Source organism: Zalophus californianus, chromosome 2 (assembly GCF_009762305.2).
Source record: "Zalophus californianus isolate mZalCal1 chromosome 2, mZalCal1.pri.v2, whole genome shotgun sequence".
Classification (NCBI taxonomy): Eukaryota; Metazoa; Chordata; class Mammalia; order Carnivora; family Otariidae; genus Zalophus; species Zalophus californianus.
Window position 1 is genome coordinate 107,021,776 of NC_045596.1, and position 60,948 is coordinate 107,082,723.

At 45.4% G+C, this 60,948-nt stretch overlaps 1 protein-coding gene across 18 annotated transcripts; it reads left to right on the forward strand.

Moving 5' to 3' along the window:
* Positions 1-1,275: 1,275 nt before the first annotated feature.
* Positions 1,276-60,617, forward strand: JADE1 (jade family PHD finger 1). Of its 18 annotated transcripts, none has more exons than XM_027597955.1 (12): positions 1,351-1,473; positions 18,963-19,040; positions 30,421-30,506; positions 30,849-30,891; positions 33,524-33,681; positions 35,626-35,813; positions 38,769-38,980; positions 41,971-42,138; positions 43,386-43,502; positions 47,156-47,677; positions 53,068-53,185; positions 56,755-60,617. In XM_027597955.1, the coding sequence occupies exons 2-12, from the start codon at positions 19,035-19,037 to the stop codon at positions 57,663-57,665; spliced, it is 2,529 nt and encodes an 842-aa protein (XP_027453756.1). In that variant the 5' UTR covers positions 1,351-1,473; positions 18,963-19,034; the 3' UTR covers positions 57,666-60,617. The 18 variants fall into 18 exon arrangements, with proteins under 18 accessions (XP_027453767.1, XP_027453756.1, XP_027453755.1 ...); XM_027597954.1 differs by lacking the exon at positions 1,351-1,473 and adding an exon at positions 1,620-1,878; XM_027597958.1 differs by lacking the exon at positions 1,351-1,473 and adding an exon at positions 1,661-1,699.
* Positions 60,618-60,948: the final 331 nt, after the last annotated feature.

The following is a 60,948-nucleotide window of genomic DNA, read 5'->3' on the forward strand; positions in this document are numbered from 1 at the left end:
GATAGGTTGGTGTGTGATTGTGTGAAATCAAACCTGATATCTTCAGAAAGAATTCTTCTAGCAGATAAGCATGCCTTTGGGCTCAATATCCAATTTTGTAATTAGTGATCACTTTTCACATTTACTGAATGGGAGTTTTTATCTGCACCAAGGTCTTTTGCCCTTTGAAGCTAAATGACATGTACACACGCCATTTTCTTTATGTTAACCTCCACATGCAAAAGCAAATTTGTATTCTGTGGAAAATCGGCAACCAGTTATTTTTTATTTTATTTTTTTTCAAAGACTGTTTTGTTTTTAAGATTTTATTTATTTGAAAGAGAGAGAGAGAGAGAGATAGTGACAGAGATAGCGAGAGAAAGCACGAGCAGGGAGGGGAGGGAGAAGCAGGCTCCCGCCAAGCAGAGAGCCTGACGTGGGGCTCGATCCCAGGACTCTGAGTCCATGACCCGAGCCAAAGGCGGACACTACCCGATTGAGCCACCTAGGCGTCCCGGCAACCAGTTATTTTTACACATAAATACCCCCGAAATAAATCTCTGATCACTAATTTTATGAGTCTGCAACTCCAGTTTAAGCTTTCGTCTCCATTCTCTTATCTGTAAGGCAATGTCCAGTTCTGTAATCCTGTGCAATATAAAGGTGGTGTCCATTTATAAATAATCACTGTCTTCTAATGAATTAATCCTCAGTTGCAATTATCAGTTCGATAGAAACTTGGGTAAATATGCACTCTGTCTCCAAAATTGGATTCTCCGTATTTAAAAATGTCATTCTAATTCTCAACTCCCTAGAACTGTTACTACAAAAGAACTATTTATTTTGCCATTCAGCCTAAAAATAAAACCTTTCACCCAGATTACACACTTTAATAGTCCCATTTTTATCTAAATAATTTTAAACTAATGTGAAAGAATCCATTTCTAGGTGCAGTGAGATTAGACAAGAGTTGGAACTGGGGCAGTATGAAGAGGGTAAGCTAAAAGCCCCTCTCCCTGCTTGGAGACACCTCAAGAATTTCTAGACTCACAAGGGAAGTGAGGGAAGCGATTTTAAAAGCTGAGCAGTGCCGCTCTTTGCCAGCTCCCGCGGGCGAAGGCCCTGCCGGCTGCGGCGAGGACCACGAAGAGTTAACGAGGGACGGAGCCCCCCGCGCCGCGGACTCTCGGCGCGCTCCCTCCGCCCTCGTGTCCCCACCCTCTCGTTTTGGCAAGGGATTAAAGTGCTCCCCCCTGTGGCAGCAGTGACCCAGAAATGAGTTTGATTCACATAGCCCTTCCTCCATAACAAGCCAAACGCCCGTCCGAGAGTGCCTCCCTGCGCGAGTGCCGAGTGTGTGCGCGCCGGCGAGAGCAGGGGCCCGCCCGGCTCCCCGCCCGGCTCCCCGCCCGCCAGCCAGCCGCGGCCCGAACTCATGCAGCGCGGAGCGAGCGGCGTGGAGCCCAGCGCCTCCGCCGAACCCTTCCGCAGCAGGTACGCGCGCGGGCCGCGGGGTGCGCGCGGGGTGGGCGCGCCGCGCGTGTGTCCGCGCGTGGGTCCGTGTGCGCGTCCCGGTACCGCGGCGGCGGCGGCATTGGCGGCGGCGGCGGCTGCAGGACGAGCCGAGAGGCTCAGCCATATTTGATGGTTTTGTTGCTTTGCTCGGGAGTTCTCGGGAGTAATTTAATGCCGAAGGTCGCTGCCTAGTGGAAATAATATAGTACGTCATTAATATGGCGCCAAAAGATTGGGTTCTCGATATGTAGCGAGGAGGGAGGGCAGGCAGCCGCCGAGCGCAGCGTTACTATCCCACCAGTAACTTGGGCATTGCTGGGGCGGGGGCCAGAGGAGGAGGAGGAGATGATTTTTGGATCCTGAGAATTGATCTGTGTTGGATCAGTAAGTTTTATTATGATTCTTTTTCAATTTTGGGGGGCTGAAGACTTAGAGCTTTTTCTTATTTCGGATTTGCGAAGAACATGCGGTTTTCAGGTGAATCATCGTTTAAACGCGTTTAGGAACAGAAGCCCAGTTTAGTTGGCTTTAGTTGATACAATTTTTTAAAAAGCCAAAGCGCATTAGGCTGCCTGAAAGTGGAAAGCATAGTAGCAACTTGGTAGACAGATGGCAATGGCAGAACGCAGGTCCGCGTACATATATGAATCCAGAGCGTGTGTGACCGTGGTGGCGCGGGGACGACTATATTTGTCCAAACATAGGTGTGTGTGTCTCTCTGTGTGTAGGTCCATCTCTGTAGGGTGGCCGCAGCAGCCCTGGCTCTTGGCACCGCGTCACCACATGTCCAAAATCTTTGCATCAATTCAAGGGCAGTGAGCAGGGGTTGTAGGGACAGCTTGGCAATTAGATTCTTCCAAATTGGGTTTCCAATAATCAGACCTTTTACTTAAAGCGAGACTGTAAAGTGTAAAACCCTTCATCGGTGAAATTAGGAAGGAGTTGCATTGGTAGAGCAAAGTACCGATTAACCATGAACTTAAAACGGATTGCAAATTGCAACCTTTGGCACCATCTGCAAATTGTGGGGGTGGGGTCTCTTGGGCTTCGCTGCCTTAAATGAACGTGCAGTGTGTACCCCGGGACTGCAAGTTGCAAAGCCCTTCAGTGCACGTGTCTGGTGCCTGTGAGTGTGTGTTTGTGAGTTGGGGGCTGTTGTTTGGTAGCCAGCAGGCTTTCCGGGTTGTTGGCGCTGGCTTGCAAATGCGGGAGAGGGATGGAATGTGGAATGTTGACCAGGGAACCGAATCCTGTCGGAACGGTCCCATTTGCTGGAGAAATTCGATCCCTTCCACCTCCTTCCCGCTTCCCCCCCTCCCGCCCGCCTGCGGGCAGGAGGCGGGGCCGAGGACGCGGCTGCTGCTCAAAGTGGCGGAGCGCGGCGGCGGGAGGCAGGTGCACGGCACCCGCCAGTGGGGGTGCCTCAACTTCCGCGGGCGTTTAAATAGCAGGCTCTCTCCCCTCCCACCGGTAATAGGTGACCTGGCGGCCGAGGGCGGCGGGTGGAAGGGGACGGGGGAGACCCGGGAGCGAGCCTCCGCGGCACGTGGGCAGGTGCTGGGTGGCCCCGGGGCCAACTTTTGTAGCCCGCCTCTGGCGTTGGAGGAGAGGCGGCTCCATGTGGAAATGGGGGCGGGCGGCGGCCGAGGCGCTGCTTTCTCGGCCGCGGCCGGAGCGTCACCTAACGGTCCCAGAGGCGCTGCCGCGGGGCCCGGGATGGGGGGCTTCGGGGGCGGGGACGCCCGGCCCGCCGCGCCCGCGCCGCCGGAGCCCCGCACAAAGCCTGCGGCGCGGGGGCGTCCGCCGCGCCCCCGCCTAGGGAACGGCCCGAAGCCCGTCGCCGTCCCCGCGCCGATTCCGGCGGCGGCCGCAGGCGTTTGTTTGTTGGTTCCGCGCCGCCTTCCTCGCCGGATGGCTTCCTGTGACAGAGGTGATACACAGTTTCCAGAACTGTCTGGGGGCGGGAGCGGGAGCCGAGCCCGCTCGGGGCTGCTCGCCGTCGCCGCCGCCTCTCCCATCTCACAGCCGTTTCTCGCCGGCGCGCCCGCCCCAGCTCAAAGGTGCCGCCCGGGAGGGACTCGGGGAGGGGGACGGCGCGGCCGTTTCCAGCGGCGCAAGTGGCTTCTGGACGCGAGGGAGCGTTTGATTTGCAACTGGGGCCGTGCGGATTGGTGCAGCTGGCGGCGGCGGGGCGGGAGGAGCGGCCGCGGCGGAGTGGGGGGTGGCCACTTTCAAATGGAGAGGGCGGCGGCGGGGACGCCGCTGCGGAGGGAGCGGGGCTTGGTTGCGCCACGAGAAGGTGTCATCACTGCACCGGGGCTAATTCCGGCGGAGGTGCCGGGAGTTACTTTCCCCTCCTTCCGCGCTGTTGTTTCTGTCGCCTCGGGAAGAGGAGGAGGAGGAGACGGAGGAGAGGCAGGGGGGGAGGGAGGGAGGGGGCGGCGCCGCGCGGAGCCGCGGCCCTGCGCACACCCTGGCGGGAGGCGGGAGCCGAACGAAGCGTTCTCTGGTGCGGGGCGGTGGCCCGGCTCCCCCCCGCCCCCCCCCGCCACGGGATTTCCCCTTCTCCAGCCTTCTCCCCTACAGCCCATCCCGCACTCCTCCCTCCCACACGGGCTCCGCGACCCAGGGGCCTCCACCCCGTCTCTCGCCCCGGTTCTCCCCCACTCCAACCCCTCCCCCCAACCACTCGGCCCCGGGCTTCCCGACTCTGGGCTCCCCCTCCCGGGCGCGCGGGGGCGGCTACAGCCCCGGCGCCGGGTGAATGCAGCGAGCAAACAAAAAAGCGGGCGATTTAAACGTGCCTTCGAAACCCGTTAGGAATGCGTCGTCACCCGGAGACCGTTTAAAAGCTGCTGTGGCTGGCTTTCTAGTAACGAGGAGACGGGCACCCTACCTCGCCCCGAAGGGGGGCAAGGGTCTGTCGTCCTCCGTGTAGTCAGTCCAAGAGGGAATTTAAAATTTTCGTAGAACGATAGCTGCAGTTGAATGACACGACAGCAACATTTTTAGGGAAGTGGGAGAAAATCTGAGGTTACCATTAATAGGGAATGGTTAGGGGCTTATTTCCCAAAGGTTTTTATTAGGTGAACTATTTTTCCGTTTCAGGAAACCCACGGTGAAAGCCTTACTTTTTAGTGACTTGTAGCTCAAGGCTATTATCTTTCAAAGCTGGTGAACTAGTTCTAATAAGGTACAGGGAAGTTATTTCACTGAAAGCTGGTTTAATAGTGGTCCACCAATGGTTAGAGATTACTACAGTAAGTTGCATTTTGATCAAGTCACAGCTGATCAAGATTTAATCACTTCTAGGTAGAGAAAGGAAGAGTTCAATATAATGCTTACACAGACTTAACACTTTAGATACAGTAATTGTAGTAGAGTGGGCAACATGTTGGAGAGAGAGGATGTTTTGGGGGGGTGACAATTAGTAACAAAGATTTGCAACCCAGAATTTTATTGCTCTTTTTTTCCAAATATTTCAGTCTCGTTTAATGTCACTTTTAAGTCAGATGACTTCCTGATTGGTATTTTGCTTTTCTCCCTTAAGTTTGTGTATTTTTATATTTGTATATGAATTGGCTTTTTCGATGTCTATAACAAATAAAATTTACAGCCAAGTGTTATTTCCCCATATCTCCCTTCATTTGTATACTTAGCCAGACGTAAAGGGAGTTGCCTGATAGGCTGTAGAACTTGAACTTAATTCCATCTTAAGATCGGAGGCTGCTTTTTAGTAAGAAAAGTTGATTGGGCTGCCTCAGAAATTTTATGACAAAGCTAGGTGTATATGTTCATTTAAAAGGAAAAAAAAATCCATCTTATTAGTTCCTTCTTCGTCCGTTGCCAGGTTTTAGCCTATAATGAGCATTTAGTCTTACATTAGTTACTAAGGTTGAAAGAATAGCTGTAATGGGAAAATTGAACAATGGTAAGTGTGCTTGAGAGTGAGATGAGAGGAAAAAACTTTTAGGAGTTTAAGAAAATGTTATATTTTAAAGGGTCTGTTGCTTAGCTCAGAGGCTTGGTGGAAGGATTAGCTAAAAACTTGGAGAACTTGGAATAAAAGATCTCCACGTGAATCGTCTATACTAGGCACTTAATACATACTGATTTTTGACTTAAGGAGCCCTTAGTGACTTAAAGTATTATTACAGAGGTGGTGTTACATGTACATTGTTGGAATTCAGAAAATATGGAGAAGCAAATATAATAACACATTCCTACTATCCAGAGATCACCACTGTCACTTTATAGGTAACTGTCTATGCATATGTATATAGTTTTTAATCAAAATGAGATCATAGTATATATACAGTTCTATAAAGATTCTCCCCCCCCTCCTGTCAGCCAGCTTGTTAAGTTTTCATCTCCTCTATTACTGGGATATATTCAGATTTCCTCATTTGGCCCTAAAATATAACAGAGCAACTTTGTCTAAATTAATACTGTCCAGCTGAGGATCAATTATTGCATCTGGTTATTATTTCCCATAAGTAGATTTTAATCTGTAGTTACTTTTTGACAGAACCTCAGACATTGCGGAGTCAAGCCTTTGGAATTAATCATGACTGGATTTTTAAAAAGTTAGAAATGAAAATAGCTTTTGTTGTAATTTGGGCTTAGATTTGGAAATTATTTCCTTGAAAAATAAGGAAATTTGCCTGATGTATTTATCTTCAGGCTTGTTGGGAAAAGAATTATCAACTGTTTGTTTCAGCATTGAGGTGGTTGGAACAGCAAACATCAAAATCTCAAACTGATCATGTCCTGTATTTAGGATTTGTCAGGAGTAAATAAAAAGGCATATGAATCTCAGTTTGCTTATTTCCTGTTGGTGAAGCTCTCCCCTCTTTTAGTATTGTGGGACTCCCGTTATACCATTACAGTTAACAGTTTGTCAGAATATGCATTGTAAACCCAGTTTTCCTACAAGGTTAATAAAATAGACGTCTTGGCCAGTACCTTTTGCTTTTTATTTGGGTTGGCATCAAAAAGTTTGGCTCAGTTACTCAGTTGTACCAGTATTAAACTTCTTTCCTCCCCTCCCTGTAAGTTAAAACATTGGTATCACATTCAACAATACTTTAAAAATTTGGGTGGTTTTGCTTGGAGTTGTTAGTTTCTTAGTATCAGAAGCCTGGTAGGAACCTTAATTGGCAAAGTGTTTTAATTCCTGAGACAAGTTTTTTCCTTGAAAGTTTTACTGTTCAGTCTGTTTTCTCCATTTTCAAGATCTTGCAGCAGCTTATGTGATTCATTTTTTAAAGTTTGGACAACATGTTACTTGTATATGATATTTCAGAAAGTTTGAGACTTACTTGAGAGTTTTGTCATTTGCCTGGCGTACCTATATAAAAGTATTTGTCTGTGATCGTGAGGGGTGTATGTTCTGATGTTTTTGCTGTTTGTGGACTCTGATGGAATACGTTACCCTGCATTCCTAAAATATGCCAGGGTGGCCTCAGTGGGCCTTTTTAACCTTTGAGTGGAAGTGGTATCTTGTCTGCAAGTTTAGTTTAGGGTCAAGTGTCCTGAGTCCAGACAAAATCTAGTCTAGGAGGATATTGCTCCTGACTCTGGCCATGTTTATTGTGGCCTTATCGGGCCTAGGCCTTGAATGATTACTAAGGTTGTCTTTCCTCACCTGAAAGCAACAAAAATATTGCCAGAGGTGGAATGGAAAGCTTACTTGTTGGGGAATTTCCATTTGTATTAACTCTAGACCAGTGGTATATAATGTGCACTTAACAAATGTTCACGATCAAACTTTTGATACTCTAAAACCAGTCCAGTATTTACTTTTTGCTTTTGGTTCTCCAGGTAGAGTCAAAACATAATTAGGTGACTGAGGACAGTTTAAGTAAGTTCATTTTAAAAACCTTGGGTTCTTTTGGGCTTGTTTGTTGAAGGAATTAAACCACAAATTCTCTTTTTTTAAAAGCACTCACAATTGGCAGTGGTATATATATGTATATATAGTATTGATTAATGTTTGCACAGGAGGTTTTATTAATCTCCTGACAGTTTCTAAGACTGTTTCTTAGCACTGATTTTAAGTGATGATTTCAGTGGTGAGAGTCCAAACTGAAGAATAAAATGAGTTTTTTTTTTCTTTACTCCTTACTCCAGAGTAAGGTGCAAGAATTGGCAAGGGTAACGAGTTGTTGGAGTTGGAGCCAAGCTGCATGGTTTGCTTTTGTTTAACACAAGGTATACTAAACATGATTTAAGATTTTTTTTTTGATTACTGATGGTCATCTTTACAGGCATCAGTTATTTCAGTGTTGAAATGTAATGATGCATTTAAGATGTGGAGACTGAGTACTGGTGGCTTGTAACTTTTTTAAAGTCAAGAACACTTGAGATCTGAGACCTGTGGAACCTCTCCCCAGCAAAATCGAGTTGCACTGAAATTTGTGTGTCATTTTAGGGATTTGGGGGATACTTTTAAATGTATTGTTGGATTCCAGGTTAGTGTTTAAATTCTGGTGATTTCTTTTTATGATTTCTCTTTGATACTTTCACATCACTGTTAACCATGTGTGGTTAAATGCCTGTCTAGAACAGTCTTTTTTTTTTTTTTTTTTTTTTTTGCTTATTGGTTATTGGCTTAAAAGTTTTTAAAATTCAGTGTACACTGGCTCCAAGTAGGAGTCTTCAGGGGTTTGAGAAAAATTCACAGGTTTCTAGATACAGCCTTTAATTTGCGTAGAGCATCCCCGTCCCCCTTCCCCCCTTTTGAGTCTTAACCCATTCTAGTTAAAAACTTCTTAAGGAATGAATGTATCTGATCCTTAACTTTGTAAGCTTTAAGGTACTTGTTTGCCCAGGACTGGGTCATTGATTCACATTTCACTAAACATACATAATGTTGGTTTATAAACATACTACCAGTATGTTGATTTGTAGCAGAAATCAGTACGCTCTTTGCTAGAGGACCAGATAGTACATATTTTAGGCTTTGTGGGCCTGATGGTCTCATAAAACTGTTTAACTCTGCTTTTTAAGCGTGAAAGCAGTCAATGGACAAAAGGTAAATGAATGAACATGGCTGTGTTCCAATACAGCTTTATTTATGGATAGTGAAATTTTGTATCATGAGATGTTCTTTTGATACCCCCACTTAAATATGTAAAAGCCATTTTTAGTTCTGGGGCTGGACAAAAATAAGCTGTGAAACTTTGATTTATAGTGAAACTCACCATTACCTGGTGACCAGATTATTCCTTTTGGGGCCAAGTTACCTTTCTGGTAGGAATCTGAAATAAGCTGAAATCAGAAGTTGCTTTGACAAATACGGAGGGAGTTTGCTAGTCTGAGGGCTGTGGTTCTTAACTCTGGTTCTTAGATCCCCTTTGAGGATAGAATTTATACCATGGGCCCTTGTGTACCTGGGAAAGCACACTTAGGTAGTCACACCCTCCAAGGGGGCCAGACCAAGAAGCCCCAGGTAAGGGAATGTGCATTCTAGACTGGAGTTCCCTACAGAGGGAGATGAACTCTCTGCAAGGAGGATGCGTGTGTCCTACCAATCAGACGCTAATGCCTGCTGCTTAGAGGACTCCTACCCCCTGTGATTAGTGTTCACCAAACTACCAGCACACTCTTCTCCCAGCTCTACCTTTTGTACTCCACCAGGCAGAATGGCATTTACAACGGTCTTCATACCAGCTTGCCAGGAATCCGTGTTTTGGTTTCTAGGTTAACGGACTGTTTTTCATTGATTATATTTTAGTTGTCTACTCCCTGATAATATATAGTACGTGCCTTTAATCTTCTAGATGGCATCTTCCTAATCACAGTAGGTGTCCAGGAGGGGAGAAGCCCGTGGTCTAGGCCCCTGGGAGGAGGTGGCTGGCACTAGAATGCCCACTCACATTGGGAACTGATCTTTTGTTTCGAGACTGGCTTTGTTCTGGATCTGTGTGTCTTTGCTTATGCTGCTTAACTTCTCCAGAATTCAATGTGTTCATCTTTAAAATTAGGAAAAGTGGATTAAATTATCTCTGAAATGTTCTCTAGCGCTTCAGCCATTATTTTCTGGGCTGCTTTTGGGAAGATTTCCTGTAGACCCTGTCCATGGGGTGAGACTCTTTTCAGCCTTAAACTGAGAATACTTTTCCACACCTTGTTGCTGGGTTTTGAGACCATCTTTATGTGTCAGTGACCCTAATAACAAGACTTGTGCAATTGTGATAATGTCTGTTTTCATACGGAACTCAGATCACGTGTAAATGTGGTTTTTGTTAAGTGCTATCTAGGTCTTCAAATATACAACATTGGGAGTCTTTTTTTTTTTTAACAGTACTTTAAAAATTTTTGGTGACTTAACATTGTTAGTGGTAACTGATAGTTTCTGACAACCGGCTATAATCAAGGAACAAAGTTCCTCAAAACAGCTGCCTTTCAATCTGTGCACAGTGTCATTGTCATTAGCTGGTTGAGTCTGGTTTCTGCAGAAGCTGCTTTGTGTATCCGGTGTAAGAACATCTGGTTTAAGCATTTAAAAATCTTTTTAAAATTACCCTGTAGACACTTTGCATTTATTGACTTATTCTTCCATGGGCAGAATAAAGGTTTGTAGCCTCCTTTCCATCCTTACCCTTACCTTGGTTCATGCGAAATATCTCCTGTTGACATTTGGTTTTTCTAAAGTGTTACCCTTCAGTGGACTTTGAGACTTTGACCCGGGTTGTGTGTGTGTGTGGGGGGGTTATGTATGTTATATAAATTAGAATTTGGTTCAGAGACCCCAGGGCAGACTGGAAACAACTCCTGATTTCAGTAAATATTTTAGAAAAAAAATTTTTAATTTTCCCTGGTAAATTGTCAAAAAAAAGTGTGTAAACAGGGTTAGGGCATATGTGGTGGATACGCTTTATCTCCTGAATTCTGACTGAGTGGTAGCACTGTGTTAAGAAGGATTCTGAAGTCATGTTTGGGCTTGTGGAAAAGGATGACCTAATTGATTAACCATGCCTGCCGTGGGTGGGGGAAATGGCTTATTTGGTAGCCATCTCTGGAATGTAGCTTTTTTTTATTTTTATTTTTTTCTAAAATAGTAGTACTCTTCCAATGGCTAGGAAGTGGAAGGTTTATTCTTTAAAGGTAGTTTAAACCCTAGTTTTCCTGTCTAGGTTAGTTTTTTCTATTCTTATTGCATATATTTTTAGTGACCTGCTATTGGTAATGGCTGTTCTTAGGTGTTTTTGAAAACTTTCACTTTTAAGTAAATAATGAGTGGGTGATAATAGCATTTTATGGTATTATCCTATTACCTTTTCCACCTTTTTCCTTCTGTACTATTCCATCAAACATTCTTTAGGAGGCAGACATAAGCCTTTGGTACCTCATTTTAGGAAGGGGGTGGGGTATACATAGTTTATTGATGGCTGCTTATTTTAGACTGATGCTTCACATGGGACTCAGAAATTGTGCTCCCAGGGTCTTGTATATATGGTGAGGAGCAGGGAAGAAAGGTGTTGGATTATAAATCTTTACTATTATAAATATAGGACAGTATGTATCATGGTTAAGCAATTGAAGTCATACAGAAGGTCAGAAAGAGAAGTAAAAGTTTTCATCCCGTTCCATCTGAACACTTTGGTCACATTTCTCAGAAATAAGCAGCATTATTAATATCCTTTATATTCTTCCAGAAATTTTCCATGAATATGCAAGCAATTGGTGTGTGTATATATTCTCTTCCTTTGTCCTTTTTATATGTAAATGGACCTATATTTCAGGGTTTTTTTTTTTTCTCCCTTGCAGTTTGCTTTTGTTTCTTTTTCTTTTCTTTTTTTTTAAGATTTTATTTATTTATTTGACAGAGAGAGACAGCGAGAGAGGGAACACAAGCAGGGGGAGTGGGAGAGGGAGAAGCAGGCTTCCCGCGGAGCAGGGAGCCTGATGCGGGGCTCGATCCCAGGACCCTGGGATCATGACCTGAGCCGAAGGCAGACGCTTAAGACTGAGCAGCCCAGGCTCCCCTTGCTTTTGTTTCTTAATATGTCTTTGGCACTTTCCATATCTGAGCATATAGATTTTTTTGAAATATTTATTTGTGACAGAGAGAAAGAGTGACAGAGAGCATGAGTGGGGAGGAGAGGGAGAAGCAGGCTCCCCAGTGATCGGGGAACCCAACATGCGGCTCAATCCTGGGACCCTGGGATCATGACCTGAGCTGAAGGCAGACAGTTAACCCACTGAGCCACCCAGGCGCCCCCTGAGCGTATAGATCTAACAGAAGAGACATCTGAGTAGATGGAAGTAGGGATAGAAACTCAAGATTAGAGGCCATGGTGACTGCCTTATTGTTTGGGTGTGAATTCCTTTATTCCCACGTCAAGGGAAGTTAAAACAAATAAATTCTAAATACAAATGATTGGAATGTTTTGTCATAGCTGCTCTTCAGTTGCTAACTCTAATTGAGTCAGTGATTGCAGAGACCTGTGAAGGGTTTGATTGTTTTTAGAGCTCATAAGCAGGGATTGGATTATTTATAAATTGGCAAATGGGAGCTGCTTGTGATTCATTTAGAACCACTCAAATTTGTAAATTCTTTAAAATCTTGAAAAATGTTTTTATTGACTTTTAAAGGCTGAGTTAGAAATAATTCATGAAGAATTTACAGTGAACTAATGTGTTATAGCACTCAGGCTTTATTAGTAATGTTCATACGAGTAAATACTATAGTCCTGATTATCTGGTCAGTTATAATCTGTTTTGGGAGAGGTGGTTATTTATTGCTAATATAAACTCTTTTCCACTGAATATTTTCAAGTGTGGCATTTTTGCAAAGGCTCTATAATAGTTTGGGCAGCATTTTTAAACAGATTTTGATGTATGACATAAAGGACATTTTTAAAAGTTCCCATTTTGCAGGGTCTGAAGTATTTGGACAAGGTTAAAACTTTAACACTTAAGATCTAAGCAGTTTGACAGTTATATCAAATATATGACTTTTTTTTTTTTTTACCAGATAGAACCCTTTGCTTAAAGTGAGGAATTGAGTTATAGTCACACTAGTATTTTTTGACTCTCAGCATATGAATTAGATAATGTTGCCAATTTGAAAACTTCTGAGCAATTAATGTTGTCTTTAAAAACAGGTAAGAAACCAGCTGGATTTTCACATTCATTTGGGGAATAGAAAATTACTATGAAGTATAGATCATTATTATATTTGGATACTTTGTTACATTGGGTATTGTGTATGCCACAGAAGATAAGAAGGAACTTATTAAGAAAATGTAAGTTTTTTTATGGGGGTATTTAATAACTTAGGAATCAAAGTATCTGTTACATAATGTTTAAAAATAATATCCAAATTGTATGAACTTATCAAACAGAAAGGAAGTTGCTCATTATAAAATATTTTTTATGTAAAGATGAGTTGGTGTCTGAAAATATTCTCCTTTATATACATTTTTATGTTACACATTTTTTAAATACATTTTTAAATATAGTACATTTAGGTATTAACTTTGACAGAAAATGGACACCAGTAAATTTAAAGATAATATGACAGGGAGTTCCTGGGTGGTGTAGTTGGCTGAAAGTCTGACTCTTGGTTTCAGCTCAGGTTGTGATCTGGTCTTGAGATCAAGCCCCACAGCGGGCTCTGTGCTCAGTGGCAAGCCTGCTTGAGATTCTCTTTCCCTCTCCCTCTGCTTCTCCTGCTTGTGCTTTTTCTCTCTCTGAAATAAGTAAATAAATCTTTAAAAATAATATAACAGAAGTAACTCCAGTTAAAGGTCAGTTAGATATTAAAGTGAAAGCATCTTAAATTCTATAAAGCCCAGTGAGCATAAGATACACTTTGTGTGGGGCACCTGGGTGGCTCAGTCGTTAAGCATCTGCCTTGGGCTCAGGTCATAATCCCAGGGTCCTGGGATCTAGCCCCGCATCGGACTCCCTGCTCAGCGGGAAGCCTGCTTCTCCCTCTCCCACTCCCCCTGCTTGTGTTCCTGTTCTTGCTCTCTCTCTCTCTCTCTGTCAAATAAAATCTTTAAAAAAAAAGATACACTGTGTATGAGAACTCATTCATCCAATAGTTTAATACATAGCATTGCATTAGGTGATAACAGAGAAGTAGTTAGAGGTGTTTAAGTACCTTCTAGAACTTCTTTAGAGTGAAATAAGAATGAAACATAATGGATAAAATAGATACTTTGAGGAAGAAACCTGACTTTCTACATATGAACCATAAGATAATTGAAATCACTAGGGTGTAATCCTTATAACTGTAGAGTTTATGGCCTGATAAATGGTCTTGTTATGCCACAGAGAGTGATTCTAGTAACTGGACAGTTTGTTTTCCTCAAATCGGTCCCTCTTTCCCAGGAATAGCGTTAAATAAACATTCTCAAATTCTTAATCATCTTACTCTTTTGTAAAACCCCTTCACTCCTTATCCCGGAGGTCATTTCTCATTCTTTCTTTCTCAGAATCACATACCAGTCGTGCCTCCCTGGGACCACACCCAGGCCACTGAACTACACAGTTCACTCTTTGGTAAATTCCTGAGCCACCTTGGGGATGGATTCCTTCAGCTAATGGCTGCTCTTAACTTTGGCATGCTGATGTTTTTTTCCCCCAATTTCAGTCTGAGGAGAGTTACATTCCAAGGTGTGGAGGTACCTTGCTATCTCCTTTATGTATCCCATGTCCCACTGGAATCCGTGAATGGCAATCCCGTAACTTTTATAGCAGTTACCACCGTGAAGCTACCTGTCTAGTTATTTGCTTACTGTATCTTCCTTGGGCCATTCCGTATCTTATTCACCATGTCTCGGGTATCCAACTCAATAAAAATTAAATCAATTAATATACTAGTTAATCCACTAGTTTTAACCTGTGCAAAGAGAAGATTGAAGGAAAGTGAGTTGCATGTAATGTCCACAAGGATGGTCATATAAATAGTGCCTGTGCTTCCTGAGGAGGTGGTGCCCTGAGCAGCCACCACATGGGCCTGCTCGCCTTGGCACATCCCTCCGTGCAGCAGAGGTGCCTGAGGATTGGCACCTGACGCATCCAGCTAGAGTCTTTGGCCAAGGACCTCCTCTTAACTTGGCCTTTCCAGGCAGTGTTCTTACTATAATCAGGCTTCCTAGGTAGTCTTCCTCTCTTTGGACATAGTCCCAAATGCCTAATAATTGGTATTTTTATCTGCCTAGCTGTTCTGCTTCTCATAGCAAATGGACACTCCAGGCTCCTGTAAATCGCATCACTTTGAGTCACTTTTGATGAAACCAGGCAGAATGGGTGAGGACTGAACCCAGAGTTGTGGGTGTGTCTTATTGTAGCTATCCTATGAGGTTATTTTCCTCAGGATCCTCTCCATGATGTCTTATTTTCGTATTAAAGAGAATCTCTGTTCTGAAGAACTCTATAAATTTCTAGAGACACACATACATGGAACATTTATGTGATGATACAAAGCAAGAATTGATTAAAGAAAATAACACGTTAGAAAGCAGGGTGAAAAAGTTCTAAAAGAAGAAAGATGGAATGAGTGGTACAGAATGTAAGTGCTTTTAATTGGAACGGTAGACCGTGCTTAGTGGCTTTGTGCCGAGGTCCCAAGAAGAGGTGGGGCTGAGGGGTAGGGAGAAAAGGGCAAAGAAGCCACGTTAGCAGAGGCTGAGAACAGAAAGAGACCTGGCGCAGCAGAGGCAAGCCTAGCCGAGGGGGAGAGGTTAGGAGAGCGCTTGGGTAGAGTTGCGAGGGGCCAGGTGGCAGAAAACATCTGAGTTTCTGGCTGGACCCATTTGTAAGTGTGCAACAGAGGGAGAGATTTGTATAGGGAATGACTTGATGTGGTCCCTATTAGAAAGGATTAATTTATTGTAATAATTAGAAGGGGTAAGAGATTGTAGGCATGGAGAATGGAAGGGAGGTGCTTAAAGCTATCCAGATCTAGGTGTTCGAAGACAAATCTGTGAGACAAAGGGGAACTTGAAAGAGTCCTACATTTTGAATCAGTAAGGCTTGGCAATTGGATAAAAAGTAAAAAGGGATATATATATATATATATATATATATATATATATGTAAAAAATTGAGCAAATAGTAAGATTCTGGATGTGAAGATGCTGTGCAAAGTACTATGGTAGGTCACGTGTATGTTGTCAGATATTACAATGCTTTGCCCGAAATGTTGTGCTTCCACTTCTGGCTACCTCCCCTTATTCTTTAGGATTCTGCTCAGGGAATTTTTCCCTGACTCCATCAACCTCTGTTCCTACAGAGCCTTGTGTCTACCGCTGTCAAGCACTAACCATTACTGAATTTCTTTCTTTCTTTTTTTTTTTTAAAGATTATTTATTTATTTGAAAGAGAATGAGAGAGAGAGAGCACATGAGAGGGGGGAGGGTCAGAGGGAGAAGCAGACTCCCTGCCCAGCAGGGAGCCTGATGCGGGCGGGGCTCAATCCTGGGACTCCAGGATCATGACCTGAGCCGAAGGCAGTCGCTTAACCAACTGAGCCACCCAGGTGCCCCACCATTACTGAATTTCTGTTGACTTGTCTATCTTCTCAACCAGACCAGGAGTTCCATGAGGTCAGGAGCAAGTTCTTTTTCTCCAGCGCCTCCTAGTTTTTTTTTTTACTAATAGTTTACTAATAGGTTTTCACATGTCTGTGGGATGCATTATATGCTATTGTATCTTCTTGTGCTTTCTCTGGAGGGTTGTGAGTTTTAATTATTACTTATTCTACTTTCGTCTAGATAATAGTCAGCCATGCCCTAAAAGAGTCAGCAAAGGTAATGATGAGGAGGGCCCTCTGTTTTCTCACACTGGATTTTATTGGACAGATGTTTGAAGCGTACAACCACTGTATTGTGCATCTTAAAGATACTAAAATGTACTTTGATTTTTTGATACAGCATGTAACCCCAGGTGAGATAAATCAGCCTGATGTCAAGTTTAAGTACATTAGAGCAACAGAGGAGGAAATTCTGCGGTGCACTAACCCCCATTATTGAGCCAGGTTCCCTGAAGAAGTGCAATACAGCATTCTCAACCTTCATTTCTCAACATCTTTCAGGGTGGGTGAAAATGGGATTCGTTGGGAGGATATGCTATTTTTATTCTTCTTTTACTTGCATAATTTTGCTTGAGAGAGTGTTTATGTGTGTTTAGGAGCATCATTCTATTTTGGCCAATGCTTGCATTTTTCATTTAGTGACTGTTGAATTGGGTGTTTTCTCTGGGAGTTGTGTTTGAAGGCTAGGAGGAAGACTTTTTGATTGAAAAAGATGTGAAGTTCTTCAAGCTCTTTATTTAGATAAATTTAAGTTGTCTGAATCAATGGAGATGTGATCAGCACTGGTTTTCTTGTTTCTAGCTTGGGGAGTGTTTCCTGGGCTTTCTCAGCCTCTTTCTCCCCCTCAGTTCTCACACCCATTCCTGAGATGGGAGCTGCATCCCTCTTTTGTCACATCACACCCTTACTTTTAAGGAATTCCTCTTTAGGTAGTTTGCCCTTCCTTCCTTCCTTCCTTCCTTCCTTCCTTCCTTCCTTCCTTCCTTCCTTCCTTCCTCCCTCCCTCCCTCCCTCCCTCCCTCCCTCCCTCCCTCCCTTCCTTCCAGCTGTTTGGTGTAAGGAGGCTTTGGGGAGCTGAAGCTGTTAGGAACGAGTGATCTTTTGCTTTTCCCTCTTCTCCTTGAGCCTCCTGTTGGAAGGGAAACGGGACTGCCCTCCCTGGGGGGTTGGAGGAGTGTTTAGCTGTCAGTAGTTGGTGTTTTGGGCATGTGGTGACGGGGCAGGGAAGACAGTCCTTCCAAGTGGGGAGTTGGCCACAGGTGTGGGTGTGGAAGCTTCTGACTGGAATGGGTCTGTCCCAGGCCAAGTTATAGATTGCTGGGTGTTAGTTAGTTATGGGTGAATGGGGCTCTGCAGAAAAGGGGTGGGTGGGTTCTAGGACTGACCCTGCCCCACAGTATGAAACAGCACACAAGATAGCCCATGACCCATCTGGGCTGCCACTTGCTAAATTCTTTCATTAATGGTTTTTGAAGAATCAGTTGGTGAACAGAAACCCACAAATCTTAACTGGTGTCTCAGGAAGAAAATATAAAGTGTTGTAATTGTAGATTAGGGGCCTGAACATTAGAGTCAATCATATAGGTCTCTTTTGTAGTTGGAAACAGACTGCACTTTATGATGGGTTTTCTGCTTTTTTTGGTCTGCTCTTTAATAGGTCCATTTAGAGTGGAGCTTGGGTTTCTAGTTTCTATCTTGTTCTAACACAGTGGTTCTCCACATTTTGATCCACACCATTCCTGTGCTCCAGGCTGTGAGAAACACACCACATTCTAGTGCTCTGATTCCCAATGAGGAGGAGCTTGGGATGTACTTTTCTTGAGGGGCTGGGTGGGTATTTCTGACTTGAAAAGCCCTCCTCTCTCATCAGGAATCGTAAGATCAGTAAGATCAAGTTCCTAAAAATGGCAAGGGAATCAGTAATTTCAGTTTGGAAAAGCTTTTTGGATTTCTTTAGAGAGCTCCCTATGTGAATATGACCAGGGAATCCATCTTTATAAGTTAGTTCATTGACTGGCTTTTAATCCCTGTCCACTGTCCTCCTTCCTAAGTAGAGTCTTTCTCTTACCTGGTGATGCTGGAGGCCTGTTGTCACCTGGAAGGAGTCAGCAAGGTGGGCCAGGTGTCTGGCTAGGGTCGGTTGGACCAGGCTGTAAGGCATTGGGTGAGGTTCAGTGAAATTGGATTTGGAATTTGAAGGGCCCCCCCCCCCCCCCCACAGGGTGACCTTGGGCAAGGTGCTGCTTAAACTTTTTTTGGCTTCAGTTTCCTCAGGAGTAAAGGGGAGGGGGCTGGATCAGATACTATGTCTGGTCCCTTCCTGTTGGAGCTGTGAATGCTGAGGGGTTGGAGATGGCTGGAGGAGATATTTGCTTTCCTAATACCCCATTTATTTTGTTCCTAGAACTCCATCCAGGTTATTTGGCTTTTAGGATTATTTTAGCGAAATTTGCCTGAGAAGCATAATCATGCCCAGTGCAGTGTAAATATTCACACATTCAGGCACAGCCTCATCCCCATCCCCCATATACATGCGTAAAATATGAATCTGTCTGTAGTGAGAGGCACTGTGCTCACTGCCGCCGGTTTTTCCTGCAATGCTTGTCGCCAGTCAGCTAAAAAGACTCCTGGAGTAGTTGTAGTGATAATGTCCTTGGAACTAGAGAGAAACCTGGCACCTTTGGGAGACCTACTGATACGCGACTTCTCCACTTCCCCTCCCCTTTTTGGACCTGTTCTGTTAATGATTGCTCCTAATTATGTATCTTTGGTCTTTTTACTGTTTACAGTTCAAATGCTACTTAAAGCCGATTGTTTGCTTTTGTGTGCTGTAAATCCTGGGCTGCCATCTGAAGCACAACTTGATGATTGTGTATTATCATCTTGGGTTAAGTGCTGTCTCACTGCTTTGCAGGCTGCCTGCTGTTTCCCCGGGAGATCATGAAACGAGGTCGCCTTCCCAGCAGCAGTGAGGATTCTGACGACAATGGCAGTAAGTCCTGCTTTGTTGTTCTTGGAGCCTGCCCGGGTTTGGGTCAGTGTAAAAACACGTTTTTTTTTAATGTAATGCTTTAAATAGCTGAGGCCCTTGGCATATCAGGCAGGTCAGAGAAAGCCAAGGCCCGGAGAATCACATCTGAGTGTGATACTGCAGGTCTGTGTAACCAAGTCTTTCTGGAAAGGTTGACTGCAGGCGGGCATTCCTCAGGCTTCCTGTTTGTTATCCAGGGATGAATAATCCAGTTCCAAGAGTTACTGGTGTGTCTGTTTTTTCTAAACATCATTTATGGCACTTAGAGTTGCTATTTATGAAGAGGGAACTTAATTGAAGCCAGTTAATTATCAACTAGTCCAACCTGATACAGGGGGGATTGAAAACTGCCTAGTATGATGTGAGAATATTAAGTATAGGTTTTTAGTGAGTCGAGAGTCCGTGCTCTTCACTTGATTTTTAATGTGACTGTATTTAATACTACTACTGTCTGCATCTCTGCTCTCTGGCATCCTCGTATTTTCACAGTGCAGCTGAGAACTAGAAGTTAGTTGGCTTCCAGGCAGTCAAAATAAATGTCATACAGCTTCTGTGTATTGAGAAGCTAACATACTACTTGAAGAGCTCCTCTCAGATAACAAGGAAATTTTGTACCTAGCGCACATAGTGCCTGAGCTCCGGCCTGTTAGCTTATGTTTTAGGTTACAGATTAAACTTGGGAAACCTGCTTGCTCTGCTGCACGATGGGAAAGGTATTAGGCCTCCTTTCAAGGAACTCTGTCTTAGACATATGTAAAATCCAGCTCTGACAGAAAGTCAGTAGGGGAGTAATAGAGATGTCTTTTTGATGCCTGGTGGAGATGCATATATGTAGGCACAAATTCAGAGGACAGGAGGGCCAGGGAAACACAGGATTGACATTTGGGCTGGTCCTGAAGGGTGAAATAGTTTTTAGGCAAACAGGATTGTTTTCAGTTTTCTGGTCTTGAAGCCGTCAGCATACTAAAAGCTGTAAATTAGACCCAAGGCTTTGCTGCTAAAGGTGGGCCACACTGACAGCCATGAGAAGCCTAGGGGGAGGGACCCTGAGAAGCAGAAGAACTCAAACATGGCATTCTGTAGGGGAGCTTTGGGGACAGGTGTGGGGCAGTGGGATGTAGATTTGGTGGCTCTAGGAGGGGTGTTGGGTGTTTGGGGTACATGTGATGGTAAGCTGTGACAAGATCGCTAAGGATCAGTCTTGAGCTAAGGGCTTGGGGCTTTGGGGGCAGACAGTGGGACCTGCTATGTTTGGCACAGGGCAAGAGTTAACTGGGTGAGGGAAGGAGAGAGATGGAGAGCAGGACTTCCCTTGTATTTCAGGGAAAGGTGTCGAGGGTCTGTGCCCAGGCACAGGCAGTTAAAATCACTGAGGAGAGCCCTTGGGGGGAGCCTTCTGAACTTCTTACTGCTTGTCTGTATGCAGCCCTCACTATCTGTTTTTTTTTCTCTGATATTTACTTAGGCTTTTTACTCCTTGAGGCAAAAACATTCTGAGATATTTCTTTTCTGCCACCCTGTGGGCCTATCAGAGTGTCCTCAGGAGTCATAAGTACTCAATAAATGCTTGCTGTTTGCTCAAATACACAATTTTGTCCTACAGCAATTTTAAAGTACTCAATAAATGCTTGCTGTTTACTCAAATACACAATTTTGTCCTACAGCAATTTTTAAAAAGTCTTGGTTTTTAGGTTCAGAATTAATCAGAAGGTTTCATGAATTACTTTCACATACTAATAATGCTTAATACAAAACTTAGAGTCCTATTTTAATATATTTTTTGGCATTGAGCAACAGATTTATGCTCACTCTATTTGCTCTTGTTGCTTGCTTCATTTCTTCCCTGAGAGAATTGGGTTAGAAAAGGTTCTCGGGGAGGCACCTGGCTGGTTCAGTCGGTAGAGCATGTGACTTTCAGTCTTGGGGTTGTGAGTTTGAGCTCCATATTGGGTATAGAGGTTACTTAAAATCTTAGAAGGTTCTGGAACGTTTTCAGAGCCCTCCCCTTTCTGGTCTAGAGCTGCCCAATAGGATAGAAATGTTCTAATCTGCTGTGATTGAGGAACTCTGGGTTTTAAGATTTTGTTTAGTTTTAATTACTTAAAATTAAATTAAAAGAAGTTGCACGTGGCTAGTGATGACCATGTTAAACAGTGCAATTCTGGACCATGGCCCATTTTACTCCTCCTCAGCTGCCCAGAGGCTCCTAATAGCCCCAGAGGCCCTTGTATTGGTCTTTTTGGGCCGCCATAACAAATACCACAGACTGGGTGGCTTAAACAACAGGTGATTTTCTCACAGTTCTGGAAGTGTCAGATCAAGGTGTCAGCAAGTCTGGTGTCTTCTGAGGCCTCTCTCCTTGGCTTGCCTTCTTAGTGTGTCCTCACGTGGTCTCCTGAGCATGTGCACCCTTGGCATCTCTGTGTCTAACTGTCCTCTTAGGGACATCAGTGAGATAGGATCAGGGTCAACCCTAATGAACTCATTTTAACTTAATCACACCTTTAAAGGCTTTTATCCAAATGTAGTCACATTTTGAGGTACTGGGGATAGCCTTCAACGTATGAATGGCGTGCCTGGGTGGCTCAGTCGTTAAGCATCTGCCTTCGGCTCAGGTCATGATCCCAGGGTCCTGGGATCGAGCCCCACATCGGACTCCCTGCTCAGCGGGAAGCCTGCTTCTCCCTCTCCCACCCCCCCACTTGTGTTCCCTCTCTCACTGTTTTTCCCTGTCAAAAAAAAAAAAAAAATATATATATATATATGAATTTCTGGGGGACACAGTTAAGCATGTAACAGCTCTAGAAGACCAGGTGTTTCATCTAAATAGGAATTTGCACCCAGAACTCTTGTTAGAAAGGAAGGAGGAAGAGAGTGCCCAGAGTTCACCAAAATTAGTTCACTAATGGGGTGACAGCCATTTCCTTCTTCCTCTTAATACATTCTTATCTGTGCTGGCCTCCTTGAAGAAGGTGGAGGCAGAGCATTAAGGAGCATTAATATTTATAGAGTGCTGGAGGGTTAAACTAGGTAGACCGCAAAGCTGGGTTCTGTCCTACTCTAGGCTAGATGTGGAAATCATGATAGCTCTACTAGAAGGTAGGCGGGCCATCCTTTGGTCGTATAGTTGGTTCAGTATAAAGCATATGTTGATGCTTTAGGACTGTACTGTCTGTCTGGGCTTAATGAGTTGGTAGTTATGGTAGGCGATGATAGTAGTAAACAAACAGCTCTCATGAAGAACCTTGGAATGCCAAAGCTTGTAACAATCTGTACATATCCATGCCATGGAATACCCTTTCCAACCCTCTCTGAGGGCAGTTGCTTCACAGCATAGGCCTCTGGCACCAGCCAGCTTATTTGTGTTGGAGCCCGTCTTGTGTCAGCCCATGGTGGTCTGAATGGAGTGCTTTCTGCCCTTGCATTTGGGTCCATGGAACTGGGCCCACCCTCAGGAGGGTCTGGGCACTTGGAAAGCCCTGATTGCAAGAAGGGCTGGGTCTGTGCAGTGGCCACTGCCCAGCCTCCCCAGCCTCCAGCCCTGACCGAATTTTGGCAGCAGTTGCCAGTCTGATGCAGAACTTGTCCAAGTGGAGGAGAGGCCGCCACAGACGTCAGCGTGGGGCCACGACACCGGCCGCAGCCATGGCAGGGCCCTGCTGGCCTCTGGGCTGGAGTCCTTCCCTTTGTTTGCTGGCCTGATCCAGGGGAATACCGGTGTGGTATTTACAGTTTGGGGTTGGATGGGCATTTTCTGTGCCAGTGCGAGCCCTCATCCAGCTGTAGTTGGAGCTATGGAAGCCTTTCTCCAGGTGCCCTGTGGAGGGCTGGCCCTACGGTTGGATGAAGTAGCGTTGGGGTGTTTGCCGGCTGTGTCTGTAATTGCTGGGCTCCTGGGACTGGGTGGCCCTCGCCAGTCTCTGAAGTTACATACTGTGCCAGGGTGTGGCCCAGGGAAACAAGCCCTTCATTTCCTGCTTCCCAGCCCAGGATGCTCTGTCCTTAGGAGTTCTGGCAAATGTGGGAATGGGATCCACCAGCTATTGTTGGTATTTCCAAAACCTGAAGGAGATTGCATTTTTATCTTCAATAAAGCTGCAGAGGCTAATTAAAGCATTGAGTGTCCTTTCTTTTGGCAGGAATTATGGATTGTTATCTCAGGCCAATTAACAGCTCTGACCACCATCTTTTTTTTTTTTCCCTGTAAAAGACAGACAAGAATAACATATTACTTAATGAATACTGCCCTTTTGGCACATTTTTTTTTTTTTTTTCCAAAATACGGGATCTTTGGCTAGGATAAGGGAGCCAAATGTAAATGATGTTTTTGGGGTTTTTTGGTTGTTTTTAAATGTGCCTCTCAAAGACCCAGAGGGAAATTAAATTTTTACAAATAACGAGAGAAGTGTGCTGATACTTTAAAGTTTGTGAAGCAGGGCTTGCTTTTCCTGTTGAATTTCCTGTCAGGGCCGTTTTGACTTCCCTGTGGGAAGGCCTGGAATGTTGCTGGGGTTCTGGAACCAGGTACCTTGGGGATCCTCCTTGGTCGCCTACTTTCCACACCTGTACTGTCCCCGAAACATTTCTCGCCTTCTCCAGTTACCAGCTGAGCTCTGCTCCATCACCTGTGATGATGAATGCGCAAAAAAGAGTGCTGAGCAAAATTCAAACCTACTGATTTTGCATTTAGTAATTCAGGTTGATGAGGGGTAAACATAAAGTTATAGGAGGACTTCTGTTTTTCTGGGCACTCTCCAGCTTACAGATAAACAATGAAGAGGGACCAGAATTTTAGTGGATGAAACATACTTTCTGCCTTGTACCTCTTTATGTCTCATTGCATTTAATGAGTTTCCTTACATTTTTGAATAACTTTGCCTTCATTTTCTTAATTCAATTGGCTGTGCTTGGTTACCTTCATGCAAGTCTTTGGTGGTTTCTCTCTTGCATAAAAGTTAACTCTGCTTCCACTTCCATTCATATTTGACTATACTTTTTATTTGTTCTTTCCCCCCATCAGTTGCATCTTGTGACACTAAGGGATTGTGTAGGCATTCTTGAAATGTAGGGATTTTTGGTTCAAATATTGCAGAATGTGTACTGAACCCAAGTCTCTTCAAGACACACACAGATGGCTTTGCCCCTTTTCAAACCCGACTTGTGGCTTGGCTTTGAGAGGCAGAGCAAGCATCCTCTTGGGCTAGAGGAGCAATTAGCACAAAACTAGTCCATGGACTAGTCTTCTGTAGCCATTGGACTTGTACGTTGGCAGGAGCACTGGGTAACTGAAGCACGTGTGTGTCAGTTGGCTAAAGGCCCAAGTATATTTATGGTGAAACATTCCTGAGCCAGTTTTTTGAATATATGCATGAAGCTTTTGTATTGTGGAATATGGAAGTGAGTTGGACAGTGGAGCTAAGCTATGCTGGGATGGAGGAGCTGTGGGAGGTGTAGGGTCAGCCCCTGCTAGAAACAGCAATTATATGAGAGTCTTCTATCATGCAATTAAAGCAAATAGTTAATAACTACATTAAATTTGCTTACTTTCTGGTGGGAATTTCCACAGCAGTGCTTTATTTGCACAGGGTTGCCCCTAGCTTTGAAGTAATGCATAGGGGTGTGTCTTGGGTCTGCACTTTTGTGACATCAGTTGACCTACTGGACTCGATACTCATTGGTCCTAAGTGCCTTACTTTGTTAAGTTGGCTTAACATTCCTGAAGACACCAGCCTGTTATTTAGTATCTAGAAGCAAAGCAGTGTTGGAGACATAGGAGATTTGGTATTTGGTCAGTGGTGAGGTTCTCTCATAGTTTTCATTTTGTGATGGTGTGAACACCCAGACCACCACTCATTCCAAGTTCTGAACCTCACATGCGCTCTGCAACCTGGCTTATCACACACAAGTTACCAGTGGAGTGTGTGCAGTGGGTATTAGATTTACTCTTGAGGTTTTTCCTTATTTTAGATCTAGGGCAAGAAGCATGGCTATTTTTAATTTCAAAGGAGAGTGTTCGAGATACTTGCCTAGTAGGACCCGAAAACAGGGTTGAGTGCTCTGCATGTACAGGATCCATGCTCATGATGCTGTGATCTATGAGCCTTTTATTATAACTTTTATTGTTACCCCCACAGAGTTCTGTTTCAGTGGGAGTTTGGGGATATTAAAACAAGATATTTTCTCTGTTCATTCTTTCCAGTGTTTAAGTAGAGAATTGTCTTAAATGGTGTACATGTCCAGAATTTTTAAAGTCACTTAAACTTGTCGCTAGATGGACTTAACTTTAGGTAATCCTCTCTTGTGTATGTCTAAGTAATTTTAGACATCGTTGCCAAATTTTTAGAGTTCCCAGCTCCTCCTGAAAGCAACAAGAAAATAAAAAAGAATTTTACTTGCTATAGTCTTAGTTTAGTGTGCCATTAAATGTTAACATTCTGAAAACAAAAACAAAATGCAACAGCAACCAAGTGTGATCTTAGCACATGGTTTTTAAGAACTCACAGGTGGCTATAGCGTAAATCACTATCTCCTGGTCCTTGCGGTATTTGAAATACTCTCAGTTCTGGTTACATTGTTTGTTTTCACCCAACATACTTCAAACAAAGTTTGTAGGGGTGCCTGGGTGGCTGCCTTTGGCTCAGGTCATGGTCCCAGGGTCCTGGGATTGAGCCCCGCATCAGGCTCCCTGCTCGGCGGGAAGCCTGCTTCTCCCTCTCCCACTCCTCCTGCTTGTGTTCTCTCTCTCTTAAAAAAAAAAATTCTGTAACGTAACTTTTTTTTTTTAATTAAAAGGGGATGCAAATTATTTTGCTTGAATGATATTCTGGGAGCTTCTTGACCACTTGGGAGGTTCCACGGAGAGAGAGCATGGCTGTAGAGAGAACTGGTATAATACTGTCAAAGCTTGAGTCTCTGGCCTGTAGGCTTTCTGTGAATGTTTCTGTAGATGTTGGTGCATTCCTGTCAAGAGGCAGTGGCCCCAGCGAGTTGTCTTTAAATGCATTCTTGCTTTATTTTCCATGACCTCGTTTTCCTAGAACTCAAATATCTTTTTTTTTTTTTTTTTTAAACCTATCTTCTAGAGGCGCCTGGGTGGTTCACTTGGTTGAGCTGAGCATCTGACTCTTGATCTTGGCTCAGGTCATGATCTCAGGGTTGATACCGATCCCCGTGTCAGGCTCCTCGCTCGGTGTGGGGAGTCTGCTTGAGACTCTCTCCACTCCCCCCATCCTGCCCTCGCTTGTGTTGTCTTTCCCTCTCTAAAATAATCAATCTTTAAAAACAAAACTAAACCTATCTTCTGATAAGTAAAACGGGTATGTTCTTGGTGCCTGCCACCTTCAGTTCTTGAGTTACAGTGGTGGTGATTCTTGTTGAGCGTGACTGTTCTCAACAACACTATATTTTTTTTCCACTTAATTTTTTTTTGAGAATCTGCTGTGTGCATAATACCAACTTAGGTATACTGTATGTTGTAGTCACCTGTGTCTTGTGCCTGATGGCTCTTGACAGTGCTTAAAAGCAAGTAACCAGAAAAGAGATCATCAGCAACAAATACCTGCTGTTGGACATGGAAGGGTCCTCTAGTTCTCTGTCCAGATTCTCACCTCGTTCAGCAGCAAAATCGAGGTTTTATGCAAATTACCTGTGTGAAGTAAAGTGGAGCATTATCTTTTCCTTTACTGTTCATGCGTGATAGAAAATCACTTATTTTCTGCATGCATTTAAAGTATGCATTTTGATACATTTTGAAATGTTTATACCCATGAAATCATAACACTCAGGATAATTTCTCTCTCTTTTTCCTAGTCAACTTCTGATCTACTTTGTCACTATAGATTGATTGGTTTATATCTTCCGGAGTTTTGTGTAAATGGAATAATGCAGTATGTACTCTTTGTCTGGCTTCTTCCATTCCACGTAATGATTCCAACATTATGTTGTGTGTATCAACTCATTTTTTTTTTTTATTGCTGGGTAGTACTCGATTGTATGGATATACCATAATTTGGGTAGTAAATTGTATGGATACCACCGTATGTTTACTCATTCAGTTTGTTTGTGGCTATTTGGGTGATTACTGGCTTTTGGCTTTAATGAACATCCCTTTGGTCAGTGATAATTTAAATCTTGCCTTTTCCCCAGTCTCTCCCATTCTGCAAAGTGAGTTTAGAGATGCCTTTTTCTCTTCTTCCTTTTGCATTAGTTAAACTAGAAGGAAGAGGAACAGACTATTTCTGGGTGGGCCAGCATTTCCCTTGGATAAACCATCAGATACCACCTTTGTAACATCTTTGGATACCTGGTTTTCAAAGCAGATGTGGCACAGACCCCATTTTCAAGAATATAAAAGCAGCCTTAGGAAAAGTTTCTAAGTGATTGCCATTACTTGGGTTGTGTTCTTGCCCAGCAAAGCTGTGCACTTCCTGGGAACCTTGGAAAGTACCTGGGAGGGACTCTGACAGATCCCTAAGAAGAGGCAAGAGTGTCAAGAAAAACCAAGAGTGGGCAAATTTGGGGGCACCTGGCTGGCTCAATCAGAAGAGCATGTGACTCTCGGGCTCCTGGGTGGCTCAGGATCCTGGGATTGAACCCCAAGTCATAGCAGCGCCCCCCCGCCCCCCGTTTGTGCGCTCTCTCTCGATCTCAAATAAATGAATAAAATCTTTAAAAAAAGAGGGAACATGCAACTCTTGATCTCGGGGTCATGAGTTTGAGCCCACGTTGGGTTTAGAGATCACTTAAATAAAACTTGATAAAAAATGAGCAAATTTGTTGTTTCTGCTTTAACTCTGAAACTATTTGACTATAAAGACTCACCTGGGGCACCTGGGTGGCTTAGTCAGTTAAGCGTCTGCCTTCAGCTCTGGTCATGATCCCAGGGTCCTGGGATCCAGCCCTGTATCAGGCTCCCTGCTCAGCGGGGAGTCTGCTTCTCCCTCTGCTGTTCTCCCTCACTCTCTTTCCTTCTCAAATAAATAAATAAAATCTTAAAAAAATACTCACCTCCCCTCTGTTTTTATTTTATTTATTTATTTATTTATTTTTTCCCTCTGTTTTTAAAGTATAGCAATGGAATGATTCTTCTAAAATTTCTGGTTTTCTTATGTTTATAACCCTTTTCATAGTAATTCAAAGGAAAGGGGCCATACCTTTTTGCCCTGTTTCTTCTTCCCCCCCATGAACATTTGGGCATCCTTCTAGAGTTGTCTCTTCTCTCTCAGCCTGTGGGTGGGCCGGACGAGGGCCTGTAGGACCAGAGGAGAAAAGAGGCCAATCTTCCTCTCCAGGTTCCTGCCTTGGTTTCTGTCTTTCCTTTTTCCACTGGGGACCAGATTGAGGACTTCTGCAAGTTGGGTTCCCATCCCTGTGTACCTAGAATATTTCTTTCAATGTGGGAGTGAAACATTCTTACTTGTTGGAGTCTAAAGAGACATACTTATTCTTTAAGGAAGAATTTTCTAAAATATTTACTGAATAGTACAGTAGGGCCACCTGTAGGAAATCTAATTCTGCTAACCTAACAGCAGTCAGTTGACCCAGTAACAGCCTTCAGAACTGGTGATCAGGGGTACTACCCACATCCTCCCTGTCAGAGAGGAGCTTGGAAATCTCCTTTAGTCTTGGTCATTGCAAATCTGACGATAGGCTTATGTGCAGAATCTATTTCTTAATGTCTCCAAGGTTTTAAGGGTGCTTTGATTCTGTGTCCCTTGTCTCTGGAATCCACAGAGGTAAAAGCTTCCTGTTTAAGTGGCAAATGATTTTACTGGTAGAATGGCAGTTCCCTCAGGTTTGGGCTTTTCTTTTGCGGAGGTTTGTTAATTTCTGGGAAATAGTACAGTATGCGTTCAGGGTAGAGGTAGAGGTGATTAGGAAGTTCGACACCCACTGGGAGCAGTTGTGAGGGCTTTTTCAGTTCTCTGGTGGTGGTATGGTACCCACAAACAGGAGGCCACTGCGGTTGACCAATAAAACAAGTGACACAAGGCAGACGTGGAGGTGGGGAGAAAAGAGGCTGGGATCTGTGGTATTGGTAGTTGCATTGAATGTAACTTGGCCAATGATTGGATGTATCCTGAGGAGAGTTTAGGATGACTTTTAGATTTCTGAATTCTAGTAGAAATGGTAGTGGTATTCATCAAAGTAGAAGTAGAAGAGGAATAACAGGTTTGGGTAACTGTTGAGTCCAGTTTTTATCATGCTGAGTTGATTGACCTAAGGAACCCTGACCTTATCTGAAGGTGAACATGGACCTGGAGCTTGGCTGGGAGGTGAGTGTGGGAATGCAAGTCTGACAGTCTCCAGGGCACACTGGGAAGACCGAGGGCAGGGATGGGTGCTCCCTGGGGAGAACACTTGGGAGCAAGAAGGAGAAACACTAATGTGTGCTGGATTCATAGAAGACTGAAGGACCACTGAGGAGACACCAGGAAAGAGAATTGCCACCCGAGCTGGAGGGAGCATCTCAAACAGGATGGAGTTGGTGCTGCAAAGAGGTCTTAGGCCTGAGAGGAGCTTAGACATGGTGGCAGTTAGGAGACATGGGTACCTTGGTAGGGCTTCCAGATTCTGTGGCCTGGTGGGGGAGAGGCTGGATAATAGAGCATTAGTTAGTTGTGGAAGAAAGGCACAGAAAAGAGCCAGTTGGCATTTTTTTTGGGAAAGGGGCGTAGGCAATTTTAAAAGTTATTTGGCCATAGCACTGAGTCTAGTGTAGTCTGAGCTTCCCCGTTCCAGGGTATGCTAAGTTCTTATGTTTTGTGGGGTCAAAACTTTTTTTGTTTGTTTGTTTTAGGGGTGGCATTATGATTTAACATAATGATCTAGCATTTAGAAAGTTTACTGAGAACTCAGTCAAATGTTTTTCAAATTGTATTTACCAATGTGAGAGACTTTGAACCTCTTAAGAAGTACAGGCTTCATATGCATGATGCTCTTCAAAAGGCCTCCCCCTCCTGTGTGCTGTACTGGGCTACACAGCGAGCCACCAGAGTGATCTTGTTAGGCCTGCTCTGGAAAATGAGTGGTTTAAGTAAGTACTGGGAGTGGAGGAGCATTGTGGCTTATGTCTTGGGGAGATGCTGAGATGAGCCTTGCTGAATTTGGTTAAAAAAGCCCCTGTGGGGGCGCCTGGGTGGCTGCTTCAGTTGGTTAAGTGTCTGCCTTCAGCTCAGGTTGTGATCCTGAGATCAAGCCTGGGGCTCCCTGCTCAGCAGGGAGTCTGCTCCCCACCCCCCTGCTCCTGCTGGTGAGTGCTTGAAAAAAAAAAAACAAAACCCTGTGAACACACAGTGATTTGTGTACTTTAAATTGTTCCTCTTTGGATGTTTGTCTTTAGGCCTCTCGACTACTTGGTCACAGAATTCCCGATCCCAGCACAGGAGAGGTTCGTGCTCCAGACATGAAGATCGAAAACCTTCAGAGGTATTTCCTGAATGATGCTTTGACTGTGCATGTCCTACCGTGTGCATGAGTACATATGATTGGCACACACCTGGTTGATTGATATTGATGTCTCTGCAATCATGGGCAAGTTACCTAACTTCTTTGTGCCTCAGTTTCCAAATTTATAAGATGGGGATGAAACAGGTGTTTGCCTCATAGGATTCTTGTGAGGATTAAGTGGGTTAATACACAGACGTTAATACATACTAAGCACTTAAAAGAGTGCTCAGTAGTAAATGTTAGCTATTATTATTAATTATATTCTTTTTTTCCTTTTCTGTTTCATCTTCGCTGGCTCCCAACAACTTTTCCTCTGGCCAGGAGATCAGCGGGTTCGGCTGCTGCCAGTCACTGCCAGCCTCAAGTTAGTTTTGGCCATGAATTTGTGGCTTATTTGGCAACAACCCATTGTAATTCTGGGAGTTTTGTTTTGGCAATTACGTTTAAGGCTTTTTTCCCCTTCTTTTTCGATTTGTTTCTCATCTTCTGTCTCCCTGCTCCCCCACATTTTGTTACCTACCTACCTGCCTACCTATTATCTATTGTCTCTTTATTTAAAATTGCTTTTAGGTGCATTTCTCTGCTGGCCTTTGTTGATTAGGGGCCTCTACCAGTCCTGAGATAGGTTTTCTTTGACAACCTTTGCCAGGCTTTGAGGATTTAGATGATTGCAGAAAGGGCATTTTAGTTTTATTACAGTTTTCAGGTGGGCAGGTTGCGGGGAAGAGAGCCTTTGGTTCAGCCCCTTGTTTTGTGCTGCCTCTTGAACGGGATGGCTTCAAAGACCACCTCATCCTGTAGCTGTAGAGCAGAGGCCTGGGTTCCACCAGGTACTTCTTTTTCTATGCCTGTAATGGAAGTGCTGGGGGTTGCTGTGTTGAGCAGTGTAGGAGTTTTTAGTTGTGGAATAACATTCTCCACGAGGAAGTGTAGTATATATCCTTTAAAATAGTAGAAAACCGTCCCAGGAGACACTGAAACATTAGATCAGACCTTCATGGGAAGGTGGCGGCCGTTTTATTGCCCTCATTTTCCCAGGCCTTTGTCATTTTGAACCTGCAGTGCTCCCCTCCTTTTCTCTGGGATCTGAGAGGCTCTGCCTTTTTTTCTTTCATTCTCTGTGCTGCCTCCACAACCAGTGTGCTCCCATTCACACTGTACTCCTGTTACTTCAGGACAAGAGGGCGGGGTGGGGGGCGGCTCAGATAGGGGAGCTAGTACTGGGCCTGATGGGCACCAGGCGCTGCAGGGAGGTTGAGTAGCATGGATGGCACCAGCCTGGTCCCTGAGTCGTGTTTTGTTTCTGATGTTTTTTCTAAAATTCTCTGAGTTGAGCTCTTAGTTCATACTACTTTGTATGTAGGTTAGCACTAACGTCGAATTCTGCCAGAGACCGGGGAGTCCGTTTAGGGCATCTGTTTCAGTTCTTGGCTGTCCTCATCTGAGTCTTTCAGTAAAGGGAGGGTGGGCTGCCTTTTCTCATCTTGTTGCTTCAGTTTGATATTCCTTCTTCTTTGGCATACTCCCTTATTTTTTACTTACAAGGCTTAGTTGGAATGTGTTTTTTAACTGATTTGCTTCCTGAAAATGTAGACCTGTGATTTTTGTTTTAAAGGACTTTTCTCTTTTGGGGGTAAGTGGGCATGGGTGATAAGGTCCTGTGCACTTGGGCTGGGCCCCTGTTTCAGGGGGCTCAGTGCTGCATGGGAACCCGATCTTGCTTGTGCTTTTGTGGAGGGTGCACCCCCAGGTTATTGCTTGTTACTGGGACTTGAGAAACAAGAAGTGGCATACTGGGGAAAAGTCTGTGTCGAAAAAATGGCAGGCCAGAGAAGTGGCCTTTTTATTCAGACACTGCCCTCAGACTTTGTTATGGTGAAGTTTATTAAAGTCACCAGTCTGAAAAGCCACCAGGAAAAACAAATATGGACCTATTAGCAGGCCATATAATGTGAACTGTGCTTTGCAGCATAAGAAAGAACTCCCTGTCCCAAGAAGAGAGAGTTCAGCACTGTGACTTGTGTAAACAGAGAGTGTAGCTTACAGATGCAGGCATTCTCCATGCCAAATACAACTACGGGCCAGCGCTAATGCCAGGGTCCGAGCTGCCTTACGCAGCCCTGGGAGCTTGGCGGCATGAGGATGAGGCCCCAGCCAGCAGGCAGCCCTGCGCTCTGGCCCTTTGCCCTGTCGGAGGGCTGACCATGCGAGGGCCACCTTTGCTCTTGTCTCCTCTCTGCCTCTGATGATGGGTGAGGAGCTCCCTCTGTACAGGGATACTTGAGAGTTTCGTGGGTCTGTTTTTGGCGGGGTGAAGAGAGGGTAGAGTAGCTTGCTTGCTTGCTTCTTTCTTTTTCTCTCCTTCCCTCCTCCTTTCCCCACAAATACTGCCTCCCTTATAGAAGTTATGCCAGGTGAAGGTGGGTAAACATGTTCTTTACAAGCCCCTTTTCTGACTTGACCTATTGGTCTGTCATTGCTTCCTTCCCGGGTTTTCCCCACCTGTACGTCTGCGTGGCACCTGCCAACCAGGACCTGACTCCCCGGATACCTTGCCATTGGCCCTGGTGCCCTGGGTGGTGGCGGTCAGAGTATGGCAGAGGCGGCCCTGGTAGTTCTGGGTTTTGGCTTGAAGTTGTTGCATGGTTTGTGGAGTTTTATTTAATCTAAATAAAATTTATTTTTTTATTAAATAAATTAAAGTAGCCCTCTTTTGAATTGGGAGTTCCTAGAGTTTTTCGGGGGAGGACAGTGAGGTTTCTGTGGTCAGCTGCTGTAGGCTTGAGGAAGCGAGAGGGTAGTGAGAGCCCTTGCCTCCCCAGCCTGAGAGACCAAGGGCGTGGCAGGCCAAGGGGTTCCTGCAGTAGGTCAGCCCTGGGCTCTGCTGATACAGTGACCTTGTTCCACGGCAGCTCCATGGTTACCCTGCAGCTGCCAGCACTCGGGAGTCAGAATGCAAATATGAAATGTCAGTGTCCCTTTCTCTCCCTTTCCAGGTGTTTAGGACAGACCTGATCACCGCTATGAAGTTGCATGACTCCTATCAGCTGAACCCAGATGAGTACTATGTGTTGGCAGATCCCTGGAGACAGGAGTGGGAGAAAGGGGTCCAGGTGCCCGTGAGCCCTGGGACCATCCCTCAGCCTGTGGCCAGGTAGACATGCCTCTCCACCTGCCATTGCCTTTCTGCCGTGACAGCCAGGTGCCTGAGAAGAGCAGTGAAATAACGGCGCCTCAAGTGGCCACAGAAATGTGTAGAAACACACATTAAGTCCACAGGGTAGTGATTTTGTGGGCCATGGTCCTCGAAACTTAGTATTCCAGCCATCTTGGGAAGGTGCTGCTCTCTTACAAGAGGAGGGCAAGTTCCAAGACATTTTGGGGAGGTGACTGGTTGGGGGAGGGAAATGTGGATGTTTACACAACTGCTGCTTTTTTTCCCTCACTCCACCCCCAGTTGTGTTCACCTTGGAGAGGAGTGCCTGGCTTTTCGGGTCTTGCAGGGATGGGCTCCACCTCCGGAGAAAGGCAGGTGTGAGGAGGCCTGCCAGGTCATGGTTATGTGGAAGGGGAGCCTTCGGAGGAGGGACGTTTGAGGAGTTCTCCTCTGGATGGACTTTGCCCAGTTCTTGCCGGGCTTTCTTTGGAGTGCCGTATAAAGCACTTTTCCCCTTAAGGGTCTTGTGGGCCTGGGTCCTTGATGACTTACCTCCGCGCGGAGCTGGGGCCAGTTTGCTCATTGGTTAACTGTGTTGCTCAGCTGAAGTGGAGGCCCCTCATAGGGAGGGAGGATTCAGGGCCTCTGTGCTCAGCTAGCACCTGGTTTCTCTGCCGTGCTGTCGGTCAGCTGCCAGCTTTGTGAAGTGGGCTCTTGTACCATTGCTGATTATTATTGTTTTGGGGTCTCTGTGACAAATGTCCGCATAAGTGTGCGGGTTTAAATGACCACTCTGATGCCTCCATAGCCCAGAGTCCTGGGCTCTGCAGGATAAACACCGTGTTTGCCTTTGAGTCTACCTCTGGGGCACAACACCAGCTGTTTCAGCATTGGCAATCCCCATCCAGGAATGACTCACCAAATCATTTTTTTATTTGGGAGCCCAGCACAAGAGCAGGATGTGTTACCACAGCTTATGGAGTATTTAGCTAAAACCCTGGTCTTGGTTGAGTTGGAGAAAGAACTCCCTTTGGTTTGCCTATTTCAGTGTCCTGTGGGTAAAATCAGTCTGGTGATTATGAGGTTGATGACAGTACTCTGACACTCTTTGGACCACTTGTTGATGCTGACACATGGCGATGTTGGGGAGGAACTGTGTGGACGTGCGGGGCTGTGATGCTGGGCCTGTGTCTTTAGGAAGAGGGCCCTTCCTTCCAAGTTGGGAGGGATTCGATGTTGTGTGCTGACATTTCTTTCGAGTGGGGTGCGGTAGAAGACACTCCAGGTGTTAACAGGTTTGGGGAGAAGGTGGCAGTGTAAGGAGAAGCAGGAGCTTGTGCTCCTCTCCTGGGATCCTAAGTGTGTGTTGGGAGAGTCCCCTACTTGGCTAGGCCTCTCGGATTCTTAGTCTGCTTAGGAACGGACAAGGCCTCGTTTGGTTTTTACGATTAGAGGTGGTGGGTTTGTCCCCTTGGTTCCCCAGTGCCCTGCTCTGCAGGTTCTGCCTTTGTGGCTCTCTGCTGCGTGTTGTTTGAGAGCCCAGTGCTAGGCCTTCAGCAGGGTGTGCATGCCTGATCAGTAGAAAGTGATTTAGTCGCGAACCCTTGAAACTGAGGGGGCCAGTGTTTCGGGGCTGCCAGTGGGTCGGGGCAGCTGCTGTCCTAGATCAGGGCAGGCCATGCAGCATCCTGGGAAGCCGATGGGAAAAAGCGGGTTTTGAGGACGTCTCAGTGTTTTCACTCGTATGTGTTTCCCTTGTGGGGGCTTTAATGAATCCCACTTAGTTTTTTTAGCAGTGACGTTAGGGTTTTAAGCCTGTCTATTTGGTGATAACCTGGGGTTTAGGGCGTTGGAAGTGGAAGCAAGTTTTGGGCCTTGTGACAGACTTGCTTTCATGTGGCAGGAAGGGTAACCTGGCTGCTTTGTTTCCTTGTTAACTAGGGTCGTGTCTGAAGAGAAATCCCTCATGTTCATCAGGCCCAAGAAATACATTGTGTCGCCGGGCTCCGAGCCACCAGAGTTGGGCTATGTTGATATCCGGACGCTGGCCGACACTGTGTGTCGTTACGACCTCAACGACATGGACGCTGCATGGCTGGAACTGACCAATGAGGAATTTAAGGAGATGGGTGAGAGACCATGGGTTATATTGTTTTATTAACGAATGACAAATAGAGAAGACTTTCCGGCATATGGGTGTGTAGTAGAAGCTCCTCAGTGTCGCCCGGTGAAGCCAGCGCCATCCTCGCTTCAGTCTCAGCATCCTAGGGTCTTGTTTGGGATTAGCGGGTCTGGCTATGGCACCTGTGTTCAGAGGGACTGAGTCTGTGAGAGGCTTCTAGAGAGAGTGGTGGGATTGAAGAAGGATACTTTCCATGGGCATGGGAGGCAGGGTTCCCCACCTCTGCCTGATCCTACCCTCCTCCCTTACTTACCTCAAGGGAACTGAAGCCCAGAGAAATGAAGTGACTTCCCCAAGATGGCAGGAGGGTCTGGTCCACAGTGTCTTGCCCTGGTGGTGTTTTCCAGCAATGCCATTCAGATCCTTTCTTCTTGTGGCCTGTTGTTTCTCACAGTAAACTCCCTGCAAGCCAAGCTGTCCATTTTCTAATACCCCTCTTGTATTTTACCTCGGTGGTTCTCCTCAAGTCCTGCTCCAAACCCGGAGTGCTTTTACCTTTTACCTGTTTACCTCTGTCCTGCTTTCTTTCTGTGAAACCCCCGCTTGGCTGAGCGTTTTGCCCATTGTGGTCTGTTTTCTATGAGTTCTTCTTTGTGTGTGTATCCACCGCTCAGAGCTTCTGTACCTCATTTTACTTGCGCCTCCCATTGTCAAGACCAGGATGGCACGTAGGTTTCATTGCTGTCTCTAACCGCTACGTGCTGCTCGGAGGGCTGTGATGAGCAGGCGCACGGAGATCAAGTCTGGGCTCGGTGTGAGAGACTCTGAGGACTCATTAGAATTAGTGCTGTGGGTCCTGGGTTGGGGAGAGGTGGCAGAGAGGTCTGTTGGCGGTTTGGCACCCAGGGAGCATCTGCAGGATGCTTGGTGGGAGATCTCAGAGCCCTGAGGGACAAAGACTGCTTTTGCTGTGGATCGGTCCCTGAGCCTCGCCCAGGGCCCTGCAGACAGCAGATGCCTGTTGGGCTGCCTCGCTGCTCCCGGCCCGTTGAATGGGAGCAGCAGTGCCGACTGAGCCGGGAAGGTTGTTGCTTTCTCCTTGTTTGATCACTCACGTATCTTGACAAAGTACAGTGCCTTCCTTCTGGTCCCTGCTTTTAAAAGGTGTTAGTGGTCAGGATGTTAGCAAGCCAGGAGGTTGTTTTATACAATCTCTTCATAAGTTTTCAGAGCTGTCTTGGAACTGAATACCGTTCAGTTCTAGCTTCAAAGATTATAAAGTTCTGCTTTGTAGCAGCTGTGTAAGGACCCGTATCATGCACTTGACTGGCTAGGTGTCTTGTCTTACGGCAGAGGGTACAGCCAAAGACGCTGAGGGCTTTGTGGGTGGTTTAAGTAATGAGTACTGGGCTAACTCACCAGATTGAAAGGTAGTGTGGAATACTTTGGCAAGACAGATACGCGGTTGTCTAACATAAATTGAACATATGCTTTTTAAGATGTTTTAGTTTTTATTGGTCTTTGTAATGGGAGAAGTTACTTATAAGGCATATGATTGTATTTTCAAAGCCAGTGTTGGTTTCACAACTGGTAGGAAGAATTGAGATGTAAGTGCCTGGCCAGGCCGTGGAGGATCTTACCAGTAAATAGAGTGTGAGAGATGGGTAGGTGGCTTTTTTGAATATGTGCTTAGAGCTTAACCACGGTGTCAGCTCTGATGTATTCTCCAAATTTTTAAAAAGTGCTAATTTGATGGTTTTATGTTTATCAGAGTCACTAGAGCATAAAAGTTGGCTCTAGTGACCTTTCTATTGTTTCTTGCCATTTACACATTCTGTTAGAATATTTTTATAACCTGTTTTTTTCTTTCTGCATGAGTATTTTCATTGTAGGAAATTTGGACTATATCCACAAGTGGAAGAAAATAAAAGTCTTATCTCACCACTACTGTAATCACGATAACCACTTGAAATTTATTTTTGATCATTCTTGCATAAGAATGCATTTTATTTGATTCACAATGAGCTGTTTCCTTTGCTTCAGACATTCCTTGTGTTTCATGTGTCTTTCATGTGTCTGATTAACTATGCATCTCAACTTTGTAAATTCAGAGGGTGAGGAGGGATAAACCAGTTAAAAACATTTGTGTGCTCACAGTGAAATCTGTTCTCAGAGCAACATTTTCAGCAGTGAGAAATGAATGTTTTGCAGAAGACACCCAAACCATAATATATGGTCATGGTGTTTTTAAAAAAATACTTATTTATTTAGAAGATTTTATTTATTTAAGAGAGAGAGCACGAGCAGAGGGAGAGAGAAAGGAAGAAGCAGACTATCCGCTGAGCGGGGCGTCTGACTCGGGGCTTGATCCCAGGACACTGGGATCATGACCTAAGCCGAAGGCAGACACTTAACGACTGAGCCACCCAGGTGCCCCCCCCTTTTTAAAGACTTTATTTATTTGAGAGAGGGAGAGGGAGAAGCAGACTCCACACTGAGCAGGGAGCCCGATGTGGGGGCTCTATCCCAGGGTCCTGGGATCATGACCTGAGCCAAAAGCAGATGCTTGATTGAGCCACCCAGGCGCCCCATGTGGTCATGGTTTTGAAGTCACTTACATGTTAGTTGTTATGTATAATATAATGAAATGGTAGTTTAACAATATATGTATTTAATATCCTTAAACCCTTTTAGGATTTATCTTTTGTTTTTCTACTTACAGCACTACATCTCAGTGCCTGACCATAAGTAACAAACTGTTGCATGGAATATTCTTTCTGCCTTTTAATTTGAAGATCTTCCTTGGAACAGTGTGAGAGGCATTCAGTAGAAAATGTTTGGGACACTCAGAATGGATTTATTTATAAGATGATTTATACATTGTAAATATACTAATAATGTCTTACTGTAATATTTATTAATATGGTTTTATTAAAATGTTTTTGTGGCATTTTTCCTTTAGGAATGCCTGAATTAGATGAATACACCATGGAAAGGGTCCTGGAGGAATTCGAACAGCGATGCTATGACAATATGAATCATGCTATAGAGACTGAAGAAGGCCTGGGCATTGAATATGATGAAGATGTTGTCTGTGATGTCTGTCAGTCCCCTGACGGTGAGGACGGCAATGAGATGGTGTTCTGTGACAAATGCAACATCTGTGTGCACCAGGTATGTGGGCAGTAAGGCCCAGAAAGAACGGAGCCGCCTGGGGTGTGAGCTCACCTGATGCCAGGGAGGCCAGAGGTTTTACCCTGGATGGGGTCTATTTTCCTGCTGTCCTAAGTGAGTGGAAGAAGTGTGCTCAATGGACGACATCTTTTTGTTCCTAATAGTTTCTTACCGTGTTTGAAGTATTTCCTGCTACTTCTTACATAACTGGAAGAATAGGATCCTCTGTGGAAATCTTCTTCCCTCAAATAATGTTTTTATTCCTATCCATAGAAGTAAGGTTTACTTCAGAGGAACATATGAGCCCCCTCTGTCCTGGCTCTCACAGCGGAGTTTAGAGATGAACACTGGGGCGGGGCGTGGAGGGCAGTTTCTAAAAAGTGGTTAGTTTGCTGTATGAGTTTGTGAGGCTGCCATAACAAAATCCCCCAAACGGGGTGGATAACAGACATTTATTATTTTGCAATTCTGAAGACTAGAAGTGTGAAATCAAGGTGTATTGGCGGGGCCATGTTCTCTCAGAAACCTATAGGGGAATCCTTCCTTGCATTTGTCTGGCTTCTGGTGGTTTGCTAACAATTATTGTGTTCTTTGGTTTGCAGCCGCACAATTCTGGTTTCTGCCTTTGTTGTCCCATGGTGTCCTCCTGTGTCTGTCTTCACACATGGCTACCTTCTCCTAAGGACACCCGTCATAATGGATCTAGGGGCCCACCTTACTCTCCTGTATGACACCATCTTAACTGATTATTACCTGTTATGACCCTGTTTCCAAATAAGGCCACATTCTGAGGGACTGGGGTTAGGATAACTTCATAACTATTTGGGACTCAGTTCAACCCATAACATTTGCTAATGTGTTATATAAACTGATGTTAAAGAAGAGTAAGGAAGTTCCTTTTCTGAAATGTTATCTCCTGTCCTTTGTGATGCCCACTGGCATTTGGTGGTTGCTTGCTACCATCCACAGAAAGGTAAATCCTCTGACTTCAGTAAGGATGGGCACTGGTCAGTTTTAAAAGCTTGTGACCGTCTCCGTCTCTTCTTTCTTCTGTATTCCTTAATGCAATAATGAAGTAATTTGGATTTCTGGGGGACACTTGTTTGTATATATGCTCATGATTTAAAAGGCTATCATCCATCTGTTGTTGAGATTTAAAACAAACTTAAAGACTTCTGTGGAATAGTTCTTTGGGTGACCTCTCAGAAAGAAGAATCAAGTTTGTTCTGTGAAGTTCTTGCTGATCATATTCCTTCTAATACGTCTTCCTCTGGGGCTTCCCCTCTGCCTGAACACATCACCACCAGTGGCCTTGTGTCAGCTCATCCTGACAAGAAGACATGAGGCCACGGTCTCTTGCTTTAGTCTTGTTACAGGCCACCTTTTGACTCTAGATGTTCAGATTATCTGGGAAGTTTCCCTGGGATAACAGAATTCTCGAAGTGGTTTTGTTGTGTCAAGATCATTGTGACTACCAGTGTTGCCGTTTTGTTGCTGGTTTTCTTTTCCTGGATGAAGCTTCAGTATTTTTTATGCCATTTTACTTAGTTTTTCTCCATGAGAATTTTGAGAACAAGGGTTCTCCTTGAAAACTAGTTGAACCCCCTGTTTTATAAATGGGCTCACTGACGTCAGGTTGGGCTGTTTAGGGCCCCCTGTGGTTTAGTAGCATCGTTGGAACTGGAACTTGGGACCCTGGACCCCCAGCTCCACCCCTGTGCCCAGCCTTCTGCCATGCCACATTGCCCCTTTGCCCTCACATTTCACCTTCCTGTTGGGAGGTTCTTGAAGGCTTCTCTTGAAGGCATACTGTATTTAATCTTTTAATTTAGCATACACTTGATTTTCCAGTAAAAAAAAAAAGTTCTCTCTTCAAATGTGACTTTCTCTAGAATGCCTGATGCAGACCTTTTTAGTGTTTGAAACCTTATGTCTTTTAGCCCTATTAAAAGTTTTTTTTTTCTGGGAAGTCGGTGTTGACAGTGGCTCACTCATGGTACCGACCTAAGGCTCCTAAGCTCCAATCTTGGTGTTACTTAACTTTGCTCCTCTCTTCATGCTTGTGGTTTCCTTTCTGGGTCCTGGCTATTCAGATTGCAGAGTAGCTGTGTTTTTCCTGTCTGGATTGGAGCTATGCTACTGTGTCTCCCGACTTCCTGACTTCTGGTTCATTTAAGGATAAAGTTCTGAACAGTTTGGTGTTTTTAAAGGTTCTGAATGTGCTCCTGGTACCATCCTGGTTTTGTTTCTTCACTTTTCTTTTTTTGAACCATCTTAATGACTTGAGTGGTAAAATCCTCGATTTCAACAGTTTTATGTTGTCTTGTGTAATTTTGCCATCTTGTGCAAAGCAGGCTTTGTTTTAAATATTGGCTGAAGAGACCAAAGTCTCTCTGTCTACAAGGTCTCATTTTTCTGTGCCTGTTGTGTTCACTTGGGAGAGTGGTGGGGTCTAGTGAGGGGACTTTGTTTAGCTATGGGACTGCAGAAGCTCCTTAGTTCATCCTTCTTTCAGAGGTCATCTCGTTGAACAGCTTTCGGAGACTCCACTGCTTTGTGTGTTTTTCCCTCCCTTTGTATCCCACCCACATCAGTAAATCAGAGAAGGAAAAGCTTCCCCCACTTAGCCTCATGGAGTGTTTTGAGAATTTACTGCCCACTATTTAGAAACTTGGTGTAGATAGGTGCCTGTAGCAATTGAGCAAAGCAGATTTTCTGTAAACCTTTTTGTCCTCCAGGAGTTTTCAGGACCACCTTCTGGGAAATAAGTATGTGTTGATCCCCGAAGATCCCAGGTACCTCCTGGCTGCTACTGTGAGGCTGCCTGGCATTTTTGCTGAGGGGAGAGTGTTTCTGGCTGGGTGGATGTGGGAGAACCTCTATTCTGTTCTCTTAAAATCTTTCTAGGTGTATTTTAAATTGATACATGGGGAAAAATAAATCTTTCTTGTTTCTCTGTTTTCCTTGGGGGATATGCTGTGGCTTCACAGGCCTGTTACGGAATCCTCAAGGTCCCCGAGGGCAGTTGGCTATGCCGGACGTGTGCCCTGGGGGTTCAGCCAAAGTGTTTGCTGTGTCCCAAGAAAGGCGGAGCGATGAAGCCTACCCGCAGTGGCACCAAATGGGTCCACGTCAGCTGTGCTCTGTGGATCCCTGAGGTAGGTGTGGTTCTTAATAGTAGCCTAGCTCAGGAGTACTACGGGCTTTTAACTGGGTGTGGGGGTGGGGAGCCGCTCATAAATACGGGGAATTGCAGCTGATGAGTAAAAAGGCATCTTTTAATTGCTGTCTTTTTTACCCCCTCTTAAACGGTATCTCAGGCGTACTGTCACCTTGACATGGTGTATAAATTTATGGGAGTGTTAACTGGGAGCAGCAGTGAGTTGGACTCTCAGGTGGTTGTGTTCAAACTTCGCTTCAGAACTGTGTCCCAGCTAACCCTCCCACTGCTGACGTGCGTTCCCGGGAGTGGGCCTGCGGCGCTGACAGCCATGGCCTCTCTCTGGCCTTCCCCAGGGATCAGCCCTAAGTCCCTGGGCCTGGTGAGCTGTCCATGCAGCACTAGGATGGTTAAAGAACCACTGCTTTAGGTCACATTTTTGTGATTTTCTTTCTAATTTCAGGTCTGGTCTAATTTATTTCAAGTCCCAAACCTTGACTAATTTAATTTGCATGGCTCACTATGAGACTATCATTTGTGATTCAAATTTCAAGCATTTTTTTTGGTTTGTGATTTTGGTGCATTTTTCCTCCTGAGGAAAATTATCTGGGAATGATTTGGATTGGAGTCTTGGTAGCACCGGATCTCATGGTTTGGTATTAACAGGGATACGGTTCAGTGATCCAGGCTGAATGCAGACAGGATGCCTTATTTATTTTGGGGAATTTTCCACTTTGTAGTAATGTTTTCTGACTGAAGAGGATGGTTTTCTTCGCTGAGGGAGATACTAAAATTAGTATATATTTACTTCATTGTTCACAAACTATTTAAATTTATTTAAGAAGGCTTTTTGGTCTTGACCACTTCATTGTGGGCCAGCGGTCTAGTAGACAGCATTGTGCCGATACAGACCCATCTTTGCTGTCCAAACACTCAGGTGAGAAATGGCTGTTACCGGTTATCTGAGTGTTTTTATTAACAGGACCCTCCGCCTCTGATGAATGGAGGGCAATGGAACATGGGGACTGGGCTCTGGGTTCTCTACTGCTGCTGGCTCAGAGCTGGCCTCTGCACTTGTCCAGATGCTCGGAACTAGGGGTTTTCCTGCCCTAGGAGAGTGCATGCATGCCCCTTGCCACTGGCTGGCAGGAGGTCTGTAGGAAAATATGTTGCTGCTGTCTGTGCTCAGCTCTTGCTTGTCTGATGGTCTCTGCCGCCCTGTCTTACTATTCCTTGGGCCTCTAGGTGAGCATTGGCAGCCCCGAGAAGATGGAGCCCATCACGAAGGTGTCTCACATCCCCAGCAGTCGGTGGGCGCTGGTGTGTAGTCTCTGCAATGAGAAGTTTGGGGCCTCCATACAGGTAATCCGCTTGGTCATAATGGCGTTATTTTCCTTCTCTGTTTCCGGGCTGGACGAGGAAGGGCTCTGAACGGTCAAGGGGACTTGGGGATGGGTCTAGGATCAAGGTTCCCACAGGTCTTCTGAGGCTGCTGAGGAATGATTCGAGCCCAGTGCAAACACGTTTAGCCGGTGGATTGTATCCAATGTAACCAGAGCCCCAGCTGTAACAATCACAGAGCAACTCGGAAGGCCGCCTGAGCTGTAAGGCAGTTCCAGTTTGTCTCTGGTTTCTGCCTTTCTGCGCCAAGCTGGCACTGCAGCTCTTCCCACAGGTGAACACCTTCTGGGACGAACCAGTCTCGACCCTGGAGCAGCGGTCACCCTCCAACCTGCACTTTCAGGGCTGGTGGCAGAGCCGCCCCTGTGGCTGCCTCCCAACAGTGCTGGGCTCGGTGCGCTCCTGGGGTGTGCGAGACCTTAGCTGTGTACCATTCTAAATCCGCTTGGTGTGCCGATACCTTTGTGTCTGGTAGACTAGAGTCCTTGGAGCACCAACTGGGTAGACGGACACCCACGAGGTGCCACACCAAGTGTTGTTCGCAGAGGCTGTTCTCTGCATGCAGGTTGGATATCTGATTGGTCATGGCACCGCGTGTGTGGGACAGGGGTGGGGTGGGGGCTGCTGTGTGAAAACCGGGCCTGTGTTTTTTATGTACACACACACACACACAGAAAATCATTAGGTAGGTAGAACTATGGAGGGAATGTAAATGACGTGCTGGTTTTGCAGGTTTTCTAGAACTCTGTGCTCCAGAGCTTGATTTCTGGGCCTCACTGCGATGCTGTTTCATTCACCAAGTTTTCAGTTGCCGTTTGTGGTGGACATTGGCCCTAAAGGTCGAGTCCAGCTCTTCCCAGGAGGTCCCACGTCAGGGCCACAGGCTGGTCCTTGGTCTCCACCACACATGCTAAGAGCAGAGGCCCTGTTTTGGAGTGGCTTCTCTCGGTGCAGAAAACACAACAAATTGGCACGGATATGAACTGCCAGGCTTAGGTTTTAAGGAAATGACCTCATTGGGCAAAATCATTTTCTGTTTTGGCTAATAATACTTCTTTCAGGAAAGTTACCCACTGACCGGAGGTTTTTAAAATTTTACATTTTGTAAACCTGGTGTTTCTACTTTTCTTCATTATCACCTCCACTGGAGTTCAAGAATCCAAAATGTAACAAATATTCAGAGGGTGAGGCATGAGATAGCTGGTGGGATTTGGCTACAGATCTTGAACATAGCGCAAGGTTTTGCGTGTGAATAGAATCAGTTTAAAACTAAAACATGGCAAAACCGTCTGGCTTTTGAGAAAGAACGGTAGAGAAAATTTTTTAAAAGCCTCAGAATTAAAAACAAGCATTAGAGCCCTGGGAGTGCGTTTCTGTGTAGAACTACCCATGTGAACACTTGCAGGACACAAGCTGAGGGAGACCGAGGTAAATGGAGGTTATTTCTTCCATGTTACCTGATGTTCTGCGGGTAGAGTTTATGCCCTTTCCTGACTACACCAATCCTGGTCCTGAACTGATGTTTGTGAGTGGTGGGTGAAGGAGAGCTTTTGTTTCTCTTTTGAAGAGAGAACGGTAAAATGACTTTTTTTTTTGGTTGCCACTGACCTCTTTTTCCCAGAATGTTAATTTGAAGGAGTCTAAGAGGCCAAGTAAGGCTGGTGATTTTTCGTATCTTCACAGAATAGATTGATTTTATTAAAGAATTCCTCTCTGAGATGTCTGCAGCTGTGAAGGCTCTGGTTTATGTTTCTGTAACATCTGTTTGCTGAGTCAACCTGAATAGGAAAACCCAAAGGAAGGCCGTTTGGCGCTTTTACAAAGTCCTGTATAAATATTCTGCTGCAGTTCATTCCTCTTTAAGGTTGGAGCGTTTGGGTTAGGTGTAGTTTAAGCCAAACCCAGAGAGTGTCTCAGTCATCTGTTCCTACTTTTTCTTCCCAGTTGGCCGTGTGCTAAAAGGGAGGAGCACTTTGTCTTTTAATGATAGTGGCCAGGTGTGTGTGTGTGTGTTCTGCCTGCCACTAAAGCTGATTTCACACATTTCTTGGACTTGAGATTATTTATAGGTAAAATTAAGAGATTTATATGTGACTTCATGTGCCTTAAGTGTTTGTAATGGGGGGATTGGTGAAAGGAGCTGGATTTTCTGTACTTCTGGGTAAAAGAGACTTTATAAAAATGGAAGAAATCACGGCTGGCAGTGAGTCACCTCTTAAATACTGAAATGAATAGGGGAAAAAGCCCCAACTCCAGCCTCTGCCATTTGTGGTTATGGGATTCAGGGTCTGTTGAATAAGTTTAATTAAGCTTTTCAGCTGGCCTGGGGCCACTGGGCTCTGCTCCTCTCTGCAGTCCTGGTGTGCCCGGGGATCACTTGGCCTCACACAAATACAGTGTTGCTTTTAAGGGACTGGCTTCAGTCACTGCAAGGAATCTCCTTCCAGGGATTTACTCAGCAAGATCAGATGGGGAGAAGTTAATGACTTTTCTCCTGCTAGCCTTCTGGCTTGCCACCTACATCAAGGCTCTAATTGTAGCCCTGATCAGGCAGTGAGAGGGAAGGTGTTCAGTGAGGAGGAAGGCACAGCGGGGTGGTGCCTGGTCTCTAGGACGACCTCCCTTTGGCCCACAGGAAGCGGGTCCTTCACAGTTGTGCTGCCACTCTGCAGTTAGTCCCGCATGATGCTGGGCCGCCCCTGGCCCTGGAAGCCTTCTGCATCCGGTGGAGCTTCTTCACCAGTGAGGAGACCTTTTTCCATCCCCCTTCCTGTGCTGAATTCTCCTTTTTCCTGTTCTTTCCTACTCTTCCAGGAGTTTTCTATTCACTCTCAGACTTGAGCAGCCCTCGGCTGCTTGGAAGAAATGTACCATTTATTTTCCCACTCATGTAGGGCTCTTCCTGGCTGGAAGTAAGCGTGAGGATTCACGTTCCTTGAGAAACTCTGACTAGTAGTTATTTTTCCTGAAGAGATTCTTTCTCAAGCTTTTTATATAAGCACTTAAAAAAATTTTATTTTGAAGATTTTATTTGTCAGTGAGAGAAGGAGAGCACGAGTAGGGGGAGCGGCAGAGGGAGAAGCAGACTCCCTGCTGAGCAGGGATCCTGATGCGGGGCTCGATCCCAGGACCCTGGGATCATGGTCTGATCTGAAAGCAGATGCTTAACCAACTGAGCCACCCAGGCACCCCTATATAAGCACTTTAAAAATTTAGAGTTCAAATCTAGGAAAACCAATTCCTCAGAGTTTACTCTGCATATAGAGCACATGCTCCTTGTAGTATAATCTGTGTGCCAGACCACCTTTGTCTACATGTGTCTTTTGTTATTGTGCCTGCTTTAAGAGGCGTTTTGGATGCAGCTACTTTTCTGAGAGAGTGATGGTTTGGTTTATGAATCCTTTTATCGAAAGAGTTCCCTTAAATAAGCCTTAACCTCATTTAAGACTGGACTAGACATGCCAGGGTTAACCCAAGTAGAGCGCCCCCTCCTGGCACGTGCTTGAGAAGCCCCTCTTCTGCGCCTGTGTGTGAAGAGGGTGCCTGGCACGGAGGGCCTTCAGCCACTGTCCCTCCATAACCGTCTTTTCTCTCATTCTCTGTGTCCTTTCCAGTGCTCTGTGAAGAATTGCCGCACAGCCTTCCATGTGACCTGTGCTTTCGACCGGGGCCTGGAGATGAAGACCATCTTGGCGGAGAACGATGAAGTCAAGTTCAAGTCCTACTGCCCGAAGCACAGCTCACATAGAAAACCCGAGGAGAGCCTCGGGGAGGGGGCCACGCAGGAGAATGGGGCTTCTGAGTGTTCCTCTCGGAATCCGCGGGAGCCATTTGCCAGCCTTGAGCAGAATCAGGAGGAGGCCCACCGGGTGAGTGTTCGCAAGCAGAAGCTGCAGCAGCTGGAAGATGAGTTCTACACCTTTGTCAACCTGCTGGATGTTGCCAGGGCCCTGCGGCTGCCCGAGGAAGTGGTGGATTTCCTGTACCAGTACTGGAAGTTGAAGAGGAAGGTCAACTTCAACAAGCCCTTGATCACTCCAAAGAAGGACGAAGAGGACAATCTAGCGAAGCGGGAGCAGGATGTCTTGTTTAGGAGGCTGCAGCTGTTCACTCATCTGCGGCAGGACCTGGAGAGGGTAATGATTGACACTGACACCTTGTAGTGACTTAGAAAAGAAGATTGCCAAGAGGCGGCTGCTTGCCCAGAGCAAGGAATGGTAGCCAGTTCCTTTACTCCCAGACCCTTGTACGCACTGCAGCATGAGGTGGTGTCGGTTAAATATATTTACGGGCTGGCCAGCTCATTGTGCATATGTGTGAGACTGCCACAGAGTGGGGAGCTTCTCTGTGATTTATTTTTAAAACACTTTCCCACTAATCCTTGTTCTTCTGTAAGATCAAATGGGGTGTGTCCCCTTCCCCCTTCATTTCAGTACTAGAGGGAACTGAGCCCCAGGAAAATGACCCAGGGATTGGCTCGGACTTGTTTGCAGACGGAGTTAGGTGGATTTGATTCATGGTGGGGGCAGGCAGAAGTAGGAAGATCTCTTGTTCAAACCTGGGGTAACACTGGGTGCTGCTGATGGGCTCATCAAGGAGAGCCCATCCCTGCCTCTCTGGCGCACCGTCGTTTCTTGGCTAATTCACAGGGACGTTCCTGGTGCCGCCCCGGGGGAGAGCAGGCAGCGGGTGCCGATGTGTGTGCGTGAACTTAACGTACACATGCAGATCTATTCCTGAAGGTTCTCCTGGCAGTGAGGTGCTAAGCCATCACTGAGGCAGAGTATATATACTGTGCGTGTGTGCTCGTGTGTCCCTGTCCACGCGTGTCAGTGCCGGGGTGGGGCGGGCTAGCCGGCGCATCGGGCCGCCTCATCTGAGGGGCCCCGGGTAATGCTCAGTATACTACGTGAGCCCACGACTGGCTTGTGGACGTAGTGGCCGTTGGCTGCCTGGAGCCTCGGCTGATGGCACTTCCTTCAACTCTTGGCTGCTTTGTGCCTCCCCAGCTCTCCGTTACCTTTGGAGTCCCAGTCTGGACCTCCCTTCCTGCTACAGGAATAATTAGGAGCGGGCTGTCTTCCCTCCAGGGCCTCCTGTTCCCTGTAGTAGTTTCTGACTGAGGTTGCTAAATGGGGATGCGTCCTAGAGCACCTTCTGCGTCAACTCCCCTGACTGCCAGCTACGATTAAATTCATTAGTGCGCAGGAGCTGGGCCCCAAGCTCTCTGGCCTGAAGCTTCCTGCTCTGAAAGGCACCCAAGTGGCCTGAAACCGTTAATGCATCGCCCCCAAGCACCTCACTTATTAGCAGGGAGTGATTCACCTGCCTGGGAGATGATTGGAAATGAGAGTGTAGGCCAAGAGTAGGGATAAATCGGAGGAATGTTAAAGCCGAAAGATCCAGCTCTCACAGAGACCTGCGTGGCCCTGCTAAAGATGGCATAGGAGCGGAAGTATTAAGTGATCATTCGAGATCCTTTTAGTAGGAGACCCGAGTGCCTGAGGGCCAGCATGTTGTGACACCCCCTCCCTGACCGGGTTCCGATGGATTCCAGATTCAGGCCCAGGCGGAGGCAGGCGGGAGGAGGGTTTGTGAGGCTCTGTGCTGCCATACCCCCCCTGGTGGTGAGTGTAAAGAAGACCTCGCCTCAACCACATGTATGTGTGGCAGTTTTGTTAAGAGAGGAGAAAGGGATTCAGAAGGATAAACTGGAATCCTGGTGAGAAGCCATTATTCCCAGCCTGACGACCGCTGTACGTGGGGGTGCATGAGCTATGGAGTCAGATAGTCCTCAGGAGGGAGGACGAGAAGTCTAAATGTTTGGACTGTGTTTGTCTCACGATCACCACAGAATAAAAGTGTAGAAAATGCTTGTGGTGTACTAACTCTTTTCTGTACTTCAGTTACTCAGATTAACACGCACTTATAATTAAATTCTAAACATTTTTTTGGAGTCATCACTGTTGGTTTTTAAGTAGAATGATACTATTGATGTACGAGAAACAGGGAATAAATCAGGATTTTTGTGTGTGTGTGTGGCATTACTTACATTTATTTTATTAAAAGCCTAAGAGATTTTAGAGAATTTAGTGTCAGTTTAAAATGGGCTTATTATAATGGAAAAAAAAAAGTTTTTCAGAATTTGCCATGAGGCCCACAATGGTGGTGGCTTAAAAAACATTGAAATCTTTGCTGTGCCCCTGAGAGCTGCACAGTGCTTTGTAATTATAGGCAATAAATATATCAGGGCAGGGGTGACCAGAACAAATCATAAATTACGTTGTTTTTCAATTTAGAGTTCGGCTCATAAACACAGTAGTAGTTCATAGCAGGTATGCAGAAGCCGTGAATACACGGGATTATAATCAAGGCTGTGGTCAATCCTAAACTGACAAATGAGTAGCCTTCATTAGAAATGAGAACAACTGATGAACGATGACGTTAATAGCTCTTTCTTGGAAATACACACCTCGGGGCATTACACACCTGGGTACAGTTCTGGATGGGAAAGTTAGGTGGCAGGAGTGCATTTTAGGAGGGTTTGGGAACCCCCATCTTTAAGAAGACACAATTGCTGATGTGTAGTCCATGGCTATGTCAAGTTCCCGGGGCCGCCACTTCACTCTGGTGGGATCCCTTTCCCCTAGATGTTGTCTTTTACAAGATGCAGTAAACATCAGTTCAGCAAGTGAGAACTTATAAACCTGCCCCCTCTGCACGTGTGGCTAGCTCATCCGAAGGGGGCCAGCTTGTGGGAGACTGTCCTACTCACCACTCAGTGGAATGGTCACCACTGAGAATCTGATGGAGGCTACAGTTGTCCCTGAACAAAAGGCATGTTGAGCTCTAGTGTGCGAACAGTGTTTGGGATTCAAGAAAACCCCTTGAGGCCATTCTTGGATTCCTGAGGGCAGTGGTTCTCAGAGTGTGGGCCCCAGTCAGCAGCAGCAACAGTACCTGGAAACTTAACAGAAGTGCCAAGTTTTGGACCCCACCTCTGACTCCAGAAACTGGGACAGGGGTTAGTGGCCAGCATTCTGTGTTTGAGGGTTCCCACGTGTTTGTTTGAGAATCACTGCTTTTGGGGAAATCCTGGCTCTGGTTTAGCATGGTGTGAGAGTGTACCCATGAACTTCTTTTTCTGGAAACTCCTTGCTGGCAGCTCGGAGAGGATGAAGCAGGGGAGGACGTTTGGTTGAGTGGTGCACGGGAAGGGCCAAGCAGGGCCTGTTTCCAGGGTCAAGCCCTCAGGCACGGCCGGGGCTGCTGGTGGAAGTTGTCCTGTGAGGGGTGCTTTGTGCATAAAGGAGGGAAGGTTTAGGGCACTCACTAGTCTAAATGTGGTCAGCTGGGCCTGGGTTATTCAGGGGTTGATTTGTCCCAATGAAAATCCACCCTGGCCTTAGCTTTTTGGGGTTCCAGGTAGAGGTTTCTCATCAGAGGATACGGGGGGAATAGAAGTGGAATTTTCCCACCTAGTGGCCATTGTGGGAGCCTTTCCTGGGGATAGTGGTTGAAGCTATCAGAATTAAATTTAAATAATGCAAAGTTCAGGTACCCTGGTTTTCCTAGTTTCTGTTTTCATGGATACTTTCAAGTCAGAGAGATCTAAGTATCTTGGCTGTACATCTGACTTGAATAGAGTAATAACCTCATCTGCTCCTAGGATGTCAGAATTTGTTTCTATTTCCTATTTCCAGAAGTCAGATTCCTTGATGTAAAAACTGTTGGCCAGAAGTTTTTAATCTGCAATACAGATCTAGGTCTTGCCTCTTCCTCTAACTGAGCTTTCACGCTTAAGCCCCCAGTCCCCCCCCCCCCCCCCCCGCCGGAACAATACTTATCAAAGACAATAGCTTGTGAGCCACTTCATCCCCAAATTGGTCCGGATTTTTATAAAGGACATCTTCTTCCTGGCCTGGAGCTCTGAGGCTGTCAGAACAGGCTCTAGCCAGGGTGAATTACACCAAAATAGTATTTACTCTGAGACAGGGAGAGTGATTTTCTTCTCAATTCTTTAATTCCAAGATTACACAGGCAAGCGCACACATGTGTATACATTAGGAAGAGCTGTCAGGAGGATCCTAAGTAGTCGGCGAGTTGATGAGGGTCAGCAGAAGCCTGACTGGGTGCTCCTGCGTTAGGCCCGGAAACTCTGCCATGATGCAAATGTGTGAGCCAGCCAGCCACCCTGTTCCTGTCTGTGCCTCCTGTCCTCTTGCAGACAAGACAGCCGTGAACACGGGACAAGGGCTGGAACGCTTAGGGTTCAGAAAGGACTGGAAACCTTCGGGGAGGTGCTTGCACAGAAGCCAAAAGTGCAGAGTCCTGTGTGTGGGGCTCGTTGCCATCCTTCCTTACGTAAGAGGTCGGGGACCCTTCAGCTTGTATGGTCAAGGTGGCAGGGAAAGGGGTCGCCCGCGCCTCCGGAAACGTTTTGAGGGGAGTGTCATCATGCCTGGGACAGAGGCCCTGTACTCCCACTGCTGAGCTGTTCTGGGGTTTTGGTCTTCATCTTCTGGAGAGGTTTAATTGTAGCTCTGGGGTGTTGCATTTGACATTTGAGTTTTCAGGCGCGTGCAATCTAGTCCGGTTTCCCAGTAGGTTTGGGGACTGAGGATTTAAGGGCATTTATTGACTAGTCTGTTTTTGTATCAACTGGTCACAGGTGGCTTTAAAAATGGGGAACAAATTTAGGGGTCGATGAGTTAGTATTGGGTAGTGGGCATCTACGTGGGGTCACCAGTGACTGCAGTCAGATACAAAGTGGAGCTCTTAGCACTTGGGTCTTTTTAGTTTCTTACAAATGAATGTGGCAGTTGGGGGTGGTGATACAGGGAGTTGGACTTGAGATGTTGACAGCACGGCAATGGCAGAGCGAGGAGACTTCCTCGCTTTACGTCCTAGAGGAACACGTTAGCTACCGGTGAGCTCCACGCATTTCAGATACTGTCCAGTTGACAAAGAATTTTCCTTGGATTCTTGGTGCCCGTTTGGTCCTCTCGTGGGCTCGGTGCAGGGATAATTTTGGGCGGAGGGTGGGGGAGGGGTGCTCCTCTGATGGGCCTTGACACTGTGCTTCCCTAATTCCATCCTCAGGAGCTGCTTGATAAAGTGGCTTCTGAACTGCTCGAAGGCCTTCCATCATAGAATTCATGGGGAGCGGCTACGGAGGGGTGGTAAGCAGAGTCCTTGGTCAAGAGGTGGTACGTCTGGACTTGGACCCCAGTGGTCTTCTCTGCTGGGATGAGCCTCCGGCTGGGTGTGATGGAGGAGGCAGGGCTTTCGTTTGAGGTCCCCCTCCAATCTCTCTTCCACGTTGCTGCTGCCTCCATGGAGGAGTGTGTGTGGAATCCTAGTTAGCAGCCCAAAAGTAGTTGAGAGATGGGATAAAATGTTGAAGTACACCTTGATTTCAGATGTCACTCATGGCCCTAGTAGGACACAATCTCGGGTAAAGAACAAAACACCAAAGTACCATTAATGTGTTGCTTACTTAGCGTCTTTATTCTCTACGTTCTAGGTTCGGAACCTCACTTACATGGTGACCCGCAGGGAAAAGATTAAGCGGTCTGTGTGCAAAGTCCAGGAACAGATATTCAATCTTTACACTAAGCTCTTGGAGCAAGAAAGAGTTTCAGGTATGCATTAAGCTCTTGTAGGGCAAACAATAGTGCAGGGGTTTGTAAGCCTTCACGTTCTGGGAAGGAAAAAAATAAGTTTCTTTAATTTTCTTTTATGTATGCTACAGGAGAAATCTGAGAAGCACAGACTTTCCTATTCAAGGAAAATCTTTGGGCATCTGAAGCGTCACGATATAGGGCAAAGGGCTTTGAATGTGACCCCAGATAGGGGTTGAACCCCATATCCCCTGCTTACAGGCCAAACACAAGGAAAGGAAGCCCAAGTTTTCGGAGCCTCCCCCACTTCCTCCTGTGTAACGTGAGGACGATCTCTCAGGCTTCCTACTGGGAGCTCTTGTGAGACTCGAATGAAACAGCAACTTCTCTAGTGTGTTGCAAAGCACTGGATAAATGTAAAGTGTCATGGGGATACCTACAGAGGCTTACAGATTACCTAGTCTTTGGATCTACCTGTAACGTGCGGTAAATAAGATATGTTAAGGCTGTGTGCTTAAGACACATCCATGTTGAGATAACATTCACAGTGGACGTTTTGGTGTAGGTGGAAGCGTGGATATTTTTGAAATTCAGCACCAAGTGTTTATTTAGTGCCTTCTCTTTTACATTGCTCTGGGCTAGGCAGAGTGAAAAAGGAAACTAAGCTACATACTTCCTCCGTTCTGGAGAGCACATCCGTTACTTGGAGGCGGGGTGCACAGTAGGGCAAGTCCTTGAACCTCTCTGGGACTCTCGATCTGTAAGAGGGGGCTGGGTTCAGAATCCTGACCTCTCACAGGGCTCTGAGCACCGACATTCTCTGAGTGTGAATCCTGCAGAGCAGGCATTGGGAGGCTCTCAGGGAAGGAGATCCGCTGAGTGGAGTGGGCAGGTCTCGAGTCTTCGGGAGCCAGTCTCTGTGGCCCTGCCCTGCCCCGGGCAGCACGTGCCTCGTGTGGCCACAGAAGGCCTCCTTTTCCTGCTTTTGTGGCTTTTTGTCTCTGTAGATGACTGACACATAGAAACAACAGAGAAGTGGTTATAACCTGTTATATTGGAATCCAAATTCTGGTTTACCTAAAACTAACCAGATGTATGGAACTAGACGTAAACTGGTCAGCTGAACAAAGGGAAACAAGCTTTAGGGAGTTTTGAATGATATTCTTGAGGTGTTACATAGTTAATACTAATGGCATTAACTTACTAATGTTCTCCTAGGTATTTTCTTCCTGAGAAGAAATATTTTCCAGATGTATCATTAGCTAGAGTTTACGGTTGTAAAACTTAAAATAAATTTTTGTAAGTAGGGTTCAGAAGTGAAAGAAAGCAGCTTGATTCAGATTGTTTCAAGTGAACTTCTTTCATTCGTTATTCCTACTTGAGTGCAAATAAACGGGACCTGTTTTATCCCTTGCCTTTGTGGCCTCCTGTCACCAGCCCACGGGGGAGGCCGCCTGCAGCGCCGCCAGAGCGAGTGCTGCCGATGAGCGGGATCGCTAATGCGCCTTGTGCCATTGGCGGGCTTTCTGTGACTCTTGTGAAGTTGTTCTGTAATGAGTGATTACTTCTAAAAATAAGCTGTAAAGAGCATTTTCATCTGATTTCACTTAAGAGTCATTTTTCATGGATATTGCCGGCAGCTTTTTGCATTTCATGGCTGAGGTTTTTACTTGGGTTAAGTGATTGAGATTCTTAACCAGGTTAGGAAGTGTTTTGCGTAACACAGCTGTAATGAAATCCTGCTCTTCCGGAAAAGGTAAACAAACCCTCCCTCCCCTCTGAGATACGAACCATACTAAGTGTGAGGGGTTGAAAGCAACATTAATCTTCCTGCAGGCTGCCACAGGGAGTGCAGTGGAAACCCTTTCGGATGCCACCCCCCACCCCGTTTTTCCAGTTTTAGACTTTCAGTTGTGTTTTTACTCATGCCCCAAGAGGATCTCCTGTCTTGTAAGATAGATGGTTGCAGGTGAGGAGGAGATGGCCACGAGTTAGACGTGTCGGTCAGGGTCCGTGGTTTAGATGTGTGTGTGAAGCTGAGAATGGGCAGGGCCATTCTGCTGGATAAGCGTGTCCTTGGTGGGGACAGTGCTTCCAGGTCATGAGTCTGAGGCTTTTCAGAGACATGGATCCCAGGCAGATGGAAATCGGGGTTTAGAAAATGTCAGTCCCTCTTACCTTTGTTTTCCCACAGTAGGTGACTGAGGAAGAGAAATAGAAGTGTGGCGTGAAGGTTGACCCTAAGGTTTGATCCTTGAGAAAGCGGGTGTCCCCGGCCCAGCAGACTGTAGAACCCCCTCCCCCGTGGCGTCCACTGGCACTTTCATGTTCGGAGCTGCTTCCTCTGCTCTGTTCACGTGCGGTGTCCACGTCTGTGGAGCAGGGAGGTCTCGTCCGGGCTCCTGCCTGGCAGAGCCTTGTTTTCCTGGTGGTTTATACCTTATGGGAGACAGAACATGAAAACAGCTCTTTATAGATGTCCTGGAGGCTCTTACAGAAACGTGGTCCTTGTGATAACCTCCAGTGTGTTATGAATTCACTCAGTGTTTTTCACACTGAGGGTTATGATTCATTAGTTGGTTGTGAGATGAATTTGGTGGGTCACCACCAGCATTAAAAGCAAATGACATGTCAGTGCCACATCACATGGAGAAGGCTAATATGGTTTCATGAAATGTGAGCTCTTACCGGGTTACATTGTGAAATTTAGTTGTGATTTGCAGCAAAAATGTTCACAAAACACTATTTTACCTTCTCACGTTGGATGACAATTCAGTTTAATTCCACAAATAGGCTTTGTATATAATTTTAAAAGACATTTACTATGTGTCAAGAATGATTTTAAACACCTTTCTTTCTCATTTCATGTATTTACAGTTATTTATCCTCAGCATAGCCCCCTGGGAGTATGTTTACTTTGGAGAAAGAAACTCTAAAGATTTTCATGTATTTATTTATTTATTTGAGAGAGCGTGAGTGCAAGAGAGCACGCAAGGGGGAGGGGCAGAGGCAGAGAGAGACTCTCAAGCCGACTCCACGCTGACCGTGGAGCCCGACGCAAGGCTCAATCCCATGACCCGGAGATCACGACCTGGGCTGAAAAGCAAGAGTCGGACACTTAACCGACTGAGCCAGCCAGGTGCCCCTGGAAAAGGAAACTTTAAAGCCCTAGTCGCTGCCCTTGTGGTGCTCTCAGTCTTGTTGGGGAGGCAGGTACCTAACCAGGTGCAGGGGCAGAGGCAGTGCTTTTGACCAGGAGGATTCTGCGTGGATTCCTCTTTGAAAATCAGATCACTTATTTTGTTTGAAGGAAAATGGTTTTCTTGGAAAGATGTCTCATGAAAACTTTGGTGAGCTTCAGCTATTTTAGAAAATAGAGCATATTAATTTGAGTCTGCAGACTGAATGCAGATTCTCAAGGCATTTATTTTTTTTTATAAATTTTTGTATAAATTTTTTTAGACTGGGTGGTTGTACGTAGTCCTGTTGGGTGGGAAGTTTGCATTAATAGGGCCATGCTAAGATCTAGAATTTTATATTTATGGATGTGCTTCTGTAATTTTTCTTCCTCTGTGGTTGTATGTTCATAGGTGTGCCTTCTTCTTCCTGCTCCTCCTCCTCACTGGAAAACATGCTTTTGTTTAACAGCCCTTCTGTGGGCCCTGATGCTCCCAAGATAGAGGACTTGAAGTGGCATTCTGCGTTCTTCAGGAAGCAAATGGGTACTTCCTTGGTTCACTCGCTGAAAAAGCCCCATAAACGAGATCCATTGCAGAACAGCACTGGGAGCAGAGGCAAAGCCCTCCTGAAGCAGCCGGACCTGTGTGCGAGAAGGGAGGGGATGGTGGTCCCAGAGAGCTTTTTGAGTTTTGAAAAGACCTTTGCAGAAGCACGTCTCATATCAGCACAACAGAAAAATGGGGTGGTGATGCCAGACCATGGGGACAGAAGAGACCATCGTTTTCATTGTGATCTCAGTAAGGGAGACTTAAAGGACAGACCTTGTAAACAGAGTCACAAGCCTCTCAGGTCCACAGACGTGTCCCAGAGGCACCTGGACAACACCAGAGCTGCCGCCTCCCCGGGAGCGGGGCAGTCAGCACCTGGCATGAGGAAGGAGCTAGTGCCCAAGTGCAACGGCTCCCTCATCAAAGTAAACTATAACCAGACTGCAGTCCAAGTGCCTACAACGCCTGCCAGCCCAGTGAAAAACTGGGGAGGATTCCGGATTCCAAAGAAGGGGGAACGGCAGCAGCAGGGAGAGGCCCATGAGGGCGCCTGCCACCAGCACTCAGACTACCCCTATTTGGGCTTAGGCCGAGTTCCAGCCAAGGAAAGGGCAAAAAACAAATTAAAATCTGACAATGAGAACGACGGGTATGTCCCTGACGTAGAGATGAGTGACTCAGAGAGTGAGGCATCAGAAAAGAAATGTATACACGCCAGCAGCACCATCAGCCGGAGGACAGACATTATCAGGAGAAGCATTTTGGCCTCTTGATGAAACCGAGATGGCGTGGGAGCGCGGCGGGCTTGTCGTGGAGTTGCTAGACCAGAGCTCTGACATGGGGGACGAGCAGAACCCCATCACTCCTGAGCTACGCAAACACATTTACTTGCAAGTCAGATTGAATTTTTTTTCCCCAGAGTCATTTATAAATCGTTGTGAGAAGTGTGTTATTGGCAACTTGTTGAGGAAACACAAGAGTAGATTGTAACCGTCAGACACTAAGACCAGAGGCCGAATTAAACACTAAAATAAGAATGAATGAAATAAGTCTTAAGAGAGGGCGAGGCTTCCGGAAGCCTCCTGAGTTTGTATTGCCCTCTGTATTCTTCCCAAAGCACAAACTCTTGGTTACCTGAATATGCGGAATCAGATGCAGTTCTTGAGAAACCCTCACGTACCACTTAATGGCCCATAAAACTTACTTTCTAGGACTGTGGTAGATGTTGAAGTCGTATTTATACTTTGGCCCACAAGGCTGTTTTGTTGCATTGTAGTTAGAGGCAGCAAGCTCCGAAGCTTCAGTAACTCTAGGGAGTTCGTGTACATTAGAACAGCACATGGGGAAGAGAGGATTTAGAAAAAGGTCAGTACTTGAAGATCTGAAGGGGCAGGGCGGAGCTGCTGCAGCTTGCAGATTTAGGGTCTGTGTAGCAAGGTCCCATTGCCTGAAGCACTGGAGTATGTTGTGGGTATGGGACTGGTGGAGAGTGAAGCCATTAGAAAGTTCTGTGAGAAAGGGCAGTTGGTCCCGTTTTTACCAGGCCTCTTGACCTTCCTCCTCCCTAACCACTGCCTATAGGCCAGCTTGGGGTCTCCCTGGCCTTTGGCAATACCTGGCCATCTGGCTTCCAACGATACTAATGGCTATTCCAAGTTCAAGCGATGAACTTCCAGACTCTGGTGACATACTTCCCAGAGCCAACCACTAGTGCATATGTTGGGGAATCTGGGCTTCCAGCATGAACGGATTCCTTAAGAAAAAGGAAAAGAAAAAAAAAAAAAGCAAAAAAAACCTAATAGGTTATATTTTAAAAACAATAGAAAGGCAATAAGTTGCGATAACCTCTTACCTTTAACCAAGGTTATACGGGAAAGAGACTAAAGTGTAATAGGTTTCCTGGAGTCAGAGTTCTAAGCTCCAATTCGTAACTTGGACTTTCTAATTGCAAATGGCAATAACTAGTAAGTTATCAGCAATAATGAATTTAGCATTAAATTTGAGTACAAATGTTCTGTTTTTGCACTCACTGTAGTGCGTATGTATTAAGACAGTGGATAGTGTTAAGGTCCTGTTAATTTTCTTTGGAATTCAATGTAGTTGTGAATCAAACTTAAGAGAAGGAAAGTTTAAATAGCAATGAAATTTAGAATTATGGGCACTTGGAACAAGCCCAACTTCCCCTAAATTATCCTTAGTTTGTTAATACCAGTATTCAGATTCCTGATTCATTTATACATCTGTTTCCATGTGGCAGGGACATTCTGATACTTAACGAGTGATGCTTTGAGTTCTGTAGTTACCTTTCAAGTCTTCCAGGTGATTGTCAACAGCAAAAAAGGCTTATTGAATTCCATCTTGCTATGCAAGTTTTATCGGATGATCAAATAGTAGATCTGATGCATCCCCATTGTATGTATGACATTTTCAAACCAAGTCTTAACTTTTCGAATACATTTTAGTAGCTAATTCAGGGGAGGGGAAAGAATGACCCAGGTTTTTAGATTGACTATTTTTGAGCTATGGGGCTCATTTTGAAAGACTGCTGTCCAGATAAGCTGTTGCTACAGATACTAGGAGTTTCTTAATGAATCCAAGGTGTACATTGACTCATAGCATAATTTAAAAATCAGATTTTTTGCATATGAGCAAAAACCTTTTTGCTGGATACAGAAGAAGGTGGACACTTTTTACAGTTACCTTTTGATCACAGCAACAGCTCTGGGTGAGAGTAGAATATATAGAGGGGTAATCTGTCAAGCCATAGAAAGAAAATCTAAATTTTAGTAAGTATATGACCTCTCACCATTTTAAGAGGTACCAGATTCATTTGCACTATTTAGGAATGCTAGTTTTGTGCAAAAATAATGCCTTACCTGTTTTTTCCCCACATTTAGGTTGAAAAGCTTTCAAACGTTCCAAGTTATGCTGAACCAAAAAAAACAAAACAAAAAAAAAATAAAAACCCACACAAAAACAAAACACAAAAATAAAAAGCCCACACTTTTTATTCCTGCTTTGAAATGCAAATGGTATAGAGCACGGTTTCTCTGACAGTGTAATGATAGCTTTGGAAGTTAGTTCACGTCCTGCTGGGACCTCTGTATGAGGCGGCCGTCCGCAGCACCCACACACCCCACCCACCCCACCCACCCCACCCACTTGCACTCTCTTCAGGATGAGCCATTCGCTCTGCTTTTCGTTCTTTTCTTTGAAGCTTTATTTTTCCTTGTGCATCCTGACCAAGAAATATCTTTGATTATGATCAATGTATTATGTCAAAATGTAGGCTAGTTAAACTTTTGTAAAGTTGCCTGGAATGTCATTTGTTAGGTTATAAACACAAAATCGAAATGAAGGGTTCTATGTGTTGTGTACAAATCTTAATTATTTTGAAATGGACAAACGTCATTACATTTGTAACCTTGTACAGAGGATTTTTCACTATGTGCCTAGCTTGGTGTCCATTCAGCTAAAATTGGAAAAAAAGGTGCATGAAGAGTTAAAAAAAATCAGAAATTAAACAAAGTATATGTAGAGATGACTATTTTATATTACATGGCCCAATCCTGTATTTATTTCTACCCCCTTTTTGAAAGTATTTATAAAACTAGTTGAGGACAGCTGTATTTTTTTGTTGAACTATTTAGTAGAATTTGTGCCTTTTTGTCTGTATGTGAATAAATGCTGTACATTTTGCAATACATTTTTAAGTGTCTTTTGAAATCTGATTTTGCCAAGTATTTGAAGATGTAGATGACATAGTGGTCCTGCGTGGGTGTGTATGTATGTCGACTGTCTCATGGTTTAGGAAGGAGCACTGTTGTAGGGACAGAACGAGATTGTGGAAGAGCACAGATTCACTGGGTTGCTGTCTGGCTCCACTGTGATGGTGAGGCACTGTAAAATGATAATGGTTCGATTTTTAGTCTTCCCCACCTGGAGTTCTTTCCAGAATACAATTTTTGATCTGAAAGTAACCTGTTGTTGAGTCTAAGCAACTTAGACTGCAGGGTCAGGGAGACCTGGGTTTAAAGGCTGAACTGCAGCTTATCA

Excerpts from the sequence above, each read along its gene's own strand:
- JADE1 (XM_027597947.1), top strand. Across the intron at positions 43,503-47,155 it reads AGTTTGGGGCCTCCATACAG|TGCTCTGTGAAGAATTGCCG; the intron begins GTAATCCGCTTG and ends TGTCCTTTCCAG. Across the intron at positions 53,186-56,754 it reads GGAGCAAGAAAGAGTTTCAG|GTGTGCCTTCTTCTTCCTGC; the intron begins GTATGCATTAAG and ends GTATGTTCATAG.